Source organism: Cryptomeria japonica, chromosome 8 (genome assembly GCF_030272615.1).
Source record: "Cryptomeria japonica chromosome 8, Sugi_1.0, whole genome shotgun sequence".
NCBI lineage: Eukaryota > Viridiplantae > Streptophyta > Pinopsida > Cupressales > Cupressaceae > Cryptomeria > Cryptomeria japonica.
Genome location: NC_081412.1, coordinates 21611306 through 21683394, shown reverse-complemented (window position 1 = coordinate 21683394; position 72089 = coordinate 21611306). Strand labels below are relative to the sequence as shown.

The window sequence follows — 72089 nt, the reverse complement described above, 5'->3', positions numbered from 1 at the left end:
TGATAGGATTTTGAACTTTGATGTAGATGAGCAAATTGTTTCATTTTGTTGATGTAAGTTTGATTTTGATATCTTTGTTTTGATGTGGAAACTGATATTGGATTTGTTTTGTTTGTTGACAGGAGCGATTGGGCGTGGTACAGTCGAGGGAGAGATTTCCTAGACCGTGGACATTGATACCGCGGTTGTCGTAGGCAGATCTGGACATTATCGAGAGATGTGGATTGACTTCTCTCCTGGATATGCCTCGGTTCACTGTGAACCGGGGGCTTTTGACAGCTTTGACAGAGAGGTGGTACAGTGATACGAACACCTTCCATTTTGCCACGGGAGAGATGACAGTCACTCCTGAGGACTGTTACCGGATTCTACGCATCCCTGTAGTAGGGGCACTACTACCCTATGAGCAGTCAGAGGAGGGTGGCACAGAGGCACTGCGCTGCATATTCCAGGATGATATTGTCTGTGGTTATGAGATCCCATGGCAGGAGTTTTTGGACCTGGACTATGCACCACTACCATCCGTTCTAGCAGGGTTTATTGGTGGATTCCTTTGTCCTGATTGCAGGTTAAAGGGATTCTCGGTGGGATGGGGGTTAGTGTTGGAGGAGATGGTCACTCAGGGCAGGAGGTTTGCATGGGGGTCAGCTATGCTGGCTCATTTATACAGGAGTCTGCATGAGGTAGTATACCTTGATTACAACAGTTTGTCAGCTGGCATGACATTATTACAGGTATGGTGCTGGGAGCACATTCCAACAGCAAGGCCACTAGCAGACAGGGACAGGCCCGTAGGTGCAGCATATGCCTATGGATACTGAGGTCTAGTTGTCCAGCGTAAGCTGGGCAAACTAGAGCATTGGAGGAGGGTTTTTGATGACATAGATACGGTCACCTGGCGACCGTATATAGAATGTGAGGTATGGGCAGAGGATGGGCTGGAGATGCCTTTTGTTTTCATGACCAGATACTTGATTGGGAGGACCCCGTTCGTGATTGAGTGGTTTGTGGTGACCCAAGTTTTGAGGCAGTTCGGGCGCCAGCAGGGTATTCCTCAGGGAGCGTGCTTATATGCACGGCGGCAGCAGGATGTGGCCGATTGGGGGCCGACTATTGATAGTGCTGTGGTGGTGGAGGAGTTTGTGGGGTTGGCTGGGCAGATCTGGGACTATGCCCCAGAGATTCAGGATGCGGGCATGACAGATGAGTTTGCTCGATTGTTTGCAGCGCGAGCGGTGGCCAGGATATCTGATCCTGAGGAGATGAGGCCAGCATTTGACTCAGATGAGGAGGAGGGAGATGGGGGAGATGATGGAGATGATGGGGAGGAAGGAGGAGGAGGACGAGGGAGAGGAGGTAGAGGGAGCGGGGAGAGAGAGGTGTGGAGAGAGCAGTGAGACAGGGGAGGATAGAGAGGGGAAGAGGTGGATTGGCTATCGGAGCTGGTAGAGAGGGGACAGTGGGGGAGGTGCTAGCTGCAGTGGGTGGTGAGGAGGAGCCTAGTCGACCAACACAGAGGAGGAGGACAGATGTACTCCCGCCTCCAGTACTGAGGACAGGCCGAGTGGGAGGGGTTCCGCCAGCACAGGTACCGTTGCGAGTGCGAGTTCCAGGTCATATGGAGGATGCGCAGATATAGACCTTGCAGATTACTGTGCAGCAGCTGCAGGCACAGATTTTGACCTATCAGCGGCAGATTTCTCAGTTGACTACTGAGAGAGATACCGAGATAGAGCGGAGGGGGCGAGCGGAGGAGGTGGTGGCGAGCATGCAGAGAGCGGCGACGGGTGGTCTGATGAGAGACACCCTTAGAGAGTTGGTGCTGAGAGTGCAGGAGGCAGAGTATTATAGGCGGCATTATGAGGCTGCCGTACTCAGGGATTGACGAGTTGAGAGTTTTGTTCAGTCGAGATCTAGCCGATCTCGAGCCACTGGGTCACGATCTGAGAGTCGAGGTGTGACGGGGCCATCGAGACAGGACCCTCCTGGAGATCCAAGGGCGGGTGCATCAAGAGCGAGACCATCTCCGTCAGGGGATAGTCATACTTGAGAGACATGGTCTCCGTTGTATTTTTTGAGCATTTGTTATTCTTTGTACTGGACACAGTGTTTGGACACATTTTGTAGATTTTGATCATTTTTGAGATATATATATACGACACCATTTTTGATCATGTGATGTGTTTATATGGATGCATGTTTTGTGGGTTATTTTATGTGATGATGCAATGCTTAAATATATGATGTAATGTATGATGCAGGATGTATGCTTTTATATGCTGTGAGATGTATCTTGAAAATGAGATGTATGTGTTAATATGCAGCTAAATGTATCTTGATATGTAAATGATGTTAAAATGATATGCAATGATGTTAAATGATATGCAAACATGCGTAAATAATATGTAACTACTGGTAAAATGATATGCAACTAATTGAAAAATGATATGCAACTAATTGTTTTTGGGGCATCCCTCATTCTGTATTTGCCATCCGATAGAACCATATGTTTGCTTTCTTCGTAGATATCATCATTGAGCATTGATTTGTTTTAGGATATGTTGAAAATTTATACAAGCATAATGGTATAATTGAACCATAATGACCTGAGAAAAATTTACATGATATTTGATTTTGCAAGATAGCACAAGCGTCAAGGTATAATTGAACCAGGATGACCTGAGTGCGTATTGCGTAAACAGAAAAGATTTGATCATTTGTATGCGTGAATTGGAATCAGGCCTTCAGTGATATTCGATGTATCACGTCTCGAGGCATGTGTTCACACAGTACAAGTGATCTCCTCCCAGACAGAAGACTAAGAAAATATTGGAAGTTCCTCTTGACTCTAGCTATGAAGCATTTAGTGAGACAAGAAAGAGAATCCAATAATTCAAAAAGTTCAAAATGCAAAACTAGCTAAAATTTTATGCTATAGTGCAACATTCAGTACTTCAAAAAATCATCCATCCTTGGTATTTTTGTGATTTGTTTTGTTTTTGTTTGGCTATGAAGCGTAGTTTTTTGGTTTTTGTGGTTTGTAGGATGTCTTGTTTTTGAGTTTTGCATCTAGTCTTGACGTTTTGAATGTTTGCAATATTGATACGATTTACATGCCCCTAGCTGAGTGTGCCTCTTGATGTGAATATATACAGTGATTCCAAGCCATGGTGGATTAGTGGTAAGAGGATATATATAGACAAATCAGGATAGTGACCACGCTAAGTATGTCCTGAATGGATATTTGCTAAGTGTCGGGCGAAGGCCGATAGTGTTTGTATGGATAAAATGGTATGAATATAGATGGAGGAGCTGTTCTTTCACAAGAGCGCCTGTTTACCAGGTTTTCACCATTTGTTTTTATTTGTACTCTCTGTTTTTGCTTTTTCTGGATATTTTGATTTTTTTGCTTATTTTGGCTTTTTCCGTGCACTAGGCCACTTAAGTATAGTACCTTTTCAGATGGATGCTGTTAGTTGGTTCATCGAGCATATCTCCTTCAGAATTTGTTAGCTGATAGGCACCTGATCATAAAATGATATGATAACATAGGGACCCAACCAGTTAGGCTCAAATTTCCCTTTCTTTTCTCTATCTTGTTGATTTCTTGGATTTTCTTTAAGGACTAAGTCACCAACCTTGAAGTTGTGGGGGATGACTTTATGATTGTAGCTCCTGCACATGTGCTACTGATATGCTTTGAGATGAGTATAAGCATGTTGGCGTCTTTCATCTAATAGTTCAAGTTCTTGCAGTCGGTTAACGCGATACTCTTCATCTGGGATTAAGCCTTTCAAAGAGACTCTGAGAGATGGAATTTCTACCTCCAGGGGTAAAATAGCCTCTGATCCATATACCAATGAATATGGTGTTGCTCTTGTAGGTGTGCGGATGCTGGTCCTGTATGCCCAAAGTGCTGGATTGAGTTGTACATGCCAATCTTTGTCTGCATCATTCACTGTTTTCTTGAGGATTTTCAGTATTGTTTTGTTAGATGCTTCCGCTTGACCATTTCCCTGTGGGTAATATGGTGTAGAGAACCTATGTTGGATTCTGAATTTTTCACATAGTTCTTGGACATCTTGATTCTTGAAAGGTTGTCCATTATCTGTAATGATTGAACTTGGAATACCATATCTGCAGATCATATAATTTAGGATAAAAGAGGCAATTTGTTTCCCGGTTACTGTGGTCATGGGAACTGCTTCTATCCATTTGGTAAAGTACTCTATTGTAGTTATAATGAACTTGTGTCCATTTGAAGATGACGGATGAATTTTGCCAACCAAGTCTAGTCCCCACTGACAAAAGGGCCATGATGTTGTAAAGGGCTGCAGTTCCTGTGCTGGTGCATGTATGAGATTACCATGGATTTGGCATTTAGGACATTTCTTGGCGAAGTGATATGAGTCTTTTTCCATTGTAGGCCAGTAGTATCCCATCCTTAGAAGCTTTTTAGCAAGAGTAGTGCCACTTGAATGTGTGCCGCAAATACCTTCGTGAAGCTCTTGTAAAGCAGAATCGGAATCATTACAATCAAGGCAACGAAGAAGAGTACCATCAAGACCTCGACGATACAAAGTATCAGCAGTAAGGGTGTAACGGGTAGCTTGTCGGATAAAGTTACGTTTTTGGTTACGGGATTGGTCAATGGGTAAGATATTATGCTTGAGGTAGTCATATATGGGTCCATATAATGGAGAATCTGAACCAGTCAAGGCATAGATAACCTGGGATTCAGAGTGGTCATAGGTAGGGGAGAACAGTTGCTCTACCAGGAACTCATAACGACTCTATTGCTCTGGAATTTGCAGTAATGAAGCGATAGTAGCCATTGCATCGGCTGCTTTGTTGTTCAACCTTGGTATTTGCTCGAAGGTGATGTGTACAAAATACTGTTTGAAGTCATCCAACATGCGCTTGTAGGGTAGTAGCTTGTCATCCTTTGTCTGATAGTCATTGTTGATTTGATGGACGACTAGTTGTGAGTCTCCATAGACCTTTAACTCTGTGATTTTCCATTCTATGGCCATTTTGATGCCTATGACCAGTGCCTCATATTCAGCCACATTATTTGTGCACGGAAACATGAGCCTATATGATCTTGGTATAGTGTGTCCTTCAGGAGTGATGAACAAAATGCCAGCCCCTGAACCATGTTGTGTATAAGATCCATCAAAGTAGAGAGTCCATTGTTTAGTAGAAAGAGCAAGAACGTCCCTGTTTGGAAATTCAATCTCCATGGTGTGTTTTCCTGGTAACGGTGCTTCGGCCAACTGATCTGCAATTGCTTGTCCTTTGATGGCTCGTCTTTCTATGTATTGGATGTCAAATTCACTGAGAATCATGACCCATTTAGCCAATCGGCCTGTAAGAGCTGCCTTGCCGAGTAGATATTTGAGAGGATCAATTTTTTCGATTAACTTGATGGTGTGTGCTAGCATATAATGTCGGAACTTTTGAGATGCGAAGACCACTGTTAGGCAAGCCTTTTCAATGAATGTATAGTTGAGTTCATAGCCATTCAATGTCCTACTGATATAATATATGGCGCGTTCCTTTCCTTGTTGATCTTCTTGTGCCAATAGTGCCCCCAACGATATATCTGTTGTTGAGATATATAAGATAAGAGGCTTTCCTGCAACTGGTGGTACCAAAACTGGTGGATTCATCAGGTACTGTTTGATTTGGTAAAAAGATTCTGCACACTTGGCCTCCCATTTGAATGGTACATTTTTGTGTAGTAAATGGTTAAATGGGAGACTTTTATCTGCTAGCTGAGCGATGAATCGCCTGATTGATTGAAGTCATCCTTGTAGAGATCTAAGTTGACTGATATTCTTTGGTGGTGGCATGTCCATAATGGCTTGTACCTTTGCTGGATCTACTTCAATACCTTTAGCTGAGACTATGTAGCCTAGTAACTTGCCTGATGTAACCCCGAAGACACATTTCTTAGGGTTAAGCCTGACTTGGAATTTCTCCAATCGATCAAAGATTTTTGTTAGGATACCAAGATGTTCTGCTCTGGTGAAGGATTTAGCTAGTAAGTCATCCACATAGTCTTCCATAAATGTGTGCATCTTGTCATGGAATATTGTGGTCATTGCTCTTTGATAAGTGGCCCCTGCATTCTTTAAGCCAAAAGGCATAACATTCCAACAGTACGTTCCCCAAGGACAGGTGAACGCGGTTTTATCTTGATCTTCTGGGGCTATTTTAATTTGGTTATAGCCTGAGAAACCGTCCATTAGTGAGAGCATTGCATGGCCTGCTGTGAGATATACAATGATGTCGATACTGGGTAGGGGAAAGTCGTCTTTGGGACAAGCTTTGTTGACGTCCCTGAAGTCAGTGCAAATTCTGATACTACCATCTGGTTTTGATATTGGAACGATGTTGGAAATCCATTCTGCATAGTCAATGGGTCGAATGAATCCGACGTCTAATAATTTCTTTAGTTCAGTTTTGACCATAAGTGCCACCTGTGGATTCATCTTTCGTAGCTTTTGCTTTACTGGTTTAACTCCTATAGAGATGGACAAGTGATGCATGATTAAGTGTGGATCCACTCCAGGCATATCCGCATAGGACCAAGCAAAGTTAATTTGCTGTTCTTTGAAGAAAATGATGAACGCTGATCTTTCTGCCTCTGTTAGAGATTCTGCAAGGTGTATGTTTCTGGTTGCTTCTGTGGTACCCATGTTGATTGATTGAGTGGGCTCAATCAATATGGGTGATCGCTCATGAAAGTTCTCAAGACGAGTGTCAAGTCTCCCATCGTTAGGTGCCTTAAAAAGGTTTTCACCTTCAGATGCATCCTTTATTTTTACTTTTTTGTGATCTAGAGCTGCCATTGACTGGTTTTCAACATTAGATCCTTTATTTGGGTCATTTTTGCGACTGAGAGACTTGGCACTCCCTGGTTTGTAGACATCGTGATTTTGTTCACTGGTAGAGCCTGTTTCTGGATTTACGGTACATAGGTAATGGATAATAGATTCATCGTTTGGGAAAATTGGTATATCATGGATTTCAGGTTCGTCCCAGTCGATGAGGTCAGGAAAGACAAGTGGTAAGGAATCATTAGGTGGATTAAGTTCGGCTACTGTGAGTGTTAGGACAGAGTTTTCATCGTGATTGTTCTTGGTTTTAAAGAAGTTCAGGATTTTGTCGAGGTCTTCGATGGTATTATCCTCTACATATACTTGCTCATAATGTTCCTGTTTGCTTTCCTCGGCGTCATAGATATTCTGCGGTCCAAATTCAAGAGGTCTATCTTCTGCATTATGTTCTTCTTGAGAAAGAGATATAGAATCAGTATCATCAGGGATATCTGTAGTAGCATTGGAGCAGGTACCCCATTCATATTCATTGGAATCCGTCTCATAGGCATCATCCTAGATTCTATCTGTGCTGTAAACTGGTATGTTGTATGGTGAAAACAAATCTTTGATGATGGATACCATTTTGATGGTCTTTGTTGATTCTGTGTCAGATTCGTCCTCTACTTGCTGGATTTGTTCATAAACGGTACTTCCTCGGGGAGGAATAACGGTATCTGGAGATGATATGATTTGTTTTTGAGACATTGGTGTCTGAATATGAGCTACTGCTGCAGATAGGGCCTTCTTATGACTTAGAAGCTTTTCCTGATGCAACTTCTGATCTTGATGTTCCCATGCCTTGCGAATTGTTTCTGCTGATTCAAAGAATGCTTCCTGCCAGGATTCTTCTTTGTACTTCGTCTTTACTTTCCATTGAGGTTTGGTAGGTAGGTGTGGCGACTGTTTCAATAGGAACATGAGTTTAGAACCCAATCCTGCTTTGTTTCTGCTAGATTGTGAAGGAATATCTATAGGTTTAGTGACTCCTTCTTTGCATTTGCCAATAGGTCCTTTACCACCATATCCCATTTGCTTCATGATTAAGTAGCCTTTTCCATACAGATGTGTTGGTAGAACAATGTCCAGAGCGGATGCTCTATGATCGTCTTCTTCATCTTTATATAACCAGCTAAGAACATCTTTATCTTCTGATTCATGTGCTAGAGTGCCCAGTTGGATGAAAGTACCATCAAATTTGGTGATGGGCTGAGTAGCCAGTTGTGTTGATGTAGTAGGCAAACCATGCGATCTAGGTGAGGTTGGTAATTTTGCCAAACATAAAGGTTCCAGAGAATATTCTCCCATGCCTTGGTCTTTGATTTGCATTTTCTGCTTGAAGTCTCCCCATAAGGAGTTGGGCTTTGCTGTTTGTAGATCTGATGTTAAGGATCGCTGCTTTTCTCTATTATGAGGAACCAAACTGTCTTGGGCTGCCCCCATTGCGTTGCAATGTTGAAATGGATTGTGATCAGCTGATATGGAGATTTCTTGTCCATCATAAGGGAACTTGACACACTGATGATACGTAGAAGGTACTGCTTGCATTTCATGTATCCAGGGTCGTCCTAACAAAATATTGTAGGTTAGATCTATGTCTAAGACTTGACAGATAGTATTCTTTTGTACTGGGCCTACTTGAATAGGTAATATCACTGTTCCTTTAGAGGACCTTTCCTCATCATCATATGCCTTTATGGTAATCTTCTTGCAGGGATCAATAGATTCTTCGGAGAAGCCTAATGCACGGATAAGCTTTAAAGTACATATATTAAGGCCGACTCCTCCATCTATTAGGACTCTTTTGACTCGGTGTTTGCAAACAATGACTTCGATATGGAGAGGAGTATTATGTGGATGGATCAAGGAAGCATCGCCATGCTCTGAGAAGGTGAGGTTATGAGGTTCAGTCATATGGGCAACCATGGCTTGAAATCTGTTTGTATCCAGATTTTGAGGTACATTGGTTTCCAATAGCGCTTGCTCTAATATGTCTTTGTGCCTTGGTGATAGTTTCAATAATTCCAGGATAGATATTTGAGCTGGAGTTTTGCATAGTTGGCTAACCAAGTCATATTGGATTTTTGGTGTGGGTGTAGTATGTCCTTTCAAGACATATTTCTGAGTTCGGGTTGTGACATTGACAGATTCATGATCAGGCCGATCTCGAATGGTGATGACATTGACTTGATGATCTTTAGCTGATATGTGATTGATTGTGTTGTTGTAGATGTGATTAATACGAGCTCCGCGTGTATCATCTGAAGTTGATGCTCCATCTTTGTTGTAATTCAGGAGAGGATTTTTAAAGGCTCCGTGATCACCATTTGTTTTGAGACCATCGACCGTTAAGTCACCTCGATCAATCATGTCCTGCACTATGTGTTTCAATCTCATGCACTCGTTTGTTCTATGACCCCTATTGCGATGGAAATCACAATAGTGCGAATCATTCCACCAAGGTGGTTTGATTGGGGGTTCATAGTTGTTGATTGGAGGTAAAGAAAGAATCTTGTTTGCCAAAAGTTCTCTGAATGCGGATTCTAGTGATTGTCCTAGTGGTGTGAAGATATGCTTTTGGAAATTGTTTGTGTTGTTGCGTGGATTGTTGTTAGGTCCTGGATTCATGTTTTTGCTTTGAGTATCATTGGTGTTGTTTGTGTTGAATTGTCCTTGATCAGTGTTTGGTGTATATGTGTTAGCATTTGGATTAGCATTTTTAGGATGTTTCGTGTTTTGAGGATTTCTAGATAATGCAAGCACTGGTTGTTTAGATTTGGGATCATGTGTTTCATTGTTGCCTTCGTTTTTGTTTCAAGTCCAAAATCAAGATGTGTCAAGATTGGTGTTGTTCTGATTATTGTAGTTTGATGAGTTTGTTCCTTCCTTGTAGAATTTGAGTGTTCCCTTTTTGACACATGCTTCTTCTACTTGAATGCCATTTTCAATCAATTTAGCGAAAGATAGTATGCATTGAAGTTTTAGTCTGTAACTCATTTCGCCATTCAAGTTATCGATGAAGATTTCCATTTTCTCCTTTTCGAGAATATCTCGAGGATATCTGGATACCATGCGTCGCCAGCGCTGAAGGAATACCATGAATGTTTCGTTATTCTTTTGTTTGGTGTTGCAAACATCTAGCATGGTTATGGCATGTTGGATGTTGTAGGAATAGTGGGTTATGAATTTGTTAACCAACTCATCAAATGATCTGACAAGTGGCGAAATTTTCGATAACCATTCCATGGTTTGCCCTCCCAAGCTTCTGGGGAATAACCTCATTAAATAGGTGTCATCATGAGCAAATTCAAAGCTCAGTGTGCAAAATTCCCGAACATGATCTCGGGGATCACTTTTCCCATCATATTTATCAAATTTGGGAACGTCTGAGTTTGGAGGAAAAGGCACCATGTTCAAGCTTCTTTCAAATGGATAAGGACAGATTTCATTTAAAGAGTACCGCACTGTTGTCCCTTGTTGCATATCCTGTATTTGCCTTTGCAACATTTGCATTTGTTGAGTAAGAGCAACTAAAGGCGCATTATCTGGCCGGGGAAAGAGTTCTTGCCTTGTATTGGTTCTCAGCTGAAAAGGTGTGGTAAATGGTATATGTTGCTCTGGTGTTTCTAGCTCAGGTATACTCATTTCTGGTATGTGTTGTTCTAGAATGTGTTGTTCTGGAATATGTTGTTCAGGTATGTGAGTTTCTTCTTCTCTGTGTTGTTCTTGATAGGCATATTGTCGAGATCCGGTTTGAAAAACGTTTGCGTCGAAATCTTCGGGAAGTTTAACGCCTTTGCTTGTAAGCATCAACAGATATTTTTCTTTGTCATTTTCCATGAGTTTTTCTACAAGTTTTTGGAATGAAGGGTTTTCTTGGCATTCTCGAAGAAGTGCTTCAGTAATTTCAGGTTCTTCTACAGGTGGAACCTCAAAAGGATTTGATAATCTTTGATTCATACTTGATTCTGCGTGTGCCTCGCTTTGCTTGTCCCCTTGAGATCGAGTAACAGGCATTTTAGTAGAAACTTTCAGTGATGAAAGGGACAAAAGCCTCGTTGATATGTTGCTCGGGGGTTGGTGGTTCTGGCCGAGATGTGTTATATGTGATGCACTCGTCGGGCAAGAATGCTGGATTGATCTTTCCGCTGCGGTTGATGGTTTGATTAAAAGCAGACTTTTGACAGTATGCTCTTGTTTTCAAAGGTTCTTTGTCAAATTCGCTAGATTTGTTTTGGATATAACGTCTGACGTGATGAAGGAATACCCGATGAGATTTGAAGAGTTGACGATTGATGTATAAAAACTTATTTCTCTTGATGAATTTGGAAAAACTAGGTTGTTGTTTCTTACACGTGATGTTACGATAGAGGCTCTTTCTTCTTAGAATAAGGGGATTAGTCATGCATGAGTGATCAATGGTTTCCTTTGATTTGTTTGGATTCAGTTGATTCTTGTTTGAAAATTTTCAAATCTTACTTTATCAGAGTGAAGGTTTAGATGCCCCTTCACGACAAAGCGTGTCAAATGATATGGATAAAAGCTTCCTGATCTGAAAACTGGATTTGACAATTTGAAAATTTTAAACAAGTGTTTTTGAGATAAAAATCTGTAAGATGGTAAAGGATTTTGTTGATACTGATGATGAAATCTTCCGGATTATGATAAGAGAGACATCTTCTATTGTGCGATTCGTTTAGGATTCTGACACTTTTGTTTTGACACAAATTGAGCTCAAGAAATAGTTTTAGTGGTTTGTTTGTCACTCTGGTTTGATGAAAAATGGTTGTTGATGAAAAAGGCTTCTAAAAATGTTTTTGAAATTTCAAAATTTTTTCGGTTTTGCTCTCTGTTTTTCTATTTTAAATCACGCGCTAGAACAGAGTCTACATGCGCTACCTAAATTTCTCGATGCGCTACAAGAATAAGCACACGTGCTAGGCTGCCCCGAGACACGCGCTAAAGTTTGGACCTATGGAAAATTTTTGTCTAAATGTTGAAAAATCTATGCGCTATCCTGGGTCTTCTACGCGCTAACTGTTTGACTCCATGCGCTAATTTTTGGTTTCCACGCGCTAAGCTGTTTCTTCCACGCGCTAAAGTTTGGACTGTTTAAAAATTGTTGTCTAACTGTTGAAAAAGTTACACGCTACCCTGGGCCTGTGACGCGCTAACTGTTTGACTTTATGCGCTAATGTTTGGTTTCCACGCGCTAAGCTGCAGCTTCCATGTGCTAGACTATTTTTCGGATGCGCTAAAGGACTTTACACTGTTTTGCCTTATGATAGAAATGCTACTGTTTTGAACCAACGCGCTAACTTGAGGTTTGGATGCGCTAATAGAAGTATTCCACGCGCTAAGAGATTGCTCTGATGCGCTAAACTGTTTTGATAATTTTTCTTTGGTTCGGTTTTTGTCGATTTTGAAATTTTTTGTGAATTTTTCAAGCTTGATGGATGATTTTCTGAGGTAATAAATGTAAGCACGGCACAAAAAGTACAACCATTTTTGCTTAATCTAACAAAAAGTGTATGTTCTGCGAGGATGTGTTCAAATCCCCAATGTTTTAATAGGTTTGGATACAAGTAATACACTTCAGAAAGACTCTTTAGTCAAGGGTCATAAATAACATCATAGCCCACTAGTCTCGATACTCCGTTAGCTCAAACAGCCGTGTCACCCCCTAGAGGGCGCCCCTTTTTTGGCCTTTTGCCAGAAATTAACCCAAAGTGAATCGCTCCACAATTGAGTAGTTATCTTGGGAGATATATGGTGAGTAATCTTGGGGGCGGATTCTTCCCCACCCTTGCACTATGATGTTATAAATGTCTAGTTACTGACTCGGCTCAAAGTTTCTATTTCTATGGTTCGTAATCAGGCTTCCCGTTCGGCCGTCAGTGATATACTCCCTCAGGAGGCTTCCCAACCTTTAGAACAAAGGCTTTACGTATCTCAAGGATACTGGGGGAAGGCTAATCACTGTGCGCAACCGTTGAAAAGGACTTTCGTCACTTTCCACATTTGATTATAGTGGGTTGGAATTCTTGGCGTCAAAGCCGTTCCCCACTTAGGTCGTTCCCTTCACACCGGCCATAAATGGCTTTAAGAGTTGATTGCAACTCCTCGGGAAGGCAGGCCTACTAAAGGATGTAATGCTTGAAGTACTGAAAGCTGTAAGAGTGGTCTGGATTTTTGATCACCCAGTTAAGGGGAGAGCATATTCCTTCCACTTTCAAGACAAAGCAATCAATTTGGTTTATTTTATCCTTTCAAATCAGTGATTTGTTAAAATCTATGTGGAGATGTTGCTCCACAACCACATGGTGTTCATTTTATCCTTTCTAAAGCAATGATTTTCTGATCTAGGAAAATAAATTTTGGTCAACAAAGCAAAATTTTCGATTTGGCGGTCAACAAAAGAAATCGTTTTTTAAAAATAAAATCCCCTGCTTCACCTGCAAGAAACTATTAGAACCCTGCAAAATACCACCACAATAGTTAGGAAAAACGGAGGATTTTGTGGACTTCAACAAGTCTAAAATTTCAGTTCCGGTTACAATGTTTGTTTCTGTCTTCGATGCACTAAATAATAAACTGCATGCGCTACAATATATTTTTGATGCGCTAAACTTAAAGATCAACACGCTACTCTGTTTTCTGTATGCGCTATTCTGTGTGTTGGAAGCGATGTTCTGTCTTTTTCTCTTTCCCGCGCTGAGTCTTGCAGGAAAATTAGAAATATGATGCGCTAACGTTTGAAATGTACGCGCTGGATGATGGTCTACAAGCGTTGAACTATTGATCAGATGCGCTATTCTATTTATTGCATGCGCTACTCTGTGTTTCGCCCGCGTCGAGACCTACAGGAAAATATTAGGGGGAGTCACTCGCTAAAGAAAGGACTCTAAGCGCTAGAGTATAGACCCCACGTGCTAAACAGTGAGCGGGATGCGCTAGACTGTTAATCAGATGCGCTAGGGAATGTTTCCCACGCGCTGATTCCTGTTTCCCGCAGACCTGCACAAGTGATTATTTTGAAAAACCGATTTGTTATTTGGGGTCGAGCCCCATGGTGGGCGCCAGAAATGTATGCGAGAAAAGTGGGGGGATAAAACTCAATATGTGAAAATATATAAAAATGACTTGTCCACACACACACACACACAGGACTTCTTGGTGCAAGCTATGGAGTAATAATGTATTACTCAGTTTCCCAAGGAGGGTCCCATGGTTCTCTATCTCACAATGTCCCTCAAACCAATGTTTTTCTCTCAGATCACCGAGTAAAATGATTCAGGGATGACAAATGCAAGAACGAGGGATGCTCTAATAGATTTTTAGTATGAGATGTATTCTAAGCTATGTATGATTTTAAAATGCAATAAACTAAATGATAAGATGACAAGATTAGTATGAATACTATCCTATTATACTATATTTAGTCCATGATTGAGCTAAAATGATAAATAAATTATTCTAAACATGCATATTTAGTCTAATTCCTGATTTAAAGAGAGGCTAAATGATGAGCATATATGAAATGAAAAAGCTTGAATGTATTTGAGCATAAGTGTGATGCTACAAATTTGAAGGATGATCATTATGGAGGAATGAGAGCTCTATTTATAACAAAAATAGGGCAATGGATGGTCAAGATTGAAAGAGTTGATCAAGGGTTGAGTTTGAAAGTTGGGAATCCATGTGCATAATTGGCACCAATGAAATGGTGACAAGTGTCAACATAGGGTTGGGTTGAGAGAAGGGGTTGGAGGCATTGAATACTTGAGAAGACCTCATGGTTATCTAGAGGCTAAGGGTCAAGTCTACATTAGGATTACCCAATGGATTAAGAGTTAATCCAAGGATAAACCTTTGTGCAAATGATTAAGAGATAATCATGGTCAAAGCATTAAAGGCCTGATGAGACCCTTGGGTTGGGTAGAGGTTGAGTCAAAACAAATGTTTTAACCATGTAGGAGGGTTTGAGTTAACCATTAATGGTTATTGGAGACTTTGGGGATTAAGTGGTTGAAGGTTGAAAGCCTTCAATGGTTATCAAAGACTTTGAGCCATTTAGTGGTTGAAGGTTGAAAACCTTTAATGGTTATCAAAGACTTTGAGGGTTTTGAGAAGTGACTTCCCTTTGCTTAGGGATGTGACAAAGTTTAGAGGAAGGGTTAGGTTAATTAGAAGCGATTAGAAGATTCTAGAAGGGATTAGAAAGGGGTTTGGGATTTTGCAAGTGGATGGAGGGATAATAGGATTTAATTGAAATAAAGTATTTCATTCAATTTGGTTGCAATTTGGAGAAATTAAATAAATTAGATTTATTCAATTTAGGATAACTATTTAATTAAATTTGAATTTAATTAAAAGTGGATAGGGGGGATTTAATTGAATAAAATGATTTATTCATTAAATGGGTATAGTGAATTTAATTAAATAAATTGAGTAATTTACTTAATTAAATAGAGGAATGTGGATAATTTAATTAAATTGGATTTAATTAAATAGAGAAATGAACATAAAATATTCATTTAGGAATATGGTCATTTTTATACGTCTACAATATATATATATATATATATATATATATATATATATATATATATATATATATATATATATATATATATATATATATATATATATATATATATATATATATATATCAGCATTCATTGAAGGTGTGAAATCAACAGTTCCTTTTGCATTTCTCTATTTCATATATTACAAATTCCTCAAATTTGAATGCACTTCTATATAACTTTTACATAAAATCTAAAAAGTTACCAATTCATTTCACCTTATACACATTTTATTTACTCAGCTGATATCAACATTATCTAATTGTTTGCCAAGTCTAGTGTATGTCTCTACGGTGTCCTCCTTTGCACACACTATTAGAGGTTCGATATGAATATGATAGAGACAATACTTCACACAAAACAAGGGCCCACAATACTCAACATATGAAACGACCACTATAGACAACAACACACACGATAGAGTCCAAAAAGGGAAGATCATCAAATCCAATCACGAAAATTTATCGACAAAATCAATCAAGAAATAAAGCGTGATAAGTACCACAAAATAGATCAAAGAAAATTTACACAAGTCCAAAGATTAGATTAATTCCAACGATACTTGCACAAATCACAAAATAACTTAAGAAAAAATAGCCAACTCATCCAAATCTACATCACGAGGTGATCAGTATCAGTCACACCAAAGGGAGTAACCACTACACAACACTCAAGGGTACAACACCCTGAATGTGTTAGAGAGTATGTGCTAGACATTTAAAACCATAAGTTTATTTATATATCTATATTCATTTTATCATTTTAATGCAATACAATCATTACGAAAGTCTAGGCAAATATTCTTCATGAAAGGAGACATATGCAAAGAGAAAATAAAGTGTTTCATACACAAACAAGAAATATACTCATGACATCATCAATTTCCAAGATATCCTATCCATGAAATAACCACATTTACCAAGTTACTATAGAAATAGATATCAAAACCTCAACTAATTACTCGATGATGTATTGTAATATTCACCATTTCTCTCAATGCACCATAAATAGCATACAACTAATTACAATAGTGTACATGATGTCATTAAACAATTTAATCAACCATATATTCACACAAGTAAATTTACTCATAAGAAATAGATCTCATTACTCTACCTCCAACAAAATTTAATATAAAACTGTGATTACTCCTACTCCTATCTCCTATGATCATTTCCTTAATACACCATTAACTAGTCAGTTGGTTTATATTAGACATGAAACTAGGTATCATAGCCTTACCTGTGTCTAATTTATATCTACTTCCATTAAATGTCACACACATTCAAATACATATTTTCATTTTTCCATTCAAACTCATTTCCATCAGCCCTTAGCTATTACTATTTGTAAGCTAAATATTTTAGCATTACGAGGAAGGTTGTTATTAAGAGATAGAGTACAACTTGATTAAATTCATTTTCAGTCCTTCCTACCAAAGTTCATTGAGCAAGCACTTCCTTAAAATTAAAATAAGGTAAAGAGATAACATCTTTCCTTAATCTATCCATTCAATCAAATAAAGCATTTCATCAAAACCACACAACTCCTTCATACATCTAAGGCCTTTATCTTACCAAACCAAGTAAAGACAAAATGATATAATTTCAAATTTTTTCTATACTATACATGCAACACACCAATTTTACTTCATTCAACATGTATACTATAACATGGCCTTTAACCTACTATTTCGTTAAAATTTCTATATTGTTCATGCAGGATATATTCTATTTAACTAACTCTTCTTTTAAATGAAAATCATGGATGCAATGCACAAATCTCAATCTTCAAAGCAAATTTTATTCTATCCAAAATTTTCTTTTAATATATGCAACACCATATTTTCTCAATGAGTATCCAATGCTTCTGCTTAATATCAATAAAATCCTAAGCACTATGAGTCTTGTACCCAAATGGATAGAAGAGGGAGGATGAACACTGCCAAACAATTAATGTATTCACACCAAAAATTATGCATGAGCAATTTTAATTTCCTAGACATGCCATATTTATCGTACCATGCAACTACTTACATTATTTCCTAAGATATGCAAATTCAACCATTCATGAGGGCTCCTAACATTACAGATGTAGTTCGAAATCTCAAGTCCTTATTGAAAGATATGATTTATTCAAAACAATATTTTCTTACATGCAAAATTGCACACATATATAAACACATGTTAGTTCTATTTGGTACCCAAACTTCACTAGTTAACTTCAATATATTTTACATAGGACAATAAAGGGAAGAGAAGGGCATCATTAAGCTACTTATTTACTTATATATAGGTGTCTCCCATACAAGTTCTTCAATATCATGATCTACTCTATATCATTATTATATACATAATACAAACATTTCATCTTACTATTCATTAGGAATTCAATGTATTAAGCTAATCCGATAAACATAATATTTATTAAGAGAATACATACAATTTTCTCTCATTCTATAGCATAGTCATTTATATAGAGAAAACAACATCTAATATTCGGTTAAGAACTATAAATTACAAAGAAAACAAGATCGCATGGAATCATATAGACATCGCTCGCATCTAGCAGGCATGTGTAAGAAATGAATACACATATTGCACATAATTATGATTTCTAGAGAGAATTAGGGAGAAAACACATAGAACTGACATATAAGATCTCCAAGATTCCAATGACCTTTTTTTAACACAAATCTCAAGAACAACTCAAGTCAAGAGGACATAATAGCACACCACACAAGATTAAGAGCAACAACCATAACCAAAGATCATAGTGTTTGCAACATGAGCTTTGATACCAAATTCGATGCCCACCAAAATACCCTAGAGAAATGGCTAAACTAACTAACAAATAGAGATAATTTTTTTAAAAACGTCTACTAATGCAACATAGTAAACTATCATTACTCCAAATCTTAGATTAACATCACATGAAATGCATGAAACATTATGAACTTAATCATATCCATAACAACAAACAAAGCATGCAGGAATAACATCATAACAATTATCATCTCAATGCTTGCACCTAATCTTTCATTCATTCACTCATTCCCTACGGTATTTCAATGTCACTACTTACTAGCAACAACACATTAACACAAGTATTCATTAACATCCATTTCATTTAACTCCTACTCAATTACTTTCTTCCTACCATGAGATTATGAGTTATCAAATGCCTATCTTCATAACCCCATTAACTTTCTAAGTTCATTTTAAAGCACCAAATCAAACGTTCCTAATTATATATATATATATCCTTCTTTTACAATTTGAACTAGATTACATCCTTAAAAATAACCATTATACATTTTCATCAAGGCTACTATCTACAAATATATGGAAGATTATAACAACAAATACTAAACTTCTTTCCAATTAGGATCTCATGCTACTAGACCAATTCAAGAACCATTTGATGCAACAAGAATTCATATAATCTAATCATCGAATTACCTAATCCAACATAAGATCTCAATATTAACATAATGAACATTCTTACAACATGAACCATACATTGAATACATCAGCTCGTTCCATTACAAGATCATAGTCTCTACATCAGCTTGTCCTATTACATAAGTATACATGGTTCAAGTACATAGTCTCTTCTACATTTACAATATCATCATAAACAAATAACTATCTCAATACATATAATTCAACTCCACATCTATCCGCATAATGAAGAACCATAGAATTCCATATCCACACACACTACCATCCAATGAAGAGCATCCCAATGGAAGAGGGAATCAAACCACCCGACCATGTGGAACCAAATAGGAACCACCCTCTGTGCTAGGAGATAACATAGGGTTCCAACTCACACTCAAGACCTAGGCTGAAACCTAAAGACCAATGGACTCAACAAGACATCCACCAGATAACAACCATAAACAATGAATCAAATCACAACACAAGGCTAACCATAAATCAATAAACTCCCAGAGGCATAATCAACAATCAAGGTATAAGGATAATGGACACATTTAGGGAAGAGTTTCATCACATGCTAGCCTCATGTGGAATCCGTCTCAGCCTTGGAGCCAAATAAGGGAGGCCGGTTCACTGCTCCAACGATCTTCCCAATCTTGGATCCCAAACCAACCTTCCTAGGACTCTCCATTGGGGCACAAGCTCAAATTAATTATATTGATTAAGTGAATTCCTAATTACCCAACCCACTAATCAATTTATTAAGGCTATCACTTGTAATTACAAAAGAAAACTCTTCGTGTGCTTCCATCTAGTCTAGACCCCTTCCTAGAGGTCTATTGCTCATGACCCTGGTCCTACACATGCAAGAGCCCACTCCCCCTAATCATGGACCAATAAATTAGGGTGATACATAAACCATAAAGAACATCACAACAACATCATGAAGGCTCTCCAAGAACATAAATACAGTTACAATATCGCTGATACATACTGAAACATAAAATGAATCATACACCCATATGCAAAGCAAGAGCCTCCACCAAATCAATACAACAATGGAACAAGGAAAATATATAGATAAAATATAATCCAAAATAAATTCCCATCCTCAAAAGTGAGGCATAATCATCCCATTGGATCTCTGAGAAACATTCCTCAATAATGAGGCTTTCTTCCTCTTACTCAAGCAAATCAACATATAAGAAATACCCTCAACAATAGCGCACAAAACATCCCACCGGAGCTCAAAAATAATAATGAAAGGATAAAAATCAAATAAAAGACACCTCTGACAACATCAAACCAATCACAAGAAGCCTTTGGTAAAAGCCCAAAATCCAGAAAAGTGACTTCACAAGACCTAACTAACAAATCTGGTAACTCATGGCAGAACAATGCATCAAAAACCTAGTTTAGCGCATTTGGGAGATATATTAGTGCATAGAGGTCATTCTCTAGCGCATCAATGTAATCTTTTAGCGTTTTGGTGCCGTATTTCAGCGTTTTGGGTTCAGAGAGCAAAATCAATGAAAACGGACAAATGGATTGACAAAACTACCTAGAATTGCTCATGGGCTCACAAATTGAATAGATGAAGCTCCCAAAAGGTGAGAGAGGAAAAAATAATGCCTTGAAAACATAAAAATTGGATTCACAAGCCACACAAATGGATTCCAACATCAAATCCACACACTTCCTTTACACAGACTTGTACAGAAATGCATTAAGCCCACACAAAAACTCATGGAGATCCAAAATATTATAATGGGAGACAAAACAACAATACAAAGGAATATTAAATCCCAACAAGAATACAAGGAAGGAAGGAAATGCATAAATTAATAAAGACAATATGCAGAATAAACATCTTCGACAATACTACATTTCTAGATTTTTACACACACACACACACATCTATATCTATATATTCTTAAACAAATGAAACCATTTCCCCAAACCCAAGAATGAAATATTAAGCACTAAAATCATCCTGGACATATAATCTTTCAAAAAACACATTGTAAACAAACTTTTCAAATAAAATTGCAGAGGGAGAAACCAAAGCTCCAACCTGGAAGTCACAACCATGGCAAGAAAATAACTTGATGAAGAGAAAAAAAATCACGCGAATCCAACCATGAAATATTTAGATGAAATCAACAAATCTTCAACAATCCAAGCTTCAATGAAATAAAATCTCCAAATGCAATCAAAATGCTCCTGAATGGTAACCTGACAACATTCCAAGAAAGCTCAATAAATAGACAATTAATTCAAAACTATAGAATATCACCCACCAATCAAAATATTCCATAAAACTATATATTAAATACCTACCATGCATAATATCGAGGCAAGTAATATTTAATAGTATTATTTACTTACCTCCCACTATTCAACCAATAGGGTAAAAGGGTAGGTAGGTTATATCATATATCCCATAACCATGTAATAACAAAGGTTAATATATATTTAATAACATTAGTATAATAAATCAAATAAAACTATATAAATAAACTCCACAATGATTAATCAATTAACTAACAATAATTAAATCAAATCAAATAAATAATAAATCATAATTAAACAATAAATAAATAATAAATAACCAACAACAATAAATCAATTAATTAAATAAATCAAGCTCAATTAATCATTAACCAAGCCAAAAGAAATAAATATTAAATAGTCATCCAAATAATAAATAAACTATAATATTAATGCTATATTAATCAAATGCTAATTAAATATTAATCGCATACAATCACCTCAAGACAACCCGACATGGGGTCAAACAACAACACAAAACTCTAACCATCGACTTGCGCCACAAGACAAAACCAACAAGGCGAACAACTTAAGACTAGAGTGTAGGAGGGAAACACATGCCATCTCCAGCAATTTTCCATTGGGATAAAGACACGCTCAGACCTGTGAGACCAAGTGGAGTCGATGTCTAGTACTTGCAAACCTACATCCACCACTAAATGCAATACAACATATATACAACACATATACATCATTAGTAATCAGGCAAGTGATAGAGAATGGCAACATCATATCGTGCTCGCAATGAGTGGTATGACATCATATGTAATCACAAAGACACTAGAAGACAATCACAATCATCATAGCATCAACTCAATCATCATGATCATGGAGTAGGGTTAGCATAATCATATTACCATAAAAATCCCATAGGCAATATGATTCATCATGAATAATGAACACATATAAATCGTCAAATATAGGTTCATCATCAATATAGTCCAAGATGTATCAATCATCCTCATAAGTAATCAAATATCATATGTCCATATAAAGTATCTAGCATCATCAATATCATCTGAGATAGAAATGAAAGCATCACATGAGAGTCTATATATGTCTATCAATGCATAAATAAAAATACAATTCTAGGAGGGACTAATGTCAAGGAGACTATCAAAGCACAAATATAAAAGTGTTTATCACATCCTTTCACAAAGGATGAGTCAGGGAGAGGCATTGCATTATGGATGAACAAGTTTGTAATTGATAAAGGTGAGGATCCTTCACATAGTTGTGTGTGGGTTGACTTTTATCAATGACCAACTTGTTATTTTTTTTTAGTTTATGCTCCTAATAATGTAAAAGAGAAATGTGAGATTTGGGATTGGATGGCTAGAGTTCTTCCAAATGTTGATTGGGTTACTGGTGGTGATATTAATATGGTGGAATTTTCTAAAGATCATGGCTAATCAAGCCATGTTAAGATGAGTGATGTTAAGTTCGATAAATGGTTAAATTATCACAATTCTATTAGGTTATTGATCCTATCCACAATAAATTCACCGGTCATGTACTTAATTTTAGTACACTTGGTCTAATTGCAAACTTAGTGACGATAGAAATCTTAGAAGGTTAGACAAGTTTTATATATCTCCCAACTTGCAATTATATCAAGTCTCCAATGGTAATTACATAAATGTTGATTACTCTACCACCCTCTTGGATAATTTCCCCATTATTTGTTCAACCTTAGGTACTGGTTTAAGAAGTGCAGATTCTTAACTACCTTATAAACATACTATTTCACACCTTTAAAACCCTCTTATATAGTTGTGCTGGTTGGCATATGGAATTATTTATCTAGGCCAAAAAATGGAGATTCTTATAGAGAATGGTGGCAGTATGCTATTTCACGTGTGTTGAATTCTTAAGTGTCTTTGCTAAAAGATTGGCTTGGTAACAAAAGTGTAACTTGAAAAGTCTCTTCAATGGAAGATAAAACATACCCAAAAAAATTCAATTCAAACCCAAATAATTTCAACATTCAAAATTTTATAGCCATAATTAACATTGATATTCATTAAATTGACATTTATAAAGGTCAAGGAGCTAAAATTAGGCCAAATTAAACTAGATCAAAGAAGGAAATAAGATCTCCAAATACACTGATTTTTAAATTATAAACATGATAATATATATTTGGAGTTGTTTAGGATGAAATTAGTCACGTTCACATGAATCTTGAAGAGATGAAATTTACTTTTCAAATTTTTAATGAGAATCTATATTTAGAGAGAGGTCTCATTGGCAGGATGTGAAATTAACATTGGAGAACATTATTAAAGAATATATTCCTAAAAAAGGTGGAATTTGAGTATAACTTCTTTCTGGATCATGAGCTATCTATTGAAGACCTTGAGCATGCTTTGTTTTCAATGGCCCTCCCAATGAAAGTCTTAGAATTGATGGGCTCTTAGTCGAGTTTTATCAAGCTATATGGCAACATATTAAAGAGGTTTTTTATCTTCTATACTTGTAGGATTTTGACCAAGGATCTTTAGGGATTAACATTAACAAGGTCCTTGTGAAGATTATTCCAAAGGGGAATAACAAAGATACTATCTTGGGCTAATTCCCTATTACCTTTCTTAACACTTCTTATAAAATCATAGATAAAGTCTTAATTACAAAGATAAAACTAGCAGTGAAAGAGATAGTTAATCCATAGAAAATAGGGTTCTTTGGTGGAAGATTCATCCTCAATAACCTTGTGCTAGGTTGGAAAAATAGCGAGTGGGCACAACAATTGGGTTAAAATGCTTTTCTTGTCAAACTTGATTTTGAGAAAGATTATGATAGAATGTGATGGAGCTTTATCCTTAAAGTGTTGTAGTGATTGGGTTTTGTTACCAATTTATGTAAACTTGTTCAAATGATATTCCAAGATGCCCATGCTCAATTGGTGATTAATAACTCACTATTTGAATATTTCCCTCTAAAAATTTCAATTTAATAGGGTTTTCTATTGACTCCATTCCTTATGTTCTTGTTTCTTATATGCTTGGTTATCTATTGTAAATGTTTAGAAAAATGAACTTGATAAAAGACATTTTCATTCCCAACAATATGGCTATCCATAGTTCACATGATGCGGATAGTGTGACCTTTCTACAAAAAAATCGAATAAGAAATTAATAATGAGCTAGAGGTATTAAACCTTATAGTGCCCAGTTTTGAGATCTCAAATTGCTCATCATAATTTTTTTTTATTCATTCAGTTTGATTTGGTACCACATTGGATTCCTAAAGAATGGGAACATATTAAGCATGAAAATATCTCTCGATATTAAGCTAGTTTATTACTAAGCTTAAAAATAGACTTTAGAATCAAGAAAATATTTTTTCCCATTAGCTAGCAAAGTTCAAGTCGTTAACAATATATTTCTTGCTTCACATGTGTGTTATTCCTCTTGTTGGATGTCTTCCAAGAAGGGATATGAGGACTTAATAAAATAATTTGTCATTGTTTACTGTTTAGTTGCGATGGAAAAGCTAATTTTAAGTCTATTTCATGGTTGCATTGTGTTCAAGACAAAGGTAAAGGAGGTTTGGGCCTGTTAGATCCTAGGACTAAAGGTATTTTTCTTTCTGCCAAATGGATAGTTAGGGTTGTTTCAAGAGAGGAAACTTGGAAATGTTTGGTTTGGCATCACATTAACTTTACTGTTATAATAAATAAATGGTATGATGTTAGATTGGTTGATAAAATCTTTCTTCTATTTGAGGGTAGCTTTTCCTCTTCAATCCACCTCCAAAAAGCATGGCAATCAATCTGCATTTGTTTAAATTGGAAAGACCCTTCCTTGCAACATAGGTTTATCTTTTCTTCTTCCATTTGGTGGAGTAGGTTAATATAGTACCATGATTTACCCCTTGTTGGTGCTTTTCAAGTTTATTAGTTATTCAAATAAAGGGTTAAACACTTTGGTGATATACAAGATTTTAATTCTTTAGACCGGGCTTCGTAGCTAAGGTCTAATAACATGTTTCAATTGAATAACAAGTCTAAAGGGTTCTTGATTTTTGTCAAATCTCTTGTGTCAATGAACATTATTATGAAGCTTTACACTCCCTTACAATGCAGTTTCTGCAAAGACTAATTGTAGCTTTCCAAGTTCCCTTTCTATTTCTTTTAAAGAAAATTTACTTAAGCCTCGTTGCAAGCATGTCATTAAATCCAAAGATTAAACTAGAAATGGAAATGCAGGCTTCATGAACATACATGGATGAGGTTGAATGACCAAATTTGGAGGTCCAGAGATGATGTTAATGCTCAAATGTTGGCTTGGAAATTCCTACATTTCAAACTACTTGTTGGAGATATGTTGACATGTATGATAGTTCAACCAACCAAATACCTGTTTTGCCAACATAATGAGAGCATAAAAGATAATTTTTTGGATTTCTAGTTTGCTAAAAGGAAATGGAAGGCTATCGTCAATCACTTTCTCGCTATATATTCAAGAATGGGTTGGGTTGGAAAGTTCTTATTTTGTGTCTTGGAATCCATAATAATGTGGTGGTAAATACTATGAGACATTTTGTTTTTCTTAATATTTTGAAATACAGTTGTTTGACTATTTTATCAAATCAATTGTTTCATTGAGAGACAAAAAACACTAAATTTTTACTCTAACACCTTGTTTCAAAAGTTCTTGCTTTGTTTTCAACTACAAGGGGGTCTCTAAGAAGTAGTCGAAGACCAACGTTCATTTAAACAAAATTAAACTTCAAGTCCTTAGGTTGCACAAAGAAGATATCTTTTGTTCTAATCAACTACAAAGTCATTTTAAATTTAGATTGTAATACTTTTGTTATGTCTTGTAATGTATGTAACTCCTTTTGCAAGCCTTGGACAACTTGTCATATTTATTTTTGTTTGAGGGCTGGTTCTAATCAATTGTAAATTCAATTTAATTTTTTTATTCAATGCTACTGTTTAGTCCAATTTTGTACTACTCCTGGTGCGTACCTATGATTAGTTGTTATACTAGCTTCTGTTTGAGGGATGATTGTTTTGTTTTGGTAGTTGATACAATTATAGTTGTAACTTCTTTTTTGGCAATGTCTTGATTGCCCTCTTCTTGTATACTTTATTTCTTCCATTGTTCCAATAATATTTTTACCGAAGGCTAATTTATTTATTAAATTATTTTATTGAAAAAGGATAATAAAAAATAAAAAAAGGTTCCATTATGGAGCAAGAACCAATTCTTAATAGTTAAGACTTCTTGGATTCACCCTCTAGTTATGTCTTGCCACCACCTCTCATGGATTTCATAACTTTAACAACTTAAATTGATCATTAGTTGTCAAACTCAAGCACCAAATGTATGATTTCGCATAGTGTGGTGTTTTTAGAAGAGAAAAAAAAACTCATTCATTTTAGCAATCTAATATGATCCATTGACATCTAATAATTCATTAGTACCAAACATTAATTGCATCATCACCAAATCAACTCACTTTAAGATATACAACAATAGTGATAGATTGGGCATCTTTTAGGTTTAAGTTGTCTTCAAATTTGTTCTTCATTAAATCAATCTAAAGGATTTGACTAAACCAAATTTCCTCACACACCAAACTCCATTAGTATTTGTAGATACCACCATTTTTAGACAACAAAAGAAAAAAAAATTCCAAGATAAATACTAACTTTCTAATAGATTGAGACTAATTTGATAAGCTTTCTAGTATGAGATTAAACCAAAATAAAGATCAAATTAGTCTCAACATATTAGAACACCATTCTTGTAGGTGTGATATGAAAACATCAAATTAGATCACTAAACTATCCTGCAACAAAAAAATCTTCACAAGTCCCAAACAACGCTAAGTCCTTGCTCTTGCTTTGATAATTAAAAAAGTTGTGTTTGAGTAAGGATATTATCTTAACTCAATTAAGTAACATAAATTTATTTTTTATTATATTAATAAAAAGAGTTAAAAATAAATAAAAAAGATGTCATTTCATTATGGAGTGGAAACCAATTCATAATAGTTAAGACATCTAGGACTAACTCTTTCTTCATGGCTTGCCAGGATAACATCTTAAAAATAATAACCATTGTTATAGAATTTTATTATATTTAAAACTTCAATTTATCAAAACTTTCGTTTTTTATATAAATTAAAAGAAAGTATCTTTTCTAATACAACAAAGAGGGAGGATGCTCATAACATCAATCTGAATAAATGCTTGTCCCATAAGTGGTAATATCACAACCATCCGTTAAATAATTTAATAATTTCTTCAAAAAGATGGCTCGCGTGCAGGGTTGTGCGAACGGCCGAGCTAGGGTTTTGAAGCCCTAGCTTGCAGGCGCAGTTGCAGCTAGTGCAGAGGGGGAGGGAAGTGAAGGGAGTTGGGGGAGAGTGGTGGGGGGGTGCGGCTGGGGGTGGCAGGGCTTCTTCGCTGGTCGCCGGGGGGTGGTTTGGGTTGCGGGGGTGTTGGGTTTAGGGTTGCTGCGGGCAGTGGGTGCCCTGTGGGTCTCCCGTGGGGTTGGGGGGGTTCGATTGGCTTCTTTGGAGGAGAAGCTTGGTAGGGGTTGATTCTTGGGGGGCTGCACTTTCTCAAGGGCCTCTTTGGGTTTGGTCTTTGGCTGTCCTTTATTGCCTTTTAACTCTTTTTGCGATCCGATGTTGGGCTTTGGTGGTGAGGCCTCACAGGTGGCCCCAGCCATGGACTTCCGTGTTGCGGTGGGTTCAAAACCCCCACTTCAGAATATGAAGACATTTTCCAATAATCTTTTCTCCTCAGAACTGGGGTCTGGAAGTGCTGGTAGCTCTCGCCTCATGAAGATTAATGGGTGTCTCGAGAGATGCAGTGAAAGGCTGAAGCTGGTTATTCCCCCCAAGATGATAGCTGAAGACGTTGAGTACTTTTCAAAACACTCGCTTTACTGCAAATTTTTGGGAATGAGGGTCTCCCTGCAGTTCTTGGAAAACTGGGTGTAGAGGACTTGGGCACCAGATGGGGAAATGGAGATTATGCTGCTGGCGAACAACTATTTCATGGTTACTTTCAACTGTATGGAGGATTGCAATAGGGTCTTTGGAGGAGGCTCGTATTTTTACAACCAGGTGGGGTTGTTTATCAAACCTTGGCATGCAGGGTTTAACCCTTCGGAGGAGCTCCCAAACAGGGTTCCTATGTGGGTTCGCTTACCACGATTTCCAGTGGAGTGCTGTCGGGAGGAGGTGTTACGCATGTTGGCCGTACTGCTTGGGAAACCAGTGGGATCCTCATCGCAAACCCTAGGGAGAAAGGTAATGACTTTTGCATGCATCTGTGTTGAAATTGATCTTAGTAAACCTTTACCAGATGCTATAGATATGTGTGTCGGTTCTTACTCTTGGGTTCAGCAGTTAGATTATGAGACCTTACCTTTTCGTTGTCGTCTGTGCCACGAGTATGGTCATTTACAACGTAAGTGCCCTAGATATAAACCAGTGGTGCCCCAACCTCAACAACCGGCCTAAAGCCAAGATAGGACTGATAAAGGAAAAGCTGCTATATCGGTCGAGGTTGTGGGTGCTGATGGTTTTTCTTCAGTTAAGACAAGGAATAGAAATCGTGGCCAGAAGAGGTCCCTTCAGGAGAGATAGGAGGAGGATACCTTTAACAGATTTGAAGCATTGGACGACCTCAGTCAACAGGAAGTGAATTCGGGGTTAACCCCGTAGGACCAAGGTGCTTCAGGGGGGGTCCGGAAAGAGTTATGGAGGATTTTACCCAGGCCTTACTAGTGACTAGAAGCCAACTAATGGAGTTGGAGCAGATTGCAGGGGCTGAGGTGGGACTCACTCCTGTTTCGGAGGTGAATTTGGTGGGGGGGAGGGCTCTCCAATAGCTCTGAAAGTGGAACCGGCTAGAGCTAAAACTATTAAGTCTTCTGCTCACTTGGGTCTTCATCAGAAAGATATTAAGAAGAGTGTTTAAGAGAAAATCTCAAAGGCTGGCAGAAAGAAGGATTTGGATAAAATCAAATTGATGGGAGAGAATTTGGTTGAGTCGGGGTCAATAAAAACTTTGGATTCTCACTTTTCCAATCCTCCTAAATGATTGTGCTTTCATGGAATGTAAGGGGCTTGAACAATGGCCCTAGACAAAAAGTTGTTCAGGGTTTGATTAGGAATCATTCACCTGATGTCTTGTTTCTGCAAGAAACTAAACTTTCGGTAGAGAGTATGATGGGGTTGGTGCCGAAGCTATGGGGGTGAGGCGAGTGTCAGTGTATTGGGGTTGCTAGGTCTTCTGGGGGAGTGGCATGTCTGTGGAATCCTTCAAAGATTCACCTTGTCTGGTGGGTGGCTTCCAGATCATCGTTATCCGGGGTTGCCTCAAGTCTTGAGACCAGAGACCATATCTTGTTTACTAATATCTATGCTCCCACTGATTTTTTGGGCAAGCAAAACCTTTGGTCTCATATTTCTTGTATGCGAAGGTTGGTCCCTTTTCATCCTTGGATTATGGCAGGAGACTTTAATGCTATCATTGAGTTGAGTGAGAAGAAGGGGGGAGTCATGCGACTGGATCCCTCTTCTTATCTCTTTCGAGATAGTATATCTTCCCTGCATCTGGTTGACATTAAGCCTAGCAACGGTTTGTTCACTTGGAACAATAGGAGAGTGGGGGAGTTTTGGATTGCTGAAAGGCTGGACAGATTCCTGGTTTCCAGTTCTTGGGTTGGTGGGGGGTGGTCCACAAGTTCTAAGATTCTTGACTAGAGAGGGTCTGACCATTGGCCTATCAAGCTGGTCTCTTCTTCAGCCCAGGTTGCTCTCTCTCCTTCCTTCAAATTCCAACTTATGTGGCTTCGGGATCCCGCTTTGCACGCTCTAGTTGAGAAGTGGTGGAGGAAGGGGAGGCCGGCCTTTGGCACTGCCATGTTTACTTTTGCCAAGCAGCTGCAGTTTGTTAAGTTTCAGCTCAAACAGTGGAATAGGCAGGGTTTCGGGAACATTTTTCACACTAAGAAAACCACCCAAACAGTGTTAAATGGCATCACCAGCGAAATGAGAGAGCAGGGCTTGTCTGAAGCCTTGCTTAGGGAGGAGGACAAGGCTCTCAAGGCTTTAGAGGAATGGGAACTCAGGGAAGAAATTTACTGGAAACAGAGAGCTCGCATTGATTGGCTTCAAGCGGGCGATAAGAATACGGCTTTCTTTTTCAACTCTGTGAAGGCGAGACGCCATGGGAACTCCATTTCTGCTCTGGTCAATGATAGAGGTGAGATGTTATTATCCTTGTAGGAGATTTCTAGGGAGGCTCTTCAGTATTTCCGATCCCTCTTCAGTGAAGATTCTCAGGGGGAATTGGTGGAGGAGAACCAGGTCCTCGCTTGCATTCCTCCTCTTGTGTCTAGGGAGATGAATGAGCAGCTTATGTGTCCTATTTTGTTGGAAGAACTTGAGTGGACTGTTTTTCACATGAGGAAAGGAAAAGCTCCAGGACCGGATGGGTTTCTGGTTGAATTCTTTCAAGAGTTCTCGGATATCATCAAATTAGACTTACTCGAAGTAGTCCAAGAGTCATAGAGGAACAAACAGATGCTTCGGGCCTTGAATGCAACCTTCATTGTGCTAATCCCTAAGTGTGATGGAGCCGACAGGTTAGGCCAGTTCCGCCCTATATCTCTTTGCAATGTGATATACAAGATCATTTCTAAGCTGATAGCAGAGAGGCTGAAGAAGTGTCTGGGGGCTGTTATCTCAGAGGAACAGAGCAGGTTTGTGGAAGGGCGTCAAATTTTGGATGGTGTGGTCATTGCTACGGAGACCATTCACTCTATGGCATCCTCTAAGGAAAAAGCTATGTTTATCAAGTTGGATATGGCTAAGGCTTACGATAGAGTTCGCTGGTCCTTCCTTCTGAAGATCCTCAGGTCTTTTGGCTTTGTTGAGGAATGGAGCCAATGGGTTATGAGTTGTGTCACGTCCACCTCTTTCTCAGTGCTTATTAATGGTGATCACATGGAGCTGTTTGGTGCGACTAGGGGCCTTTGCCAGGGGGACCCCCTTGCCCCTTATTCATTCTCTTGGCTGGGGGTTTGGGGAGGCTGATCAAGCATAATGTGGGTTTGGGTAGTGTTCAGGGCTGGAGTTGGGGTAATGATTTGCAGCCTCAGTCTCATTTGCAGTTTGTTGATGACACGACCTTGATGGGTCTTGCTTGGATCAGTGAAGCTACTAATCTGCGGAAGGTTTTGGATGTCTATTTGGCTGCCTCGGGTTAGTTGATCAATGAAAATAAGTCTTCTATTCTTTTCTTCAACACTCCTGGAGCTATTCAAAGGAGGATTGCTCTTATCTTGAGGTTCCAAGTGGGTACTCTGCCCATGACTTATCTGGGTATTCCTATCTCTCCTGGTAATCCTCCTCGGGAGTCATGGCAGGGTATCTTGGATAAATTTCGCTCGAAGGTGGAACATTGGATGCACAGATGGTTATCTTTTGTTGGGAGGGTGCAACTAATTCAATCGGTGGTTCAGGCTCTTCCGATTTATCGATGTATGCTTCAAGTGGCTCCTATGTGGTTCTTGAAGGGATTGGACTCTTTGGCAAGGAAATTCTTATGGGCAGACAATCTATCCTCCTCCAAATGGAGTCTGGTTAATTGGGACCTGGTGTGTAGCCCGAAATAGTCAAGGGGGCTTGGTTTATGACAGACTATTTTATTCGGGGAGGCTCTGGCGGCTAAACTATATTGGAGGTGGTGCGTTGAGCAGGATCGTGGGTGGGCTAAGCTATTGACTTACAAATATATGCAGAGGATCCCAGTTCAGGAGGTTCCAAGATATCCGCTTGAGGGAAAAGGCTCAACGATTTGGTATACTCTCAAGAAGGGGGCTTCTCTCATTAAGGAGGGACACTTTTGGATCTGCAGGAGGGGGGAGGAGGTCCTTTTCTGGAACGACTCTTGGGATGGGTACCCCCCCATCCTTGTGCAGTTTCCTAATCTTGGGAACCTTAGCCAAAGATTCCTGGAGGCAAGGTGGTCTAGGGTGAGAGACTTCAAGGCGGTTTACTGGTGTGGGCGGTTGGAGATGGAGAGGTGGAAGGCTCCTAGTGAGTGGCCGGTTGTTGGGATGGAGGAAGAGTGTGCTGAGCTGCAAGACATTCTGGCAAGTAGACACTGTAGTGCTCTCAAGGGTAGGGATGGACTTGCTTGGTCTCCGAATCCTAAAGGCATCTTTACTGTTGCTAGTGGTTACTGGGTTCTTTTGAACAGAAGTTTGGAGGGTAGAGAGGTGCACTGGTGGAAACAGGCTTGGAACAGTTTCGCTTGGCCAAAGTGCAATTGCTTCGCTTGGACTCTGGCTTTGAATAGATGCCTAACTTGGGATAATATTCGCAAGAGGGGATTCTTGGGGCCTTTTATTTGTGCTTTGTGTGGTAACGGGGAAGAAGACTCCTCACATCTGTTCTTCAGATGTCCCTTCTCTATGCTTATTTGGCACTATTGGTGGGGGGTGTGGAAGAGTCCGTGTGTCCATGTTGATTCTCTGGTGGAATTTTGGAGCAATTTGGGCAGACCACCTTTTCTATCCTCCTTCCTTCAGACGGTCTAGTACATTGGGCCCATCTTCATACTCTGGCAGATTTGGCTTGAGAGGAACAGAAGGATCTTTCGCGAGGCCAAACTGTTAATGCAACAAGTATGGAATAGAACCATGGTTATGATTCGGGAGACAGTGGAAGCAAAGTGTGAGGTTAATCTTCCTTTGAATAGAGACGAGGCAAACATTGTGAGCAGGTTGGGTTGGCATGAGTTGTCTCCTGCCTTTGCTTGTGTCAGAAAAGGTAGATGTGCTAGGAAGAAGGTCCAAACGGTTGGGAAGTGGAGCCCCCCTCAGGATGAGATTATTAAGATTAACACCGATGGCTCCTCCAGGGGTAACCCAGGCCCAGCTGGGGTGGGGGGGATAGGTCGGAACTGTATGGGAGAGGCGGTCTTCCTCTTTTCAATGCATAAAGGGAGGCAATCCAATAATTATATGGAGGGTCTTGCTATTCTCTGTGCCCTGGAGCGGGCCTGGGAGTTGGGTTGTAGGAAGGTTATCTATGAATTGGATTCATAAATTATTATTAATTTGTTGACTGAGCAGAAGATGAGTGGGACTCATTAGCAGCTGGCAGGGATTATGCATCAGATCCTTCAGATTAGTTCTTTAATGGAGCAGGTGTCTTTCATCCACATTCCTCGTGAATGGAATAGAGCGGCAGATTGTTTGGCTAAGTGGGCCTCAGAAAATGATAGTGATTGGAAGCTGGAAGGATGGGAGCATCTCTCCCCAGATTATTGTCAAGTCTTGCGGAAGATTCTTGTTGAGGACATGGAGAGTTATGATGCTGACTGAGCTTGGTCTGGGCCTAGGGTTCTTTTTTTGAAGGGCCTTGGGGCTTTGGTTCTCCTTGTAATTTTTGGGTCTGATCTTCAATAAAGTTTTTACCCCTTTTATTAAAAAAAAAATACAACAAAGAGGTATTCATGAGAAATAATTTTTAAAACATTAAATCTATTTTTTTAATATCAAATTGTTATAATACCTTTTTAAAAAAGTTCATAAATAGGGGAAGCATACTACTAGCTATTATAGCTAATTTCGTACACCTAAAGATTCTAAATGGTATATTAGATTTTGATAAAAAAAAATCGGTTGTCTCCACATGCAACTTAAACTGCTTATAGCTTTTGTTTTGACTTCTAAGTAGTAACGATGCACGTCGTGAGATCAGTTATGCACATAAGAGTCACAAAGCACACTCTTGCTTAAAGATGTCCCCAACTCTGCACTTAAAATTGCCAATACTTATGTACAAATGCCCCAATAATTATGCATTATGAATACCAATAAAGATGTACAAATGAACCAATTATAATCTAAAAATACTAAAAAAAAATGAACATTGAAACCTGAACAGTGCTCTTCCCCTAATGTTACACAAATATATAAATAATGGTATAGTGGTATAGGGAACCTCAACCCCTGCTCCAAGCAAAAATAATAATTACACGCAAACCGAGCACAGCTGCTATTCAAACAAGTAATCCGCCGTTGCCTCCACGCAGGATCGAACTACGGACCTTCAGTTTACAAGACTGACGCTCTACCACTGAGCTATAGAGGCCATTGTGAACAGCATGCCCCATTGTTTTTAATTTCAAGCAAATAATCCTCAAACCACGAAACATACCCTCCATACCAATGACCACAACACTGCGCTCTCATCCAATAATATCAGAAATAGAAAATACTGTTCGGGGATGTAGCTCACATGGTAGAGCGCTCGCTTTGCATGCGAGAGGTACGGGGTTCGATACCCCGCATCTCCATTTGCGATTCGTTTTCCTGTTTATCTATCCTTTATAAGATTCTTTTCTGTTTACAGACATGTGTCAAATACATCAGCTTCATTTTTGTTTATCTCCGCACCAGAGGTCTAGTGGTAGAATAGTACCCTGCCACGGTACAGACCCGGGTTCGATTCCCGGCTGGTGCATATGAAATTTATAATTTGTGTTTTTCAAATATACTGTAACTGTTTTCATCTACTTCTAGTACCAGATAAAACAAAATGTAACAAAGCTTCACGCTGCTCGAATTTGCAGATCTGTTGCATTCCATAGGGCTTGAACTTCCAGTATTTTTTTCTTTTGCTTTTACGCCCTTTCTCTCATACCATTGGTCGCCCCTCCTCTTTTACTCAATACAAACCACCCTCCTTACATTGTGACCACCTTTCAACACTCCTCATTTATCCTTTACCAAACACTCAACATCAACTCAACCCTTTATAGTGTATTATCACAATGTCTTCTTAAGACATTGTTAGTTCACAAACCATTTTCTTTCAGTTGTCTCATTAAGTTAGCAATATTTCAGTTGTTCCATTAAGTTAGTGACATTTTCTGAAGTTGTTTATCATTATTCCATAAATATGACTACATATGCAAGACACTAAAATATGTACATAAATAATATAACAAATCGATTATATACTAAATTTGATTCATATATTTGAAATGAATTTCGATACACCATATGATGTGCTATGTGGTGCTATCAAATATTCAATATATAAATTTTTCAAGACATTGTTTTGTTTTGGAGGTGTTTTAAGAGAGATTAATTGTTATACTTGTTTTTGTTTGAGGACTAGTTATTTTGTTTTGGCAATTGATATTGTTATAGTTGTAGCTTCTTTTTTGGCAATCTCTAGACTATCCTCTTCTTGCATATTTTACTTCTTGAATTATTTCAATAAAAAAGATTAACCAAGGCTAATTTATTTATTAAATCATTCTTTCAAAAAGGATTGCAAAACATAAAAAAAGGCGTCATTATGAAGCGAGAACCAATTCTTAATAGTTGATTACCTTTTAATTATGAATTGCTACCACCTCTCATAAATTTCATAAATTTAACAACTTAAATTGATCATTAATTGTCAAACATGAGCACAATGTGTGAGTGAGGTGTTTTTAGAAGATAAAATCTAATTCATTTTAGCAATCTAATTTGATTCACTTACATCATCACTAAATTAGCTCATTTTAACATATGCATCAATAATGATAGATTACATAAATTCTACAAGTTTAACAACTTAAATTGATAACTAATTGTCAAACTTAAGCACAAAATGTGTGAATGGGATATTTTTAGAAGAAAAATTCTAATAGTTCATTAGTACCAATCATTCATTACATCACCACTAAATTAGCTTGCTTTAACATATGCATCAATAATGATAGATTAGACATCTTGTAGGTTTAACTTGTCTTCAAATTCATTCAAATCACTATATCAACCAAAGGAGTTTGACTAAAGAAACTTTCATCAAACTAAACTCCAAATTAGTATCTATAGCTATCACTTTTAGATAACAAAAGTAAACAAAAATTTCAAGGTAAATAATGCATAGGTCAAAGGTACAATTGAGGGTCACTATTGCATATTCAATATGAAAGCCACAAACAAGTTTTGTAGTGTGAGATTGAACCAAATTAAAGAACAAATTAATCTCAACCTCTTAGAACACAATTCTCATATATGTGATACCAAAACATCAAATTATATCACCAAGCAATTGTACATAAAAAATAAAATAAATTCCTAAACAAGTTAAGTCCTTACTCTTGTTTTGGTAATTAAAAAAATTGTGTTTGGGTAAATGATGTTATCTCAGTAGTTAAGACTTCTTGGATTAACTCTCTCTTCATGACTTGTGACCACCTCTCATAAATTCTATAACTTTAATGATTTTAATTTTTTAATTACTATTATATAATTTTATTATATATAAAAATTCAGCTTACCTAAACATTCATTTCTTTTATAAATTAAAATAAAATATCTTTTCTAACACAACAAAGACTTATTCATGAAGAACAATTTTAAAACTATTAAATTATTTATTTCAATATCAAAATGTTATAATACCCATTAAAACCCCTCTACCTCCAAGAGAAAAGCCACATAGAAAATAGAATATAAAATATGCATACTCACTATTAATTCATAAAAAATAATTTTAAAAATATTAAATTTATTTCTTTTCAATATCTAATTGTTATAATACCCCCATTAAAACTCCTTTATCCCTAACAAAAATCTAAAAGAAAAAAACATATATATGTATGTACGCGTGTGAATGGGTATAAATATGTGTATGCGTATATATAATTTTTTATTTATTTCAATATCAAATTATTATAATACCCATTAAAACCCTACTACCCAACAAAAAAAGTCATAAAAAATATACAAAAATGCAACTCACCATTAAATTATGAAAAATAAATTAAAAGTCAAATTGTTATAATACTAATTAAAACCTCCTCTTCTCCCCAAAAAAGAAAAAGGGGAAAGAGGTATATATATTTATACACTCAGAATTAAACAAATAATTGCTATAAAAATAAGTTATAAAAAAGTAAAATATAAAAGCAAAATACACCATATTTACTATTAATAAATCTAAGGTTCTTTATCTATCATCCATAGAATCCGGGACCAAATCTATAATAGATTCATCCCACAAATGCCAGAATTAAAACAAACGCAAACTAAAGCAGAAAGCAGGCAGGCATGACGATGTTAATAATAATGGTCCGTCAGCAAACACGGTTAGCCTTATTCTGAACGAACTTTTTCCACGCTTTCACAGCCTTCTGAGAAGCAATGACTTCCTCAAAGGCGGACCTGAGTTTCCCATTATCCAGAGGGGCAGCAGCTGAGTCTTTCCAGTCAGGGTGCTTTTCAACAAGCGTGGCGGTCACATCGCGGACCAGCTTAGACGGGAGACCATCCAGCTCGTGCACGACTTTTTCAATGTCGCGGACGAGGCGCTCAGCCAGAGAGCGGTTGAAATCTTCTCGGACGACCACCCGCAAAAGGCTGACGTGCTGCGCGTCAGGGGCCATTGTATACGCAGGGACGATCCACCCGAATCTTCTCAGATGGTCTGCAATTTCGTACTCGTCGTGCTGGCTCCGGTCTTTAAGCGAGAAGGCCACCAGTGGCACTCCCATCTCCTTAGATAGAATGTTGAAACGCCCAGTCCTCACCAGACCGTCCGCTAGTGCCTTCGCATTCGCCGCACAATTAGCCATGATGTTTCTGTATCCCTGCACCAACACCACTACAGAACGTCATTTTTGTGGGACACGGTTAATCTATACACAAAACAAAACAGCATTCTTTACAGTTTCTAAAATTTTAAAAAATGTAATAGATTTTCTGAAATTTTCAGTAATTAAATTTTTATAATCATTACTATTATGTAAAACTACAAAAAATCTGATGAAAAACATTGTGACTGACAGATCTGAAAGTTTTTTTACAGTACCATTTTATGTGGAGATTAACCAGTCCTTTTTATGTGCAAAAGACTAGTCTTAAACCATACACACTAAGCAGCATATTAAGCCTAGAGAATGTTAGTCAACTTTGAATGTTCAACACTTTTAAGCTTAGAAGTGTATTCTTAGTATGACCACACATCTTAAACAACATATTAAACCTAGAAAATGTCAGTCAATTCTGAATGTAAAACACTTCTAAATCTAAAAATATAAGCTTAGCACTTTTTAAAGAAAAACAGAAAATTGTTACTTAACTGACCTCGAACCCCAGACGTATGAGCTGGTAGTATTGTGCAATTATTTGACTGGCACCTGCCAGGAACATGAAAAAGAAAAGTCATCAGCACCGACTTTCTGACAAAACTGGCAAATGTCAGTACTTTATGAATAAAACTCCAAATTGAAAAATTGGCTTTAACTATGGTTTACCTTTAGAGAAATTGAGGGTGAAAGTGGGCTGGTCAGCTCCTAAATAATTGATGTGAAAAATCAGCTCTTCCGGCAGATCCTGCTTTGCCCTCCAGATAACCCATCCGATTCCGGCATAGACAAGGCCGTATTTGTGGCCGCTGACGTTGATGCTCTTCACCAACGGTAAACGGAAATCCCACTCCAAATCAGGGTACAGAAACGGTGCGATGAATCCGCCGCTCGCCGCGTCTACGTGAATGGGTGTGTCCCACCTGTAATGTAATGTTTATCACTAGATACTCAAGACTTTCTTTACCGAGAACGGAAAATTGAAGCTTTGTGTTTAATGGGGCCCTAAGCCACCACCACCATTCATTGACTTTATAGCTGTATTAAATTAAAAAATATTATTCAGTTAAATATAATTCATTATCAACTAAAGAACTTTACTAATAGATTAATTATTAAATATATATAATTTATATTAATATAATCTTTTGACACTCTCTCTCATTCTATGATGGATCAAGAGTGTGATCCGAAAAAAGATAGACACAATCAAATCTAAATGCAGCTCAATCATTCAATTATGGAGTGTGGAAATTTGATAAAGTTAATTAATACAACCTACTAAATTATTTTCATCTTTAAAAAAACATTTCTATAAATGCTATTTTGATATTTTAAGTTTTTATTTTCAGTTAAAATTTAATATGTTCTTTTAATAAATTAAAAATTTAAAGTTATTGTCAGATTTTTATATGTAGTTATATTAGTTACCATATCAATTATATATTTGATGAGTTGTTTCAAAATATTTTCAAAAATAAAATAAAAAAAATATATATATCAAGGCATGTCTTGTCAATAGTTATGTGTCATCATATGATTAATTGTTCCTTTGACATTGTCCAAATAAATAATTTTTTGTCCCCTTCTTTAATACAAATAAAAACTTTTTTAATACATTCTTCCCTTTTCAATCCAATCTCTAAAAAAAAATATCCCATATATATGCATCGCCCATCACTCTCAATTGATTAACAATTTTTAAATTGAATAACCTATCTAATCTAATGTAATCTAAAAGTCATTTTCACTATAAAATTATTTCAGCTCAATCTATTTTTTAAAAAATATACCTAATATTCCATCACCCTCAATGAATTAGCAATTTTAAAATTAAATAATCTCAACATCTAATCTAACCTGAAAGATCATAGACAATATAAGAAATATAGTTTAAATTTAAAAAATCAGATTTTGACCAATTTTAAAAATAAATACTACATTTTATATTAATTTCATTAATAGACAAACATGCTTCTTAATTTTTAAAATATTAAATAATAATAAATAAACATGAAGTATGATTATTGATGAAGGAAAAATGTTCCACAAACTAATCTTAGATATGTTCAAACTAAAATAGTCCACGTTTCAACATTGATTAGCCACCAATCGACCATTTCTAAATCAAGTTAACAAATATAATGTAAAGCTGTCACGAGATAATGCAAGAAACAACACAAGCCCAAAACCCATGTTTTTTTGGGCATATCAGAATAAATAAACCAAGAGGACCATAAAAGAAATATATAAACATAGATTAATGTGTGAACTGGGTGGGAGATTAGTTTACCCTGTCTTCTTGTTTTTCTCTGTAAGTAGATCGTTCAACAGCTTGACATCTTCGAATTCTCCATTGTAAGTAGAACCCAGAATAGCTGCCACACATATGGTGTTTTCATCCACCATGTCAACCGCTTTGACAGGGTCCATTACATAATAGCCTTCTTGCAGCTTCACTTCCTTTAGTTCTACTTCGAAATAACGAGCAAACTTTTCCCAACACACCTGTGATTATTGATTATTAACATTAGATTTCAAATAATTTAATTTTAAAATTAAAATAAAACAAAATATAGAACAAGAATGTAAGTTTCTGGTTCAGATCACATTCAATAATCTATATCAAAAAATAATATATTATTGATGTTTAGTTGTACATATTGAATATAATGAAAGATATAATATCAAACTACCTAATTTTAATAGGTCTTTAAATAAAATATAAGACCCTGAATCTTTTGTTTTGTACAACTCAAAACATTTAGTGATAACAAATGTTGATAATGAAATACAACCCTGAATCTGTTGAGGTGTGGCTGAACCTCAACATATTCAAACATAATAAACTGTTGTTAATGAAATATAAGACCCTTCATCTATTGGATTGCAGCCAAACCAAAACACATTTATAGACAATAAATAGTTTCAATCAAACTAAAACACAGAACTTAAGATCTTCAATATTATTTAACAAATTTTAAGAACAAATTTTTATTAATGAAATATAACATCCTCAACCTCACATCTCCTATAAAATGTTGGATCACAGTCAACCCTCAACAAATGCCGATCTGAACAAAACAAAAGCTTTTTAAAACTTCTGAAGCATTTGAAATGTTTTTCGCTCAAACGTAAAGTAGCAGTCAAACACCCTACCACATGAGGGAAATGGCTCCGTGCTAAGTTGCTTACAGAATGTCAAACTTCTGAAACATTTGGAATTTTTTACTATTTAAATCTTTACAGCTCAAACGTAATTAACAGCCAAACACCAGTTGCTTACAAAATGTCAGGTCAAAGGTTCGAGACTCCCTGGAATCTACAACTGAACCACAACCCTGAGTCTCAGCACTCACCAATCTACCAATGAATGACAACCTGGAGCCTCCATTCCCACTAATCTAATACTGAACCACAACCCAGAGTCTCCTAGTCCTGACGACCCCACAACTCTGGCACCAGAACGTAAAATGACGGTGAATGAAAAGATGTGAAAAAACAAGTATAAACAAAACGTAGAACACCCATTACCAATCTAACTCTAGACCACTCCCCAGAAGATCTTATATATTCATAAGGAAGAAAAATGATGACTGAAATGATCAACTATGAAGAAATCAAGGGGGTAGAAAAACAAAGGCTTTAAATAAGAATATACCATGGAGAATGACAAAGTTCAACTCATCTCTTTTATCTTGTATATATTTAGTTTCATAGTTTCATAATACCATCAGTGAAACAAATACCCAAAAAGTGAAAAAACAATTTACCTGCACATTGGCACCAGTAACAATGTTGGGCTTGTCAAATGGCTTTCCCTGTGCCTTGCGCTTGTTCTGCCACTTACGCTTGAAAGCCAAACCAGCCAACATAATGGCCTCTGATGATCCAATTGTACTAACACCAACAGCTTCCTCTCCATCTCCCAATGGAGCATTGAACAAATTGGCTATTATATTCACACAGCGATTCTGTAGCCCAAAAAGGTTTTTGAAAAGAGTTTCCAATTAGGGATTTAAAACTTTTGCAATACATGATAGTTAAAAATAATAATTAGGGATTTCAAACTTTTCTTAGAGCCCGTCTCTTAGATCTACTGAGAGCCCATTCTTAGATCTACAGAAGGTAAAAATAATAATTTAGATCTGGGGTTGATTTAAATAAAATCACCTGCAATTCTGTGGTAACTGGATACTCGTCCATATCAACATAATTCTTATTAATTCCTTGCATGATAAGCTTGTCACATTCAGGCTCCATCCAGGTAGTCACAAAAGAGGCCAAATTTAGCCTGGGGTTTCCATCCAACATCAGCTCGTCGCTGATAATCTGGTAAGCAGCGTCCTTTGGAATTGACATATCAGGCATCCTAAACCTGTACAAAGTTCAAAACAATTTATATAATCAGATGGTATTATTACAGAATTCAACAACAGAGTTTCTGAATTAGAATATATCCATCCATATTTCACCAGAATTCATCTGTCAGGAACATCCATTTGACATGTACTAAATCTAAGGGCCAAAAATTTGAAATCTTTGACTGTAATCTTCATTATAACCTTTCTTTTTGCCCTTAGAGAATCGATGTCTGAACATTATTGTCAATGATTATAATTCTCTGAGTTCTGAAACCTAATTGTTGGCAGTGTGTAAATGTTTAAGAGACTCCTGAATCAGCCTTATCCTAGGCAAGGTTATAACTATTATTATAAATTCTTATTTTCATTATTCACAGTGTGCCAATGTATAAGGGAGTTTTACAGATCAGGTTTCATTTTTTCATAAAATAGCATGCAAAGGAAATCGCAACAGATCTAAAGGGGTTTGAAAATTATACTTGGGCAGTGATTGTTGCACGTATCTGGATCCAAATGTGCCATGTACAGAGCCATCAGAATCCGAAGTAGCTCTGCTCAGAGCCATGGTGAGAAGTTTTGCTTATGTTCCTTTGTTGGAATACAAAGAATTCTTCTCTTACGCTTCGAAAATGTGAAGCATATGAATGCAGAAAACTGAAACCTACTACACGGTATTTGCTGACCCTATAGGAGGGTAGGTCCCATCAACCATGTAAACGTTAATTTTGTTCCGTGCGTCAAGGATGTATCCACGCGCAGGGCCCTACCTTAATATAATATCCAAAGAAAAACAGAAGTTCACAAATGGCTCCCCAGCCCAAAGTTAGTGGGTACACTGAATTCTACTAGTCCCGAGGCAGGACGCTGAAATTACCGAGATATGCCCAAGATAGTTTGAGCACGTGGTTAATACTGGTAATGTGTAAAGGGCTTATCTGTTGCACTTAATTGGTAATGTCAGTAATGTGTAAAGGATTTATATATATAGAGTTAGGTATAGCTTGAGTTAGTGGTGGAGAATATTTGTGTTCTTGAAAAAGAGGTCATAAGTTCAGATCTTATAAATGGGTAAGGTATGTAGATCCAAGAAAGAAGTCACAAGTTCAAATTCCACAAGTGTGTAAGGTATGTAGACCCATATTTATCTAGGTTAGAAGGCTGAAAAACAAAGATTGAACTTCTTCATCATCAATATTAATATTGAACTATATTAATTTTTAAAAGGTATCAAAAACATCACTTTTTAACTTTGTACTCATGATAATCAATTGTCATTGTCAAATATATTTTAACCATAAACTAAACATCTTCTTCATCATCAAATTTAATATTGAACTATATTAATTTTTAAAAAGTGACAAAACATCACTTTTAGCTTTATACTCATAATAATCAATTGTCACACCTTATTGTCAAATATATTTTAACCACTTAAAAAATTTCATAGAGAGTGATGAGGATGAATAATAGAGTATAAATGTAAACAAAGATATACATAGAAGTCTAGAAACTCATATCACACTATACATGAACTATAGAAACCTAATGTCCACAATTTACTACACTCAAATCCACAATATCATTATCTTAAAAAAGCAATCTTAAATCTTAAATATAAACACACAAAACTATTAAAATAAACAATATAATATTTTATTTATTAAATAATTTTAAACTACTATTGTTACTATTAACATCCTAAACCTATTTGAACGATATTCTATCTCTAATCAAATTTCTCAAACTTATTATTAAACTATTCTATTGTTATTAATAAATTTAACCTAACCCTAAATGACTTGTCACTAAACATAACTTAACCCTAAATAAAATATTAGACACCCCATTATTCATAACCCCAACGCTCAGACTCGTCTCCATCGCCATCGCGGGATATTTCTCAGAGGTTGCAGGGTGCTTCTCCACTGTCGCAGGCTCCCACGGAGTTTCGTTCTTAAAGGGCAAGGTATGGAATAAATAAACTTCGTGTTTTCGTTATTCTTCTGATCGCCTTCTGACTGTTAGTGTTGTTTCGTTTAGCTTTTGCAGTTAATTCCGACATCCTGCAACTAACAAATGGCGAGCTTGTCACCACATCAATCCCCTTTGCCGGATTTCAAATTGTGTTGCAAGGTTTTCGTTCGCAGAAAATGGATTTATTTTCAAAGGGTTTCTACGAGATAGAAATGAAAATAGATTTTTTTTATATTGGATTTCTTTATGTCTTTTATGAAACTATTTTTGACAAATCAAATGGCGAGCTTGTCACCACATCAATCCCCTTTGCCGGATTTCAAATTGTGTTGCAAGGTTTTCGTTCGCAGAAAATGGATTTATTTCAAAGGGTTTCTACGAGATAGAAATGAAAATAGATTTTTTTTATATTGTATTTCTTTATGTCTTTTATGAAACTATTTTTGATGCAGACAAAATAGTACACAATAAAATTCAAAAGCAATAAAAGTTATGAATTCTGAAAATCTAATTTATTTTAAAAATAAAAATAAAAGTAGAAATAGAAATAGATTTTTAAAAAATTATTGGTATTTTTTCATGAAAATGCAAATGATATTATCTGTACCGTTAAGAGTTGCATCTAATTGTACTACAAACAAGGTGCTTTATTCTTACAAGATTTGAACTTATAACCCCTCTTTTATATATTCTTAAGAATGCTTTACCCTTACAAAATTTGAACTTATAACTTGTTTTTTTAAAACACAAAATTATCCCTCAAACATACATAATACAATTTTATTACAAAACACAAACTACAGAGTTTCTGAATTACATCCTTTCTTTTTGCCCTTACAGAATCGATGTCTGAACTTTATAGACGATGATTATAATTGTTGGCTGTGTGAATGTATAAGAGAATCCTGAATCGATCTTAACCTAGGGAAAGTTAATAACATTTACCATAAATTCTTGTTTTCATTATTCACAGAGATTTTTAGGTCAGGTTGCATTTGTTCTTAAAATAACAACATTCCAAGGAAATAGCGAGAGAAGTAAAGGGGATTTAAAGTGTACCTGGGCAGGGATTGTTGCACATATCTGGATCCAAACATGCAATGCACAGAATCATCAGAATGCGCTGTAGCTTTGCTCAGAGCCATGGTTAACAGTTCGCTTCTGGTCCTCTGCCGGAATATCAAGAATTCTTGTCTTCACAGAATGTGAAGCATATGAATGGAGGCAGAGCATTGTGCCTACAAACCCTTACAGGAGGATGGGTCCCATACTCCATGTTAGTATTGATTGCTTGAGGATGATGGATAGAAGTCGTCCTCCAATGATCGGACAGCTTAGAAAGTGAGTGGGGGAGTGGGGGCATTGTACCAATGCCCGGGGCGGAACGCTACAATTACGGATAATTTTAGAAACGGTATCATGTTATTGTTGACATAAATGGTTAATTTTACAAATAGTCAATTCAAAAATAGTATTATTAGTCATAAAGGGTTAATTTTAAGTTGATTAATCTAATTTTAATAATTAAATTTACTTATAAGTTATTAAGTATATTAGTATAAATAGTTTAGCATATTTGTTTAAAAATGTTAGAGACATTTCTTATTGTTTGATGTTCTAAGGTAAATGTATTTAAAATATTTTTTATTTGTAATTTTAATAAATTATTCATTTATATCAATATGTCAAAATTTATATGTGATTTTGTTTTACAAAATATATTTTTCTAATACTTATATAATAGATTTTATTTTTTTATTAAAGAGGGGTAAAATCTATTCAAAGCAAAGAATACAACAAACAAAATATTACATATTTTCATCCTTCATAATTAGTTTTTCCAAAGTTTCGAATAATCTTATTTTAGAATTTGTTTATTTTTTAAGATTTAGTTTTTGTAAGACATTCTTAGCCAATAAGATATTAAAGGTAAAAAATCAATGTATTTATTAACAATACATAACTTTAGTTATATAATAATTAAAATCTTTATATGTTTCAATATATTGTTGAAACATGACTCTCATGTGAGCACCCCTTTACATATTACATATTATTCTAGTAATATGTTATAATAGATGGAGCATTAGTATGATTATTTTAAATTAACTTATTATTTAAATTTAAGTGGTGAAGAAATCTATAAACAAATAAATATAATAAAAAATAAAAGTAATAGCTTAAATATTATAGGGTGAGTATATAATTATAATAATAATTTATATCATGCATTATATTGATTATTATAATGTTAATATTATAAACATATGATTGTTGTTGTTGTTGTTGTTGTTGATGATGATGTATACACATAACAGTTATGGGCACACGGATACCCTGTTTCATATTATTATAATATCGCTATGATATTATTATATTTTAATTAACATTACATTATTAAATTATCTTATATTATTTTTTTATAGTATTATGATTATGATAATATTATATTTTAATTAATATTACATTATTATTGTATCATTTTATATTATTATTGTCTTTATTATATTATGATTATGATATTATTATATTGTAATTAATATTATCTTATTATTGTTGGGGTAGGGATGAGGAAGATGATGATGAATCTTTGGATTTGATGTGGATCGTCTTCTTAGTGTTTACCTAGGAATGCCTCTTGTTGATTAGAGGATCTTGAAAATCAAATGGTGGAAGGTGATGTCAGAAATTCAAGACAAATTGGCATCATGGAAAGGACGATGGCTTACCCTCATTGGCAAAATAATTTTGATTAGGTGTTTTTTAGCTTCGGTCCCCATTTATGTTATGTTGGTCTTCCACATTCCCAATAAGGTAGCCAAGATCCTTGAAGATACTCAATGATATTTCCTTTGGAGAGACATATATGACTCCTTCAAGTTTAATTTAGTGATTTGAAAAGAGGTTTGTAGGTCCAAGGGTCTTGGTGGCTTAGGTATTTAAAGCCTTCAACAGTTGAATGTGGCACTTGGTGCAACGCGCATGTGGAGAATCTATGATGAAAGAAACATAGTATGGAGCTATGTATTGTAGGCTAAATATCTTCAAAATGATCTAGATGATTTACTTGAGTCCTCTTGTGTTTTGCCATCAAGCTTAGGGAAATGGAATTTCTTGAGGATATGTTGTTATCATCTTCGACCACATTTTTCTTGGTGATTAGGAAGAGGTGAAAAAATCACATTTTTTAGATATAGTTGGGCTAAAGATTGTTCTTTCAAAGACTATCAACATGTACATGCCTTGACTAACTTGTTGGAACCTAGGATTGGGAAGTTAGCTAAAGATTATATGATTGGCGAACATGACAAACAAACCTGTGGATCTCTCTCTCTCTCTCTCTCTCTCTCTCTCTCTCTCTCTCTCTCTCTCTCTCTCTCTCTCTCTCTCTCTCTCTCTCTCTCTCTCTCTCTCTCTCTCTCTCTCAGAATTGGGGGGGGGGGGGTGATGATCAATTCTTGCCAAGAGGTTCAAATTAAGATTGAACGCTAGCCAATATCTAACAATAAGGATAGAAAGAGGTGGAAAGTAAATTCAAAGGGCATTGTGACAGTGCAATTAGCCTATTCTTTCTTGCACCATAGGGAGTCTATTGGCCATAAGGGCACCATTAATCTCATCTAGAACAAGAAGGGCCTACCTAAAGCTAATGCTTTCTTGTGGAGGGATTGAAAATGTAGGGTTCTAACCTAAGACAAATTGCAACACATAGGCCAGTAAGGTCCATCCAAGTGTGTTTTATCCAAAGTGAGCAACGAGGATAATTATCACTTTTTTTGCATTGTGATTTTGTTGTACATTTGGAGTTCCTTTTTACAAATATGGGGAATTGTCTTTACGATGTCGTGTAATATCTCCAACCTATTGGAATGCTATAAGTTCAACCTCCTCAGCCCTAGCTTGCATTTCATTTGGATTACAATGTTCACTTGCCATCATCATTTATAAATTTTGGCTGGAAAGGAATTAGAGAGTGTTTCAAAGAAAGGAAATATCAGTTTGTAGGATTTGGGATTGGGTGGAAGCCTCTTTGGTTGAACATGGTAGTGTTCACAACAAGGTTGATTGGAAAGTTAGAGAGAAAGAGTTGGTTTGGGTAGACACTTGCCCAAATTTTAGATGGTTTGGTGGGAAGTGGTAGGTTAGCAAAGCTAAATCTAATGCTAGTCTATGGTGTTATCCTAAGTCCAGATGGGTTAAGTTGAACTCCGATGGTGTTGCCAAGGGGAATCTTGGCAAAGACAGGCACCTTCAAGGATCATCTTGGTTAGCCTTGGGTTGGTTTTCACATGATTTTGGGAAGGACTCTAATAACATTTTTGAATCTTGTGTTTTGTGGTTTGGTCTGAAATTTTCCAAAAAGTTCAATTGGTAGAGAATTTGGGTGGAAGGAGTCTCCAAGTTGATTATTGATGTTATGAATGGTGGGTCCTCCAATCATTGGAGGTTGAAAAACATCTTTGGTGAAGCCCATCATCTAGCTAGTCTATTCTCTAAGATCATCTTCTCCCATATTGGGAGGGCTAGCAATAGTGTTGTTGATTAGACAAGCAATCATAGTATGGCCCTATTGGATAATGAAGGGATTGTTGGTGTGAAATGGATGGAGACCTTCCTTCAATCCTTGGTATAAAAAGAAGAATACAAAATAGAGTTGAAGGAGGGTTGAAAACATAGAAATAAGCATAGAATGGTCATGTAATCAATACAGGCACTCTTCATTATAAATTCTAGAATTGTCCAATTAATGTGTAGCTAAAGAATAAATTTTAAGATTAAGTTTACAACCACCTGGGTCATATTCTTGTGAAGGCCTTTGGATGGTAATATTGGTGAGCTAGTGGTGGTAGGATCTCAAGGAAGAGAGATGAGTATGTGTAAATCATTAGAACATGTAGCATTGCAAATCGTAGCCGATACAATTCACACCTCATGTTTGTGTTGCTACTTTAGTGTGTCCTATCTCGATTCCCCTATGTTCGTTTTGGTCCTCTTTAAACTTCAACCTTGATGTCACCTATTGACATTGCAAGTGAGCCCCATCCTGGAGTTGCCTTCCCTCATTTCCTAATTTGTTGGTCCTATTTTTGGAGGACTAGTGCACCCCTTACCACCCTTGTCCACCTTAAACAAGACCCAATTTGAATCTGGGTGGGCTCTCTCCCCCCTCAATGAATTTTGAACCTCGTGGCTACACTTGACCGTTGGAGGTCAACCTAATTGGTAATTTACCTAGTGAACCCTATATAAAGACATCCTATCAATTCATTTTGTCATCCACTACCTATCTATAGTATTCATACATCCATCAAGCATTCATCATCAAGCATTTTCAAGCATTCAAGGCAACATTTTATCCTTCAAGCATTATGGATAAAAGTTACATCAATCTTCATGCAACCATGTGTGTTTGATTAGATCTTTCATGTTCATATGTTTTTCATGCCATTACACCCAACATTTGTGATCATATGTAAAGAGCATTGCATCATCAATCTTTCTGCCAACCATTGCAGATCTAAGGTGTATCACCTAGCATTTACTTCAATATTTACATTATTCAATTCAAGGTTAATTCCTAAATCAACATTTGATCCAAGGCAAACCCCTATCCAGATCCCCTTTTCTCTCTTTTTGTGTGTAGGGAATTGACTTAGGAGCTATACTGAGATATTCCAACAGAGTTGGTGACGATGAACAAGCTCAAATTTCAACAAAGTAAAAACCAGAAGACCAAGGTGAATCTCTACTACCCAGTCTCGAAAAATCAACCCAAACTTTTGGGAACAGGTTTTGACTCTCTTCTTTTGCGTAGATCCCTATTTGTGGTTCTATTGGATATTTGTAGCAGTCTGTTTTTACTATTCCTCCTCAATTATCCCTTATCTTGCCCTAATTTCACAATTCACATCCAAATTTCAACTAAAAGAGGGTGGCAAACAAAACCACTAAATCTAATCACTATTTCAGCCTTAACCTATTTGGATTGTGGCTAGATCTATTGGATTCACCCCTCTTTCAATATTTTGGTCCCATAGGTAAAAGATTAGTGGTTTTATTATCTTAATTGGTGAAACCCTAATTTTTCCTCACCAATACAGAACCTAGTAGAAAAAAGTAATGAAATTCTTCTCCATTACATTATCAAATATTACATATTGGTCATGACCATCTCATGAAAGTTTTTGAAGGTTATGGCTTAAAATTAAAAAAGGTTTCATACTTGAATTATTGCATGTATAATAAAAGATTATTTTTTAAAATCTTGATAAGCTAAGCATAATCTATGTGTAATTTGGTAGGCTAAGAATACACTATGTGTAATATGGTAGGCTAAGCATAATCTATGTGTAATTTGGTAGGCTAAGCATAATCTATGTAATTTGGTGCAAGACCCCAAAGGCAGAAAACTTGCATTGTGTTAAATTGATATAAATGATATTTATCATTTCCTTGATTCTTCTAATGGATATGGTAGCCATATGATAAATATAAGAAGCATTTTTTGTTGTATTAAAATTTCCTCGCCATTAATGTTGCTTGCATGTGCGGTCACTGATTATAGAAACATAACAACCTTATGGGCATCTAATACTCTATATCTCCTTGCATCCATATAATTTGTTATCTTCATAGCATCGAGGTATAATTTTTTACTTCTATGTTTGATTTCCTTGTATTCTTCATACTTCAATGGCAAGATCTTGGTGGCTTGAACATAAATTAAGTATAATTTTGAGTTGTGCCATTCCATTCTCTTTTATTGCTTTCTTCTTCCTAATGATGGATCATGTAGTTTTATCTAAAATGTCGAGGAAATAAACTCACACAATTATTACCAAAAGCTATGCACAATTGTTGGAGTAAATAATTTATATATCAATTATTCACTTAATTGCATTAATTCACTAAATAATTTATTATTCAGTTAATTAATTAATTATGAATAATTAATTTATAATTTATCTTCATGCATAATGCAAACTAGGAAAAGGAAAACTATGTTTAGATTTTCGAGAGTTTTATGCATTAATTAGTCTATTATGCTTTTTGTGGATACATGACTAATTCATGCATTGTATTTCAAACTCTCAGTCTATCTTGAAGACTCCACCATTTAGGGTTTCTATCTTTAGAGTTAGATTTCTTTATAAGGATGTAATATCCTTCATTGTAACTCAAGCAATAAGCAATAATCAATTCCAAAGCAATACATTCAATTATTGTTAATTGTCTTCAACTCTCTTTGTTGTTCAATTTTCTCTTATTGTGTGACAGGTATTCTTGCATAAGATAATCGGGCTTGTGGGATTTGCATTTCATGAATTCTAACATGGTATCATAGCTCCAAATCTAAAGATTCTTGTTCATTTTTTTAGAGATTATTTGCATTTACACAACAAATTATTAACTTTGGGTTAATTTGGAGCTCACCATCAGTTCCAAAAGACTCGAGAAAGTCAGGATTGCCTTTTGTTTCGCTGAAATCCGATATACATAGTCCATTTTGCAAGGGTTCAAAGTTCGAGGGTTTTCTTTGTTCCAGAGAATACCTGAAAATTTGGAGCATTTTGGGCCCAAAAGGACCTCACGGTTGGATTCAGAAGGCCGATTCCATGAATTTTGATATATAATTTGCCTATTTTTTGTGAAAGGGACATCTGGGGCATGATTTTTTATTGGAATGTTTTTCAAGGCACAAAAATCCGTATGACAGTACCTGCACCTATGTCAGAGATTTTTCCAAAAAAAAATAAAAAAATTGATTGCTGGTTTCGAGTTGGAGTGTTCTATGTATTCAGTACTTGTTCCTATGTAGTAGGAGATGCAGAGCCATTTACCCATGCATTGTCCATGAGATGGAGCACTTGTGTATTTGTTCCTATGTACTATGAGATACGACAGCCAATTACCCATGCATTGTCAGTGAGATGGAATACTTACCATATCGACACTCTTGCATTCTTATTTCTAGAGGTTAGATTTTTAGCATCATAACAGTCATTCCACGACAGTGTTTGCAGCTTCTTCATGCTTCAGGTTTCTTCATGCTTCTCTTTTGTTTCTTTTTTGGAGAGGATTTTTGTTCCCATTCAGGGTTTTCTCCTTTGCTTTGTTTCTAAGAAACTTCCATGTTTGTTCATGGGTACCTCATCAGATTTTATGTCGAGACCCATCTTGCATTCATCTTTGCATATTTTTTTCCTACATCTTTTTTGCCTCTCTCCCAGTTGTGCATTCAGGGGGGGTGTTGGAGTAAATAATTTATATATTAATTATTCACTTAATTGCATTAATTCACTAAATAATTTATTATTTAGTTAATTAATTAACTACAAATAATTAATTTATAATATATCTCCATGCATAATGCAAACTAGGAAAAAGCAAACTATGTTTAGATTTTCGAGAGTTTTATGCATTAATTAGTCTATTATGCTTTTTGTGTATACATGACTAATTCATGCATTATATTTCAAACTCTCAGTCTATCTTGTAGACTCCACCATTTAGGGTTTCTATCTTTAGAGTTAGATTTCTTTATAGGGATGTAATATATTTCATTGTAACTCAAGCAATAAGCAATAATCAATTTCAAAGCAATACATTCCATTATTGTTAATTGTCTTCTATTCTCTTTGTTGTTCGATTTTCTCTTATTGTGTGATAGGTATTCTTGCATAAGATAACTGGGCTTGTGGGATTCGTATTTCACGAATTCTAACAACAACAACATAATGGATTGTAAAATCACATGTCTACAAATAATGGGCTAGTTTGAGAAAAACATGAATAGATTTGAATTGTTATAGAGGAAATTAGTGAAGTATCCTTGACGACCTTCATAGATATGACATCCCTATCATAAACATAAGAAACACATTTAAACATAAGAAACACATTTTTTTGCAACAAAGGTCCCTAGCCATTGACATTGGTTATACTTTTTCTCATTGATTTTTTTATTGTAATTTGGTCATTGGTATATTTTATAACACCTCTATATCTCCCTTGATTTGTACAATATTTCAACTTCATAGGATTGAGGGACAAATATAGAATTTCTCGATTAATTTAGCCATATTCTTGATACTTTGATTGCTTAAATTTTTTCTCAATAATAATATAATCAACTGTATTTCTCTAACATTGTGAGTTTTTACCATTATATTTAGCTACTATTGTGCGATCAAACCATTCATTGTTTCGATATCATATAGAATATCATATGTAACAAAAAATTAACCATCTAAGCACTCATGCTAACAATATCTACCCTATGATAAAAGATTGATCATTAAGCACTATAGCAATCATGATCTTTAGATTAAGGCTATGAAGAAAATTAGATGTATAAATTTAACACATGCCATTATCATAATTTATTTCAAATTTAGACACTAATGCTAGAACTTGTTTTTCTATATTGACAAAAAATGTGAAGACAATATTCTAATATTTACTCTAATTATGATTTTTCAATGGTCTGTTAATATTAAAATCTCAATTTTATTGGCCTATTTTACAAAAGGATAATGAAGAATGGGATTCCTCTCATGATTGAGAGATCATGTACAACATGACATCCCTTCTTTAAATAAAAATTTCTTCTTTGCTTACAATATTTCCAATATTTTTGCTTATGTGAAGATGTGAATCTCTTACTAGTTCTTGCATGAATTTTACAATGATATATTCTAGATCTTAGGGGAAAAAAATCAAGGGAGGAGAGATTATGTGAGGTTATTAGTCGATGAATTATGGAACAAAAGAATAATAAATGTAAGATTTAGGTGGTGAATATGAAAAAAGAATGGTATTGTGAAGAAGTAAAGAGATACGAGGGGTAAGAAGTTATATCATTATAATAAGAAAGAATAAAATCATGGCATCGTCATAAAAAGGGTTAGCTAGCATATCATCTCTTTAATGTTAACAATTGAAGTGTACCACTTTGATAAAGAATAGAAAGAGTAAAAGGAAAAATGACCATAAAGATACTACCGCCAACATAAAATAAATTTACTCCTAATTGAAATAGAAAAAATACAATGCAATTCAATATAATAGTTTAGTCAATGTAAATTTTATTCTTTAAAACATTCCCTCTACTTATGTCAGAGAAGTTGTTTGTCATCCTACAATCTTGAGAGACCTTGATCAATATAACTATTTTTGAAGATTTTTTAGGGTACAATTGCAAATGTATATTTTAGTGTACAAAGACTAAAACTTTCATCCATATATGACACTACACACAAAAAAAATGTCATTTGAATGTAATTATTGCTTGATAGATAAGATGGAAAAATTTTGGAATCTCGTAATCAAGATTTTATATATATATATATATACACACATATTTCTGAAGTATATTTATTTAAAAAACAACTACTAACTTACAAAATTAAAAATTTCTTAAAAAGGAAAACTATTTAAGAAAAAGAAAATAGGGGAGCAATCCCTTATAAAAAAATTTAAAATTAAGTCATCTTTTTACCACCCAATTTGCTATTATTTTGAAATGGCTAGGGAAAATCATTGGTATGAAAAGTCATGAAAAATATTATTCGTTTTCGACCCAAGGAACTTTTAAATATTGTACTAAAAACTATTGGGTCCATTGCAAAAACCAAAGTCTTTTGTAGCTAACGAATAGAGTGGATTTCACATTAATGTCTCTCATTTATCAAATCTTATTTAAAACTATGATAGATTATTCACTAAAATTAAGCATAATTTACAAACTTTTTTTGAGAAAATTTGATTTTAAATTCCATTGACCAAATTAACCTTTTCCAAACGTAATGCATGTGCAAAATAAAGTAAAATAAAATATGAAGTGCCATATTAAGAGAAAAACACATAACTCCAAACATAATAAATCAATACATTGAAAAATAGTAGCATAGTTATTGTCATGCCAATGGCCATGTTAGAGAATATAATGTGTGTCTTTTAATTTAATAATATGATACCAACCAATTTTTGGGTTGTGAAGATATTCATGCAGATGGGCCAAATCTTTGTGGGCACTCCACCAACCCCCTTTCACTTGTAATTTAATAACTCGATTGGACATGGCAACTTTCCTATACCTTACAATGACAAAACTCACCATATATTATTTGAATTGAATAATATTAATTGATATCATTTGATTTTGGGTATTAGTTATATAAATTTGATTTGATCTTGGTTATTAGAGTATATATTTGATTTGGATTTGGGTAATGGATGATATTAATTTTGTGTTTAGTGTGTAGATTGAGATGTTTGCAATAAGAGGGTAAATTCTAATAGTTATTCATATTTATTTTCATAGTATAAATTATAGTGATGAGAAAAATTAACTAAAATGATTAGTTAGTACTAAATAAGATTATTGAAAAAATTGTATATTGAATAATATAGTATTTATTTAAAGATGGTTACTAATAATGTCAAATAATCAAACTCCTAAATCTATGAGGAAAGTATTGTTGTTTCTAATAAGCAAGCCTTTTATTTATCCAACTGTGACACACTTATATGCAGCAGTCTCAAAGACTTGAAGAATGAATAGTACACATCCCACCTAATATTTGCATTGCAAAGAAATAAGAGGAACTGTAAATAAATGAATTAAGTTTTGAAAGAGAAGTGTAAGAGTTAATAGAAACCATATAAAGATTACTTTAACTTGTGTTGGATTTTACAATAAGAAAAGAATCAACCAAGAATAAATGTCATAATGATAGTCACAACACTGCTCACCTGGATAGTAGGTTGAATAATGTTATTTCTCATTAGTCAGGAAAGTAAATACATAGCAAACTAGAGAGCATAAGAGAACAAATCAATCATGGTAAGTGCATTTATAAGAAATGGAAAGGAGGAGAAAGATAGAATGTGAAGAGACACCACTCACTTTAATCACCATTATTAGCCAAAATAAATCTACATAAGAAAACTAAACTACATGTGAAAAAATACGTAGAAACTAATGAAAAGAAAAAAAACCTACACTGATCCCCCTTAAGCATATTTTAGGTGAATGAAAAGAGATGGGTCTTGAAAATGTATAGATGGATAAGGTGCCCATGAACATAAGAATCCCCATAAAGAAGGCCCCAAACCAAAATTTTCCTACAAACTTGTAATTTGCTCCTAGTCCTCAATTATTTTATTATCTCTTCATTGATATAGAATTAGACTTTTCTTGTACCCATGCAATCATGCAATTTTTCTCTAAATCCTCAATTTCTTAATAAACTCTTTATTTATAGAGAATTAGGATTGTATTGTAGTCATGCAATGTTGCTCTAAATTAGTAATTCCCTAATCAGCCCTTTAATGATAGAGAATTGGACTTTTCTTCGATTCTTTCAATCATGTAAAGTTGTAATCAACCTCCATAACCCCATGTTAAACATCATCAACATTTTTACCTTGACTTACGTGTATGCAAGGTTACCATTCATCCTTGAAACCTTGACAAGTTGACACTATTGAACTTTTTGACCCCATTTACAAGAATGTGAAGCTACATCAAAAGTTTGTAACCGTGACGATTCTAAGAGTTTATTTCAACCAAATGAGAATAGGTTGTAAAACCTCACAAAAAATCAATTTCCCTCATTTATATTCTTTTATTCCTATTTTCAACTATGAACATGTGTTTTCATGCATTACAATGTGATTTGATGTCCCATAAATATTAATATTCTAGATTAACTCATGGGTTCAAGTATTTTAATGCATGAATTTCATAATATTCATTGATAGCATTTTCTCTACTTTCTCCTAAGTGTTCCTTGAATTTTTTATTTCATTTCATTGTGAATCCTTCACTTTAAGAGTTCACTTAGGTATTCATTCACATTTTAGATATTTCAAGTACCAAAATTTGACTTTTCTTATGATTTGCATAATTCTATTATGGTTCAATTTCAATCAAAATCGTAGCTATATTGTTGTCTTGTCACCTTGTATGAAACCTCCTAAACCTATATATATATATATATATATTCTTCACACAAATAATATTAGTCTAATAAAAGTTTTGAGATAGATTTATAATCTCACGTGATTATGGACTATCTCAAAATGTCTAATTTATTAAATTATAGATATTTTTCACTCGATTTACATTTCTACAAAATTAAATCAACATGACTACAAGCTCAATTACCAAAAAAGTTAGCTTGACTTATAAGATTGCAAACTTATAATTTACCCCTAAAACCTCTACAATCATTCCTTGACATATTATTTAACATGATTTTACATAAACACAATCGATTGTGATTCTCTTGAAAAATTACCCTCCAGTGTTCCAAATAATTTATTTTTCACTTTGGGGGTTTTGGTCTAAACTCAAGAATGTGTAACCCTAAGCATCATGTTATATTGGCCCCTTCGCCTTTTCTCTTAAAAATTCCCTGTCCCCTACATCGTTGAGTAACCAAACCCATAGTAGAGTTACTTCAAATTGTGAAGTCATCCCAACTAATAGTAGCCCATTCACTAATGGCGAAACAAGATTATATTAATATATTTTCACTTATGTAGCCTTGCTATTTTCCCACGTTTCAAATTAATTTGCCTCTTGTCATAAGAGAGTTGTTTTATTGTTTTTCATTGCATCACCAACCTTTTTTGTTTTCCATTGCTAATATAGATCTTGCCACCTCATTAAAATAGTATTCTTCCTACGTGTGAGAATTTATGCTGCCCTTTAATGAGCTCATAGTGTTTAACGCGTGATGAAACTTGATTTAAAATTATTCATTTCAACTTGATTTAAAATTATTCATTTCAGCAAAATTCAATTGAAAGAAATCATAATTTGTAGAGAATGTTAAGGGTTGCAGCCATTGCTTGAAGAGGGATTTTCATATTCACAAAACACAATATAGCAGTCCACTTTCCATATTCACAAAACATATAATATAACAATATGTTGTCTTTTATTTATTTATAAGTTAACATGATTTCTTTTTTTTTTGATCGGTAAAAGGTCATAGTCATAAATTTTATTAATTTTGAAAACCTATTACAACCCGGTTCATTAGGGGCATCGGCAGGAAAGAGCCGGGTGGAGAAAACCTTCGGTCTTGCTCCGCAAACGACTATGCAAATTGAGGGATTTTCCCTCATTTAAGCATAATTTGGCTACTTGCTACAATACAGTACATCAAGAATTGAACAGAGTTCTATCTTATAGAGCCATTGGATGCATGACCTACTCCCAAATGACCTCTTGGAGAGGCAAAGGACTGTTCCTGTTTTAGCCTTCCCATGATTATCCGGGCTCTCGATACACAAATTCTCGATCTCAGTCATCTGTAACAGACGGGACTTCTTGCACAACAAAAGCCAAAAAACAACTCCCAAACAACTAGACCATCTGTTAGATATAATATGGAACCATAAAAGACAAGAGTACATCATATAAACAGAGGCATCCATCTACACCACCCATTAAACAACATATTACACCAAGAACATGCAAAGAAGGGGGTCAAAGCCAAACATAGCTCAGACCAGATTGAGGTTTCAAACCAATATAAATACCATCTGTATGTATATACTTAATATATAGGTGGCATCTATAGAAGTCAGAACTCGATAGGGTTCCCATAGAGACAACTAAAAGAATAAACAAAACATAATTTATTTAAAAATGAGTCATCCTAGATATAATAAACCATCTCCAGAGATGTAAATAATTGATGGCCATCGGAAATGTAAATATAAGTAGCTAATTATAAAAGTAAAGTCCATACATCAAGTGTCAGAGCTGCAAGATGTCCAAAGAAAACTATTGCCAAGTAACCATACTGGAATGTGTCCAAGTTTACCATAACTGATATAATCAAAATTTATTGGGGGATTCCCAAGATATACTTAGTTTATAACGTATAAAGAAAGCATATAGAGTAAAATTTTCATTCCTTCAAGCTCCTATCAATGAAAACACAATCCCCATGTGGAGGATGGAAGGTTGCATAAGAGGTCGACGGTTCAGTCACCACTGTCGCCAAATGGTTCATCTTTCTTGCCGAAGAGGGAGACTTCATAGACAGATGGGAAGTTCTAATAATCACAGGAGGTATTACCTGGAATTTTCAATTTCAATATCTGGGAAGTTTGGCGTGGGCACAAAACCTTCCTCAGCCATATAGTCTACCCATCATTTTGTTCCTTGAGTAGGTTTCAGGTTGAGCCATTTATGGAGAAAAACAATATTTCTAGCAATTATAGGTTTCCTCTCTTCAAAGGAGGAGACATCCTTAATAGTCAGAATAGGGCATCTTACCACAACCCTTTCATGATTCCTCTCACCCAGCTTAACATAATCCTTTGGGTATGGGATCATCAAGTTGTCATCAATATTGTTGACAACCATCTCTAGACCACTCAACAAATTTTCTTTGAAAATTACCTTACAAAGTTGAATAGCCTCATTTCTGGCTATTCTCATAACTAGCGGGATGGCTACAAATGTAGCAGGGATATCATAATTAACCTTGAATCTGAAATCGTAATTCATATGCTCCTCCCCCATTACTACTGTCATGGCCCTAACTGCAAGATCATCAAGGTCATTCAAGATCCTGCACCATCTCTCAAGTTTTATATGACCCTTAAAAGCCATCATTTTGTTCTCTTCTCGAGTAGCATATAGATTGCAGAATCCATTAGAAGAACTCATAAAAGACCAATCTGCCTAAGCCAGAACTAGAGTTGCTTAAAAGGAAGTCGAGAATGCTCTCAAAGCTAATTCTCATAAATGCCACACATGACAAGGGGAAGATAATAATTGGGCCTAATAATGGAAAGGCCAAGGATATGAAAGGTCGAATCAAAGAGTCGGCCCTTTTGATACAGAGCCATAAGCGCATAACAAGAAATAATGAGGACAACACATCTCACACAAAGTACTAACTAATGATGACCACATGGGAGAGTGACCGATGAACAGAAAAGGAGAGAAGAGAAATTTAAAAAAGAGATAAATATAGATAAATATATATCTATGTTTAAATATATTAATAAATAAATTAATAAATATATATATATATATATATATATAAGAATACAAAGAGAACACAGGAAAATATCCAAAGGTGACAATATCCAAAAAAGGATCCTGTATAAGAGTAAAAGTATATCTTTGAATAGATATATATCCCACAATGTCTAAACTAAATAATGTTAAGGATAAGACCCTCAATCAACCCCCCTAAAGATCCTAGGGAGAGATAGTAAAAACTTATTAGCCTCTCGGGGAGGTTTGAAATTAGTAACAGACTGGCCATTCGCCCCTAGATTGGCCAAAAATTCAGCCCTTTTGTTGCCTTCCCTATAGATATGATTCAATGAATGATTCTCAAAAGCTTTGAGGAGGTCAATTGCCCTACTTAGATAGCTATTAAGCCTCCAATTGGGGGTTGATCCTACCCTGATAGCATTAATAATAATGGTTGAATCCCCTTCTATATCTAAATTCTTTATAAGCAATTCCCTAGCCATAATCAAGCCTTCACACAGAGCTTGAATCTATGTCATATTGTTAGTTTCTATTCCTATTGGTTTGCAAAGGCTTGCCATCTCTTGACCTTTGGAATTGTGGATCACACAACCTATCCCTGCTTTGCCAAGATTGCCTCTAGAGGCGCCATCGAAGTTTAGCTTGTGCCAACCCAACAAAGGGGGTGACCATTTAACTTGACATCTAATACTGTTATTACCTGAAACCCCTTTGCCAATAAAGCGGAGAATTTTAAGACCATGCCACTTTCCTCTTATAATTTCATCCCATCTTGAGAGCTTGGCATCAATTTTTTGCATCAGTAGGAGCCTACTATTGACTACTTCCACAATTGAAGCTTCTATTTCGTTAATTAAAAGGTTCTCATTCATTGATTTATTTTTTAATACTCTTATATTCCTTTCCTTCCAAATCTCCCAGGTTACGATTGAAGGGGTAATATTCCAAATTATATTGTAGATCCCTATGTTATCTTGAGAGGGCCAACCCTAAAACCATTTAAGGAGATCATTGTGATTTGGAGAGTACCAACTTAGGCTCTCACATAACTAGTCCCAACATATTTGGCTAAACTGGCAATTCAGAAGTAAATGATCTGCGGTTTCACTATTATTTCCACAGAGAGAACATCTAGATGGGCCTTCAAATCCAATCTTTGTAAACTAGTCAGCAGTAAGGATTCTCTTTTGAAGAGCTGCCCAGGCAAAGGAGCCTGCTTTGGGAATCCCAATTTTACTCTAGCATAATCGAATTGGGAGATAAGTTCTAGGTAAAGATAATTTCTCTTGCAGCAGCTTGTATCCCTCCTTAACTTTATAGGAATTTGTTTTGGATCCTACCCATATAAGCTTATCGCTACCTTGATGAAAGGCAAGCTTCCTATTTCTCAAATGTCTAGCAATCTCCTCAACATCTTGGGCAGGAAGATTGAATTTAGTCATCGATTTCCACTCCCACCCCAAGGTCGAGTCCCCCTTGGGGAAATTTACATAATTTTTAAGATGTGATCCCCATTCTTCCTTAAGTCATGCTATTACTTGCTCATTGAATCCTAAGGAATCAAGGGTCAGGTAACCACCCCATGAGGCTTCCCAAAACAAAGCTTCATCCCCAATTGCAATATCCCAAGTAAGCTTGTCCTGGATGATGTCTCTACAATCTAATAAAAAGTTCCATATCCTGGAATCTTTCGGAGGGGAAGCCGTCCTAAAAATGCAACTAGGGTCACTACTAGTCAGATATTTGGATTGTAATATTTTAACCCATTTGAGATTGGGTTCTTTGTAAATTTTCCATACCAATTTCGCTCCTAGAGCCTTGTTTTGCATGTTTCAATCTTGTACCCCCCAAGGTCACAGGCCTACAAATCTTATTTTGTGCAATCATAGCTAACTTCTTCTTGTCAGTAGCACCATTCCAGTAGAAACTTCTCAGTTTCTTGTTTAGTTTTTTGTTGATGCCTTTGGGGAGTTGTAAGCAGGACATATGATAGATTGGTATGACAAATAAAACCGATTTTATCATAGTGAGCTTATTTGTTGAAGACAACCAGTTGTTTTTCCAAGCATCTAGCTTCTGATCAATTTTGTTCAGTATATTATCCCAAAGGTTTTTGCTCCTATGGCCTTTGTGTAAAGGCATTCCTAAATATTAAGAGGGCAGAGCACCCTTGTTATACCCCAAGATTCTACATATAGTGAGTTCAATTCTGGGGTTAGTGTTAACGAAGAAAACTTTAGATTTGCTATTATTTACTATTTGTTCAGAAGCTTTGGTATAAGCCTCGAGAATGTCTCTAAATTGTTGATCTTCTGACATACTTGCTTCACCCATTAATATTGTGTCCTCTGCAAACTGTTGATGAGTAAAGGGTTCAATATCACTTGTGACCTTGATCCCGCTTAACTAGTGATTCAGTCTTGATTTAGATATAGACCTTCCAAGAGTTTCTACCATAATGATGAAGAGGAAAGGAGAGATAGGGTCTCCTTGTCTAAGCCCCCTAGAAATATCAAAGAAGCCCTTTGGTGAGCTATTTACCAGGACAGATATTTTGGGACGAGAAAGACATTCAAAGAGCAAGTTGACCCATCGTTTTGGGAATCCAAAGGCTTCCAAGCACTTGCACAGAAACCTCCAATCTACCTTATCATAGGCTTTCTTGATATCTAATTTTATCAAAATTACTCGATGATGATTTTGTTGGATAGAGTGGATGGTTTTTAGAGCTATAATAATGCCATTAAATATTGACCTACTCGGAACAAATCCAATTTGTTCATCAGAAATGATGCAAGGCAAGATAGATTTAAGTCTATTTGCTAATGTTTTGGTTAATACTTTGTAAATAGTGTTGCATAACGATATGGGCCTATAATCATCAAAATCCTCTGCATTTTCTTTTTGGAAATGAGAGTGATTAGATTCTAATTAATTTCTCTCAAAAGCTTCCCTGATTTTCTAGAGGCTTCTAGTGCCTCTACCAAATCTTTCCCTAGAATGTGCCAGCATTTCTGAAAAAAGCATGTTGGGAACCCATCTGGCCCAAGAGATTTGCCAAGGTGCAATTGGTTTAATGTTGTGTGAATTTATGATTCCATGAACTTGTTGTTTAGCATTTAATTTTGGGCTTATGTTACAATCTTAGGGATGCTTTCCAACAACTTAGCTTGAGCCCCTAAATCAAAAGTGTCCCAATTATTCAAAACTTTTGTAAAGTAATTTACTGCTTCTTGGGCTATCAGTTTGGGGTCATTAATGATGTTGTCGTACCTATCCTTTATAATTGAGATCATGTTAATGTTCCTTCTGATTTTGGTATTGTTATGGAAAATTTTTGTGTTTTTGTCTCCATGTTGCAGCCAGTTCTCTCTAGATGTTTGCTTCCAGTAGATTTCTTCCTTAGCTAAAATGTTTAAATAATGCCCTAAAAGTTCCTTTTTTCTAAGATAACTTTGTTGGTTCATCCCATCCTTGATTACTCTGTCATTAAGCTCAGCTAAATCCTTTTCCAACCTAACTTTCTCTTCAAAGATGTTTCTGAATTTTTCTCTATTCCATTGAAGAAGTTTTTGTTTAATAGATTTCAGCTTAGATATAAAACAGATCATTTTGGATCCTATGAAATGCTCCTCATCCCACCATTATGCAATCAATTTGATAAAATTTTTATCTAGCATCCACATCTTCTCAAATTTGAAAGGGCATCGTGAAGGTTGTCTATCATCTTCAATCAAAAGGTGGACTAGGAAGTGATTTGAGCCTGATGCGAGAACAATGTGTGAGCTCATGGTATGAGGGAAGTCAATTAGATTTCCTTTATAGAGGAACCTATCAAGCTTTTTTGGAACGTGGCTATAGCTTGACGTTCTATTATTCCATGTAAAGTTACCGTTACTAGATTTAATTTCTATGAGGTTATTGATATTAACCCATTGTGAAATCTTTCATGGACTGAGGGACTCTACTAAGAGCCCCCCCCCCCCCCCCCCCCATTTTTCTGTAATGCCTAGGTTAAAGAGGTTGCTAAGCTCTCTCCAGACCACCCTTTTTTAATTATATGGGATGGGGCCATAGATGTTGATAAGCAAAAATCTGAGGTTGCTTGAGGTACTCCTAACTGCTCCTCCCGTCCAATGTTTATTACTAAACAAGGGGTCAAAGAATACCCGTCTAGGATCCCATATCATACTTAGACACCCAGAGGCACCATCAGCCTCAACTGAGTCAATATGCCCAACTCCTATTTTCTTAACAAATTGATCAGAATCCTCTAGTGTAAACTTTGTCTTTTGAAGCATCAATATATCAAATTTCCAGGAGAAACTAAAGTGCTTGATTAAGTGTTGTTTGTTAGGGGCCTTCGTTCCCCTAACATTCCAAGTTATAAGCTTCATGGCTCCTTGGGAAGGACCTTCCCCCTCCTTGCATCAAAAAAGGCTATGAGTTTGCCTTGGCCTTCAGCCAAACCGTCCATTGTTCTGAGCTCAACAAGAGACTTCCTATCTCTTTTCTTGCCCTCTACTACACAGTCAAGATTTTCTTTACTGTGGAAGCTTTGTTTGATCCCCAACACTGAACACTCCTTGGATAAATCCTCGAACTCAGAACAACTAGATTCACCAATCTTAAGGGGAATATGTGGATTATCATAGGGGGCATCAACCTCCCCTTCAGTTTCCCCCTCCATAGATTCAAGAATTTTTTGAATGAGGAATTATTTTTTAGCTGCCTCTTCAGGGCTTAAAGTTTCCTCAATTATTGATCCCAACCATGTTGAATGTTGTTTCTAATTCTAGAGGAATTTCTGGTTTTATATCACCATCTATATTATGTAAATTAGGAGAGGTCTTCACCGGATTTGAAGGGGATCGTGGATTAGATTCTTCGGGATTGATATTTTCTAATTCATGCACCACTTCAGTCCTGAGGGTTTCGGTATCCTTTAGGAAGAGTTTCAGAGATTCCTTTTTATTGTTTGGGGAATTTGTATTAGCCTCAGGGTAGGAATGATGGAAGGTTTTTAGGGAGTCCGGTTGGTTCGTCCCCACAGATTCTAAATAGAAACCCCCCATCCCCTCATTAATTTTAACAAATATGTCTGGCTTGGAGACATGAGACTCAATTTTAGCAGGGTTATTGTCGACTTTGTTGAAATTCTTCATTTTTATATCTGTAACATCAATGAACCCATCGTATAGGACTGTCTTGATCGTCCATGACCCTTTGTCCATTACAATTTCCACAGGATCAAAGGTTTCAACATTCGGGTTTAAATTAATAAGCAGTTTAATATGTTTGTTCTGATCTTCCCTATCAAGACCTTCATAGCCAATAAAGGAGCCCAGTTTATTCCCAAGCTCTTCTAATAATTGAGGGAAGTGGTATTCGACTGGAATAGGGCCTAAATCGACCCATCTAGTTATAAGTTTAGGTTTAAAGGAATAGGGGTTAAAATTCAGAAACCATTCGATGCAATAAAAAACAATGACCTTTAAATAATCTAACACTTCATAAGAGAATTTCATTTTTAACATCTAAATTTTTACACTAAATGAACATAATATCATTATCTAGATGAGTGATACTTAACTGGCGTGGGAACCTGGAATCCCACCAATCAATAGCCTCTGTTGTTGGGAGATTCTTACCGTTTTGTTTGACAAAAATCCCTAATCTGGAATATAAATTCCATATGGGATTAAGCTTGGTCGAGGCAATTTTGACAGAGTTTTTAACCTGATGCTGCATAGAGATCTCTGGAATTGATTTATTTGAGGAAAAAACCCTTTTCTTCCCTAGGGGAATACAATTCGCTCATGTAGCCAGGGGAAATGAGGGATTTACAAACCCTAGGAGGATTAAATTTTCTTGGCATCTTTTCATAGCGTTTAGAAAATAAGTTCATCTTCGATACTTTGGCTTTGAAGAAGTTACCCTTATTAGAAGAAGCACATTTGTCTATCCAACTACCATTCTCATAAACCCATTGAGGTCTATGACAACTATCCAATCTTTGTTCAAAATATTACTTGTTATTCTTGGAACCTGCAAGTTTCAGCAGAGGAAGAGATACAGTAGAATAGAATTTTGTCGCCAGCACCTGCCTCTGATTGGCCCCCCAAGAAATATTTCTAGGGTATTTCTCATGTCGCCGTTGGTAAATTGGAGTATTGAAGTTGTAATTGGGGTTGTTTCGTGAATGAGTTTTTCTTGCTATTTTCCTCGCCCTTTTGCTTATGACAGCCTGCCATTCTCCAGTCTCATCACTTCTCATAGAGTGCTTTTTCACAAAGGGTATCTAAATATTCACATGTTCACATAAATGATTTTATGATGATGATGATGATGATGTTAACATGATTTCATGTTGAAAAGGTAGATTTGTTCTACATTCTAGGAGAGTTTGTTGTGAACCTTGGAAAAACTCTAGTTTGATCCTCTTCATTAAAAATGTCTTCTAAATCTTTAAAGAGCAGTACTACTCAAGACTTGGTTGAACGATTCCATAAATTTCCCAAAGAATTTAAGAGGACATCCAAGAAGAGTGTATTAATTGATCACATGGAAGATGCAACTATGCATATCAAAGAAGTATATGCCCCTAGCATTGGGTGGGACTTGTTTGAATATTTCTTTGACAAATATTTCAAGGTTAGATTCTTGAACAATCCTTGGAGGTGAACTATTTGGTCAATCATTATGCCAAATTAGTTTTAAATTACTTTTTGGATGTAGAATTGTTTGATTATATTTATAGACTATATAACCATAATATTGGAAACTTTAGAAGTGTTGACGGGGGGATTTATTCACAATCAATAATGAATTGATTCAATCTACATTTAACCTAAATCCAAAATCCATTATGCACTTAATCTAAATCCAAAATCCAATCTAAAGATAAATCTAGTAAAGTATCCTCAAAATATCACAAGGATAAACATCATTATCGAGTAAAATAGCTTCCCCATCATAGGATTAAGAAAAACAAGACTACAAGGTAATTTCAACCAATTCCAAAAGCTAAATAAGAACCTTTAGATACTAACAAATTTGAGAATTATTTAAAATAAACATATTAGGAACTATGCCATATGATGAGCACTAACGATTAGAAGCATATTACAATACAAATAATGATTCTTGCAAAAAATGTTCATAACTTCCATGTTAATAGATTAATTAACTATGAACAATTGATGGCTAATAATTTGCACGAAGACATGGTAAATTTTAATACAGTCAAACTCCCTCACTAATTTAAATGATACTTTATCATATGTCACATTATATTATGATGCAGAGGTGGGAGGATGCTTAGGGTGTCCTACAAACAATTTTCAAGTCACCAAATGTAAACAAACACATAGGGAGATCAACTTAGCCAACACACTAGGTTTCCTAGACCTATTCAAAACTAAACCAACTTGGTGAGGACTCACAAAACACTTGGATTCTCAAGGGAAGACATTTAAAACACTTTAGGACATTTGTACAGACCTTTCCCATTCATTGGCAAATTTCTTTGACATGTAGGAAGATGACTTGCTTCATAACCTACCTTGTTCCTAGTAGTCTTCCTTTTTAGGATTGTTTAAGATTTCTCCTTCCTTAGTTTTTTTCTTCACAAAATGAAATTTTTTTTAGATACCCTTTTGGGAGTTTTAAATCATATCTCAAAATGGGTATGGGGTCTTTTGGAACAGGTCTACCAAAAAGTGGCTTCTATCACTACACTAGAGCTCCAATTAGCCCACTTTTACAAAGCAACCCCACTTTAAAGTTACACACAATTTTCAATCCAACACTTCCAAAAATGTGCATTCAACTCCAAAACAACGTTTCAACAAGTTTTGGGTACCCAAAGTTTCCAATTTGTCTCAAGTTTGCAATTTCTCTATCATACCCTTAACTTTCAGTCGGTCAATGGAGATGCCAGGCCTAAGGCTTGCATTTTCTCTCTCCAATCATGAATTCCTGTTCTCTAACCACAAAAATCTCAAATAAGACATCTAACCCTAAAATTCCACCAGGTTTGAGAATTTTCCCACAGTGGAATGTCGAGAAATTCACATTTTTGTGATCAAACCCTAGTAGCAAGGGTTTACAGATTGTTTTTACCCAAATGCTTGTATCTCCCTCAATACATGATGAAAATGGACCAAACCACCACCAAATGAAAGTAGACTCACTCTAATTTTTAACCATGTGAGTCTTCAACCTAGGGAGTACTATATGAACAAGTACAAAATGCTACAAGTACATGACTAAAACAAGAAGTTTGCAGAAAAATCATAATTGTTTGTATTAGATCTTCTCCAAAATTCATCAACCAACCTTTCCTCGACCCAAAGGGAGGAATTTAAACCTTTCTAAGAAATTTCCCAATAGTTCCCAGCTAGTTTTCAAAAAGGGTGACCGTTGGGTCAACTTTTACAAGTTTTTTTTTCAACATTAACTTGCAATGTTGCAAAGCAACTTTTGCAAGAATTTACATCTTCTTTCCAAACTTGGTCTAATGACCCCAAATGATTTCAAATAAACCTAGATACCCCTAATTAGGCCCAAATAATCCTTTTTTACATCATTAATCACACTAGGTGACACTTTTACAACATTGAACAACAATATGACAAGATTTTCCCAAATAGGGCCAATGACCAATCCAACTCACCCATTGGGTTCCAAAATTATTACAAATGGTCCATAGCTTATTGACTCAAAACATGACAAAAAACATTAAAATTTCATCAACAAGCCTCATGGAGGCATAATCCCATTAGGTGCTCTTGCACCATACACCCGGGCCTGAAAATTTTCCAAGTCTCTTGGAAACCAGATTGCACTTGTCCATCTAAACTTCTGAGGTGTCATCCTTTCTTGAGTACCTACACAAAAAATACTTACCAAATGTACCTTGAACTGGTTTCTTCATCACAGCTACTTCATGCTTGCATTTTTCCTCTGGCTCTTGCCAAACACTCCTAGCTCCTTGTCCAATCACTTGCCCTTCATGCCTCAGGTTCTCTATCATTGGAACCCCTGCTCCATCATGTTTATTAAATCCAAAATGCTCTATTATTATAGAACATGACTGCCTATCAACTTATTTTGCCACTATAGGAAAAATCATAGTCCCAACTAGGATTGATTTACCCTCCTTCCACCCACCTTGTGGATGCACATACATCTTCTCTTTGGCCTTTGCTTGGTCTATTTTAGGTATTAACATATTACCTTTGTCATCCCTAACTGAAACAATATGCAAACCTTCTGATTTGGTATCTCCAAACATAGGAGTGACTGTAACTTTTCTTGACTCCTCTTCACTTACCTTCACCAACTCTTTCTTGCCAACCAAGATGATTTTTGTTGCCTTTCCTCTTACTTCTTTATTCTCCTGCAATGGGGTTATGTGAAAGAGACTCCATCCTTCTTAATGGTGTAAGTATTCTCCCTGACATCATAAATTGATTGTCTATCAAATTTCCATGGCCTACCAAGAAGTAGATGGCAACAATCCATAGGTAGAATGTCACAAAGTACCCTCTCTATATTCACCAATTTGAAACTCAACAAATGCTTGCTCATTCACCATTAAGGATTGATTGTCATTTACCCAAGAGTCTCTATATGGTGCTTGATGAGGAACTCTTTCTAGTTTTAGTTTGTTTACCATTTCACTAGACACCATATTATCAATTGAACCAAAATCTATCACTACCTTGCATACCTTACCTTTGCATTTGCAATTGATCCTGAACAATGCTCTCTTTTGTGTCTTCTCCTTATCCTTGGATGTCTTCAAGGGTGTTCTTCTCAGCATCAATGCCTCTCCAACTCCTAAAACACATTTGCATGACTAGGAGAGTTTACACTTTCACCTTCCTCTTCTTGCACTATTTGAACCCTCTTTTCACTTATTCTTTCTCCTCCACTTGATGTAGAACCTTGCTTCGTAGGAAACTTGAATGTTGGATGTCCAAACTCATTACCATGGTAACATCTCCCTGAAAAATGTATGTAAACTCCTACCTCCACCAAATCTACCTCTAGTGCCTTTGAATCCACCTATGGAATCTACAACTTGTTCTTGGCCTTTGTTTGTAACATCTTGTCTTTCATTTGTTTGTCTTGAATTAGGGAATGATCTTCTCCCCCGAGAGGTATTGCCTCTACCTCTACTTGCCTTATATTGTCTTCTTTTCATCTTTTCTTCCACTCTAATTGCCAATTGAAAACACTCCATCATCCTTGGGTTTGCCACAACTAGTTCATCTTGAATGTTAAATCTAAGTCCACCAAGATATCTAGCAACATTTTCAACCTCATCTTCCATACTACCTGACCTTATGCTCAACTTGTAAAATTCATCAGTATAAGTCTTAACATCTAAATCCTTTTGTTTCAGACCTTGGAATTTCTTATATAATTGAACTTCATATTCTTTAGGAAGAAACTTACCTTTAAGTTTAGCAACCATTTTGTCCCAAGAAACTATCTTTTCTTTACCTCTCTTTCTCCTTTCAGCTTGTTCATAGTCCCACCATTATAATGCATGCCCTTTTAGCTTTGTCTTTTCTATCTTTACTTGTTGCTCATCAATAACATCTTCACATTCAAAGTGATTGTCCATAGCTGCAATCCAATCTAGAAGATCTTCATCATTCAAATTCCCTCCATACATAGGTAAATCAATTTTCACCTTATGTTTATCACCTTGAACTGCTTCTAGAATTCTGATTTTCCTTTGTTCCTCAGGGTCCAATTGTTCTTCCTGTCCTTCATTCTCTCCTTCCCCTTCTTCTTCCTCAAGTTCACTTTCATTATCTAATGCCACACCTCTTCTTTGGTTAGACTCAAGGGTAGCAAGCCTCGCCAACACAACATTATGGGACTCCAACAACTTTTCATGTTTCTCCTTCAACTCCTGCAACTTTCTAGAAATGCCACTATTCTTAAGAGGCATCTTGACTTCACAATTTATCTCTCTCTCTTCTCTCAACCTTCAATTGTTCTCCTTCAAGGGATGCACTTCCTATGCTCTTATACCACTTTGATGTAGAGGTGGGAGGATTATTATGGTGTCCTACAAACAGTTTTTAAAGTCACCAAATGTAGACAAACACATAGGGAGATCTTTCTCCCAACTTACCCAACACACTAGGTTCCCTAGACCTAGTCAAAACTAAACCAACTTAGTGAGGACTCACAAAATAATTGGATTCTCAAGGGAAGTTATTTAAAACACTTTAGGCCATTGGCACAAACCTTTCCCATGCATTTGAAAAGTTATTTTACATGTAGGAAGATGACTTGCTTCATAACCTACCCTATTCCTAGTAGCCTTTCTTTTTAGGATTGTTTAAAATTTCTCCTTTCTCAGGTCGTTTCTTCACAAACTAAAAGTAGTTTTAGATACCCTTTTGGGATTTTTAAATCATATCTCAAAATGGGTATGGGGTCTTTTGGAACAAGTCTACCAAAAAGTGGCTTTTATCGCTGCACTAGGGCTCCAATTAGCCCACTTTTACAAAGCAACCCTACTTTAAAGTTACAAACAACTTTCAATCCAACACTTCCAAAAGTTTGAATTCAACTCCAAACCAATGTTTTAACAAGTTTTGGGTGGCAAAAGTCTCCAATTTGTCTCAAGTTTTTAATTTCTCTATCATACCCTTAACTTTCAACCTGTCACATGGAGATGTCAGGCCTAGGGCTTGCATTTTCTCTCTCCAAACATGACTTCATGCTCTCTAACCTCCAAAATCTCAAGTAAGACATCTAACTCTAACATTCCACCAGGTTTGAGAATTTTCCCATG

The 72089-nt window shown here is 36.0% G+C and overlaps 1 protein-coding gene and 3 non-coding genes across 7 annotated transcripts; 2 read left to right on the top strand and 2 right to left on the bottom strand.

Annotated features, from left to right (window-relative positions):
- Positions 1–34314: 34314 nt before the first annotated feature.
- On the bottom strand, positions 34315–34386 carry TRNAT-UGU (transfer RNA threonine (anticodon UGU)). Its single transcript has one exon. It is a non-coding gene; the product is annotated as a tRNA-Thr (tRNA).
- Positions 34387–34518: 132 nt separating this feature from the next.
- On the top strand, positions 34519–34591 carry TRNAA-UGC (transfer RNA alanine (anticodon UGC)). Its single transcript has one exon. It is a non-coding gene; the product is annotated as a tRNA-Ala (tRNA).
- A 96-nt stretch (positions 34592–34687) lies between these two features.
- Positions 34688–34758, top strand: TRNAG-GCC (transfer RNA glycine (anticodon GCC)). Its single transcript has one exon. It is a non-coding gene; the product is annotated as a tRNA-Gly (tRNA).
- A 2444-nt stretch (positions 34759–37202) lies between these two features.
- Positions 37203–45485, bottom strand: LOC131067680 (glutamate decarboxylase). 4 transcript variants are annotated; one of them, XM_058002790.2, is made up of 7 exons: positions 45283–45484; positions 42059–42263; positions 41659–41859; positions 40179–40393; positions 38555–38808; positions 38385–38437; positions 37203–37888 (listed from the first exon to the last, which is right to left on the bottom strand). In XM_058002790.2, the coding sequence occupies exons 1-7, from the start codon at positions 45366–45368 to the stop codon at positions 37376–37378; spliced, it is 1527 nt and encodes a 508-aa protein (XP_057858773.1). In that variant the 5' UTR covers positions 45369–45484; the 3' UTR covers positions 37203–37375. The 4 variants fall into 4 exon arrangements, with proteins under 4 accessions (XP_057858773.1, XP_057858774.1, XP_057858775.1 ...); XM_058002791.2 differs by lacking the exon at positions 45283–45484 and adding an exon at positions 42729–42906; XM_058002792.2 differs by lacking the exon at positions 41659–41859 and having other exon boundaries at positions 45283–45485.
- Positions 45486–72089: the final 26604 nt, after the last annotated feature.

Excerpts from the sequence above, each read along its gene's own strand:
- LOC131067680 (XM_058002790.2), bottom strand. The coding sequence starts at position 45,368 with ATGGCTCTGAGCAAAGCTACAGCGCATTCTGATGATTCTGTGCATTGC. Across the intron at positions 41,860-42,058 it reads CAGTTACCACAGAATTGCAG|AATCGCTGTGTGAATATAAT; the intron begins GTGATTTTATTT and ends TTTGGGCTACAG. Across the intron at positions 40,394-41,658 it reads TTACTGGTGCCAATGTGCAG|GTGTGTTGGGAAAAGTTTGC; the intron begins GTAAATTGTTTT and ends CAATAATCACAG.